General features: G+C 46.4%; 3 protein-coding genes across 3 annotated transcripts; all 3 read left to right on the top strand.

Annotated features, from left to right (window-relative positions):
- The first annotated feature begins 6,433 nt into the window (after positions 1–6,433).
- Positions 6,434–23,027, top strand: LOC101943090 (L-amino-acid oxidase-like). Its single transcript, XM_024113138.2, has 7 exons — positions 6,434–6,510; positions 11,686–11,909; positions 14,089–14,195; positions 16,593–16,794; positions 19,609–19,662; positions 20,560–20,693; positions 21,402–23,027. The coding sequence occupies exons 1-7, from the start codon at positions 6,498–6,500 to the stop codon at positions 22,213–22,215; spliced, it is 1,548 nt and encodes a 515-aa protein (XP_023968906.2). The 5' UTR covers positions 6,434–6,497; the 3' UTR covers positions 22,216–23,027.
- A 27,426-nt stretch (positions 23,028–50,453) lies between these two features.
- LOC101942815 (L-amino-acid oxidase-like) lies at positions 50,454–68,790 on the top strand. The gene is made up of 7 exons (XM_065563291.1): positions 50,454–50,483; positions 59,925–60,148; positions 61,157–61,263; positions 62,592–62,793; positions 64,721–64,774; positions 65,666–65,799; positions 66,507–68,790. The coding sequence occupies exons 1-7, from the start codon at positions 50,471–50,473 to the stop codon at positions 67,303–67,305; spliced, it is 1,533 nt and encodes a 510-aa protein (XP_065419363.1). The 5' UTR covers positions 50,454–50,470; the 3' UTR covers positions 67,306–68,790.
- LOC135974561 (L-amino-acid oxidase-like) lies at positions 68,781–71,347 on the top strand. Its single transcript, XM_065562966.1, has one exon. The coding sequence runs from the start codon at positions 68,781–68,783 to the stop codon at positions 69,627–69,629; it is 849 nt and encodes a 282-aa protein (XP_065419038.1). The 3' UTR covers positions 69,630–71,347.
- The last annotated feature ends 240 nt before the right edge of the window (positions 71,348–71,587 follow it).

Genomic DNA, 71,587 nt, shown 5'->3' with positions numbered 1-71,587 from the left:
TGTCAATGTCTGTGAGCTTGTCTATATGTACAGTGCTGCACCGGCTCAGCTGAATCGCTGTAACGCTTAGTGAAGATGCTAACTATGCTGACGGGTGACCTTCTCCCATATTCCACCTCCCTAGATTGACCAATTTAGGTTGGACATATTCCTGAAGGTTTCATCACATGACATAATCTTTAATTAAAGCTTCACCTTTAATTCCTGGAGACTCCAGGACAGACCCCGAGAGACAGTAGCTGTGTTGACAGGCGAAGTCCTCCCATAGACCTAGTGCAGTCTACACCAGGAGTTTGGTAGGTATAACTGCATCCACACCCCTGAGCAATGTGGTTATACTGAGATAAATCCATATTGTAGACTAGGGCTAAGAAAAAGGCTGTAAAGCACCATGACCATTATTCAATTCAGCAAAAGTGGCGTAAAAGACTAGAGAACATGAGGAAATGGTGGGGAAAGTGAATGCTTTTCAAGGAAGAATAGAGGGCAGTCAGATTCAGATGTGTCTGATGGCAGATGAAAGGGGCAGGGCCTCCCAACACCCTGTCACAGCCGCACCAGGTCTCCCTCTGTGTCTCTTTACAGCAAGTTCAGCCAAGCCAGATGGAGGTGTATTCTGGTTTCTGATTATTCTGGTCTCCAATCAGCTGTCCAACCTTGTCTCCTCCCTTTGCACTCAGTACATAGCCGTAAAAAGCACCGAAGGAAACTGAGGCACATGACTCACAAAAATATTGCCAACATTTCCACATTCATCACACAGCCGTACTTCCCTTGTTCCCAAGTCCCAAGTGTCTGGAAGTTGTTGACTCCACCCAAAGCGAGCCTGGGACTGTGCTCAGCACATCCTACAATAATGCCGATGATTCAATGTGTCAGCAAATTCCCCATATTTCATCAGTCACACAACTAGGACTTCCTTGTAGGAACACCCACACTACCTTTGTTCCCAAATCGCACGTACGCTGCACCTGGCCCCTGTTGTATTAATGACGATGGAATAAATGGGTCCGAAGAGCCAAAGGTGTCAACATGACCCTAAAACTGTCCAACATTAAACAGCTTTAAACAAGGTCTGGGGTTTGGTATATAAAGACCTTAGTTTGCTTAGCACCATGGCAAACACACCATTAAACAGCCTTTTGACTTTTTACAGCAGTATTGCAAAATATATTGTCTCAGCCAGCTAAGCCAGACTTTTTATAAACAGAAGACAAAAGATGGGTAGGAAAAAGAAGAAATGAGGTGGAGAAGATAAAGGACACACGGGAGTGAGGGTGGTCCCGGGTCCACAGGATTGGTGCTACACCCCCAGCTTTGGAACAGTCTCTAGGAGGAACCCCTTCAGTATGCCAGACCCCAAAGGGTTCTCACTCCTCCCACACAGAGTAGGCCATGTGGCCTCATTAGCTTCTTGATAGAACCTCTGATCTTCAGCCCTCCTGCTTCCCCCTGTGAGCTCTGTACAGCGAGTCCAACGGAGACAGACTCCTCATCGAGACCTGTCCACTCTTTGGGGGTTAATGCACGTCATCCAACATTTGCAGTGACACTCACACAGTGACACTCAAAACAGTCGAGTTTATTAATGAACTGGAACACAACCTAGGAAGTCCTTAGATTAATTAAGCCAGTGCTTAATTTGTGCCAAGGCTGAACATAAGAAGAACATAAGAACGGCCATACTTGGTCAGACCAAAGGTCCATCTAGCCCAATATCCTTTCTTTTGAGAGTGGCCAATGCTGGGTGCTTCAGAGGGAATGAACAGAACAGGGCAGTTATCAAGTGATCCATCCCTTGTCGCCCAGTCCCACCTTCTGGCAAACAGCGGCTAGGGACACCATCCCTGCTCATCCTGGCTAATAGCCATTGATGGACCTATCCTGCCTAGGCTTGGCAGTTCATATCCCCGGCTCCTCTGGCATTGCTGCATCAGTTATGAATGTAAAAAAATTGCTTGCGTCCTGGCACCTCTTTCATTACATATGAAGCACTGATTAAAGCCTAGTCCATTCTGGTGAGCTCAGAGCCCAGACAAGCTGTAGAGAACCCCATTTTTCAAACTCTGTCTGTCTCTTCTTCTGACTTCCTTGGTCAGATCCAGGTGAGAGCCCCAACTCCTTCCAGCAGCCAACTCATCCTCTCACCTCACACCTTCACAGTTCTTGAACTGAGCTATGTTGTTCCATTTCCCTGCTAAGAGGTGGGAAAATCCATCTCCTTCTGGGTCCTTGGCTGCAAAGTGTCAATGTCCTGGTGATTGGCTTTGCCATTGTCTTCTCAGATTCTCCATTGGCAAGGTGTTGGCCTTGGCCAGTCCTTTGCAATGATTCTTTCAGTCTCAGACAGCTAGGCCTCATTCATACCTATGTCTCTTAGTCTGTCCTGAGAGTAAACCATCCCCCACCCCACGTGGTAACAATGCAAAACACAGGGGAAACTGAGACATGTCTAGGATTCATAAAAAATATTACAGAAAATTTCCACTTTGTTGGTGGGGGAAACACAGGCTTACCTCACAGATCATTTTCAGGACTTATCAGGAGCCGGTGGAGGTGGTGGTGTCATCTGGTCCCTCTCCCTAATCTGGTCTGGTCAGGGCATCTCACAGGATCTGAATGACAATGGCCTAGTGATGTTACATCTTTCAATCAGCCAGCATCCCTGACCCCATCTTCTAATTTTCATCCCAATGTCTCTTTTTCTAAGGACCCCAAAGGCGAGTGATGGATGGAATAGCTGGTCCCCATCGTTATTTTGTCCATCAATTAGGCCTAATTTCTGACACACCAATTTTGGTTCATTGATTTCCTGTCCCAAATTTCTCTTGTTTACCAGAAATGATCTTAACACAGTCCTTGAGCTGTATCAGTATGCCTTTTCATTTGGACTAGTTCAGTCATTCCATCTCCCTTTTTGCACTGTTTCCCATCTACATATATGTGATTGGAACATTTTGTAAAGTTGTATTCACTTTTCCACAGTTGAGCTCACAGTCACCTTAAATGTGTAGGCGCATTTATTACAACACATCCCCATGTCAGTCTTGGCACATTACGTACAAAGGTATGCAAGACGATTTAGATAATTAGAGAGTAAGTAGAAGACAGTAATTGTTGAGAGCATCAAAGCCTTTAGTTCAATTGCTTGGAGTTCTCACAGTGCCACTGAATATACATAACACACATTCATCATTGTGCCCAGTTGCTTGCAGAAGCTGCAGCATGGACAAAAATACTGGCATGGAACTCAAACTGAGATGGAGCAGCAAATTAAAACTAGGATGGTCAAAATTTGTTAACCTTCTGGAAAAAGAAAGGCTTGGTGAAAATGAAGTTTATCATTTTTTACTAAATATTTCAACTTTTTATTGGAAAATTTCAAAATGGAATGAAACAAAAATATCTTTTCATTTCCAATTGGCATTTTAAATATGTCAACATTTTTAATATTTCAAGAATTTAGATTAAATTCTCAGTTTGTTTTGGCTTTTAGAAACTAAAATTTTCAGTTTTCCGCCTTTGTTTTGATTGGATTTTAAATTTCTTGCTTGCTTGCTTCTCCCCTCCCTCCAGGGAAAAATTGTGGAAAAAATACAAACAAGAGAGAGGGAAGGATAAAACACAAATGTCTGGAAATTTTTTTTTTTTTAAATATGAGAAAGTGGTGGAAATACATTTAGCATTTTCTTTTTATTAATTGGAAAAATGAAAAAGATTATTTTTTAAATAATAAGTTAAATAAGGTTTAAAAGACAACAAATTAAAAAAAATGTTTTCTTATCTTTTCACTTGGAAAATAGTAAAGATGTAGATGTATTTTGACCTATTTTTTAAACATTTCCTTCCTTTTGAAAAAATGGAAAAAAAGAGAGAAAGGGGATATTTTTTTTTTGGTCCGTTTCCAAAATCCAAAACAAAATGATATTTTAATAAAAAATGTGGTACATTATTCAAAATTCACCATTCATGGTTCTTGCATATTACCTTTCAAGAACATTAGAGTGCAACATCAAACAAAATAAAACTTAGCGTGTGCCTTTGCTATGCTGCTTGTCTGAGCAGTAATTTGTATGGTGTGTACTGTGAATGTCTGCAAAGAAGGCGGTAAAACACTACAATCACTATTCAGTTAAGTAGGCATGACTTGCAGGACAGAGAGGCTATGGGTGTAGGAGGAGATGGCAGGAAATGTGGGTGATTTCCAGGGAAGAATCATAGAGTTACAACATTTAAGGCCAGACGAGCCCACAAGATCAGCTTGTCTGACCTCCTGTATATCTCAGGCCACCAACACTACCCCGCCCCCGCACATTAAACCCCAGCAACCACAATGACACCCAAGTATTACAGCCCTCAGGAAACTAGACTATTATGGGCCACAGGCAAAGAATAAAGGGACCAAGGTGCACCAATGCAAAGGCAGGGAAATGATTAAGTGAGATATACCCAAGTAATCCTGGGTTATGACCCACACCCATATGCCATCGAGGAAGGTGAAAAAGCCCCAAGGTCACTGCCAACCTGACCTGGGGGAAAATTCCTTCCCAACCCCACATATGGCGACCAGTTAGACCTTGAGCCTGTTCACAAGAACCAGCCAGCTAAGCACCTGAGAGAGAGACAATGATCAGTGCCAACTCAGATCCCTCGTCCACTCTACTCAAGGCCTCATCTCCAGCCATGGCCCTCTCTGAGTCTTCAGAGGAAGGAGATTTTTAAAAGTCCCTTCCTGACCCCTGCCAGTGGCCATCTGAAACCCTGAAGCATGAGCTTTGGGAATAGAAGATATAAACCAGAAGTGAGTCCTGGGTTTGCTGAGCCCTGCCTCCCACCATCACATGCAACCCCATCATACAACTGCACTCTTAAATTTGGCCAGCTCTCACTTAAAACCAATTACATTGTTTGCCCCCACAACTCCTATTGGGAGGCTGTTCCAGAACCTCACCCCTTTGATGGTTAGAAACCTTATTCTATTAGAAGTCTGCATTTCTTCATGATCAACTGATATGCATTTGTTCTTCATCCTTTAGCTTAAATAACTCTTCACCCTCCCTGGTATTTACCCTCCCCGCCCCCCCAATATATATATAGAGAGAGTAATCATGCCCTCTCAGCCCTCTTTTTGCTAGACTAAACAAGCCAAGCTCTTCCAGTCTTGTCTCATAAGATAGGCCTGCCATTCCCCTGATCATCCTAGTAAATCTTTTCTGCACCTGTTCTAGTTTAAGTTGAACATGGATGACTAGAAATATACACTATATTTCAAATGAGGTCTTGCCAGTGTTTTGCACAATGGCATTAATACATATCTCTCTCTCTCTCTCTCTCTCTCTCTCTCTCTCTCTCTCTCTCTCCTGGAAATGCCTCCTCTAATGCATCATAGGACCACATTTGCCTTTTCATAGCCACCTCACCGGTGGCTCACAGTCATCCTGTGATCAGTCCATGTACCCGGTCTCTCTCCTCCACTGTCCATAGTTGATGATCTGGGTTTGATTAGCCTTCCATTTAATTTAAACTGAATCAACCTGTGAGCACTCTATCCAAGGTTATTTCCAATGACCAGCTCATCTGTGATGTACTCACTATTTACCAAAATGAAGTCTAAAATTGCATCCTGTCTTGTTGGTTCAGTGACGATTTGATGAAGAGAGCTGTCCTCTGTCACATCCAGGAATAATTGAGCCTTACCATTATTAGTTGGATGTATTTTCCAATCTATATCTAGGAAGTTAAAGTTTCCCATTATGACACAATTCCAAAAGTATTTATTGTTCTAATTATATTAAAGAGATCACTATTCATATTGGAATCTGACCCATGAGTTCTATGAGAGAGACAAGAGACTGAAGGTGGGCGAGGTAATATCTTTTATTGGACCAACTTCTGTTGGTGAAAGAGACACGCTTTTGGGCTACACAGAGTTTTTCCTCAGGTCTGGGCTTCTATAGCAGACCCATAATGCTATCCGAACAGAACCTCTTTTACAATCCTTCAGCAAAAAGGTTTTGATCCAAACAGTTTCTGTTTTGTCCACAGTATCACTTTGTATTTCTTTACAGTTTACCATTTCATGGATGTACAATGTCATCCCACCAACTTTGCCTTTATTTCTATTTCTCCTAAACAGCACAAACCCTTCAATGCCGGTATTCCAGTCCTGAGTGCTATTGCACTATGTTCCTATGATCTCCTGCACCAGTAATTCCAGTTCCTCCTATGTGGGGGAAGTTATCAGATTCAGAGGGCAGTAGCAAAAGATTGCAGAGGCAGAGCCTTCCAATACCAACATATTTTTTCCCCCGAGGCCAATGTGTGATTCAATCCAGAGTAACCCACAAGCTGTGCTGAGCAATTCATAGGAAGAGGCCCTATGAGCCTATAACAGCCATCTCAGTGTCATTAGGCTCAGAGCCAACAGTTCCTACCAGGAACTAGCGGAGTGTATAAAGTGACAGGGCTCATTGATGACTTGAGCTGCCAGCTGAAACATGGACAGGTTCTGTGAGTGAAACTTCTTGTCTTAGAACTTTTGCAGTGGGATGTGATGGGTTGCAATTCTGGGCACAGAAGGATGGGACAGTTTGCCCTTTTGGGCTCATCTTACTTTATCAGTTAGCTGATGATATTCCATTAGCTTTATTATTTCACATCTTTCTCTCCCTCTCGTTACCATCATTGTCTTTTTCTTTTTCTCCCTCTTTTACAGTTGATTTTCTCCCAGAATCCTTTACTCCTTTTTAAGTGTGGAATTTGGCGAACACAACACCAATGGTGTATTTTTGTTTGTACTTGGCTTCAGCTACACATTAAGATCAATTTTATTGTCCAATGCTCCGGTACAGAGAATGTGTTGGGGACAAATTAGGATTTCAGGAGATGGAGGAAGTTACTTGTGGGGCAGCTGTTTTAGATTTGATTCAGACTAATAGAGAGGAACTGATTGAGAATCTGAAGGTGGAAATCTAAGTTAATTTTACAGCTGCTGGAAATGTATCATATGAAAAATAATTTATGGAACATTTTTATTTCTATAAAAATCATTTTTAATGAAAAAATGAGAACTGATTTTTTTTTTCAAAAACCGAAATATTTTGGAAACAACAGAAAAATGATTATTTGTGGGGCTTCTTTTTTGTTTTTGTTTTTGTTACTTTTTGCTTGCTTTTTAGTCAATAAAACAGAAAATTTCAATGAGAATTTTTGGAAAAAATGAAATCTGTGCATTTAAAAAAATCAAAGGAAAAATACCATTTTGTGTCCAGTATTAGTTCATTTTATTTCTGCACTGGGGAATTTTTATCTGCAAAGCCTTCACTTATGTTAGATGGAAGATTCTAGCAGTCACATGACTTTTTCTGTTACTCCTCCATAGTCCAAAATACTTGACTTCGTGGCATGGAATTTGGATGGGACTGATGCCAAACCCACACTGCATGGATTTAGCTGGAGGGACTGGTTAATGAGAGACTCACGGTGTATGGTTATGAAGGAGACTGGAGAGGAAGAACATGGGGAGACTGCGAGAGCTGCAATGTATTTAGTGTGCTGGTATCTTGTTCTTTGTCAAAATTCTGATTTGCCCCTCGCAATGTAGTAGAACTGAACATCCGATGCTTGCTGGAGATCAGGGCATTTATGAGGATTAGCTGCTTGAGGTTCACTTCAGATGAGCAAAATAATGTTGGTAGATTGGAGAAAGCAATATGAAGAATTACTGAGCCATACATCAGCCCCCACAACTGGGTGGGGCTGAGCATGATTTGAAATAAATGTTAGGGGGTTTGGTTTGATCAAAGATTACTGCTGGGTGCTCAGGGGGAAGTCATCACCATGATACAAATTTCTTTCCATCTTTGGGTGAACATTCCCACTTGCCTGCAAATTAATTTCAAATACATCAGTAAATCCCAAATGAATGTATAACATAAGTCCCAAGTACATTAAAGGTTGTTATAAGAAGCAATGGTCTTAAATTGCAGCAAGGGCTGTTTAGGTTGGATGTTAGGAAAAACTTCCTAACTGTCAGGGTGGTTAAGCACTGGAATAAATTGCCTAGGGAGGTTGCAGAATCTCCATCATTGGAGATTTTTAAGAGCAGGTTAGACAAACACCTGTCAGGGATGGTCTAGATAATACTTAGTCCTGCCTTGAGTGCAGGTGACTGGACTAAAAGACCTCTTGAGGTCCCTTTCCAATCCTACATGTCTATGATTCCTCCAGGAGTTCCATGCAGTGCAGAGAGTTCCACACCCTTCTCAACACAGCTGTAGTTTTTAGGAACTGAACCAGGAGCATGGAACTCATGTGGTGTGTAGGACCTTTTCTGACCCAGGACGAATTCCACCCTAAATTGTTTTCATGCCCCAGATGAGCTTTGGAAGTGATTACCCTTGCTAACCTGTTGCTAGAGCTACCCTCTGCAAATTAATCGCTGTTTGGTATGTAGCTCTATGGAAATTAACCTACAGAGAGTATTTCCTGTTCTGTAATTTAATTGCAAAAACAGCAGTTGTGGCAACTCCTATCTCCAGCCCACGCATCCCTTTGGAAATCTTAGCAAATCACGTACAGAACATGCAAAAGATGTAGATAATTACAGAGGAAGAACATAGTAATTATTGAGAGCATCAATGCCTTCAATTTACTCCTTTCTGGTTTCACCTATGAAAATGCATTACATAAACATATTTCTGGTTGCGGTGATCATAAACAATTTCTGATTTCAAAAGATGGGATGGGTTACTCAGGTTACTTTCAGTGATTCTGAAATATATGGCGTTGGACTCAGATAGAATTGGGAATTTAAAGGGCACTGGATTTTAGGGGGAAAATAGTGTCTTATTCTTCCAACACTCGGAAAAATTACACTTTGTACTTTTAAAATTATTTTTCATTTCTCCAGAAAGGTTCTTGGAATTTGGATTTCTCCCCTGAACCTACAAGGTTGTGTCTACACTACAGTTGCTACCATGTCGGGAACAAAGTTAGAATACATTTGTTCCCAGATCTGTTTGTACACAGGTCCATTTTGTACTGGAAATGGGACCTGAAATATGTCCCCTAACTTGGAACATAGGCCTCCATATCATTAGCGGCTCAGTTTTTGGACTGAGTCAAAGCTTGGATTGAGTGTAGCTTGGTCAGGGGTGTGAGAAAAAGGAGATTTTGCATCCCTGATCTGGGGGCTCTCTGTCTGCCAGACCAGTCACTGGTGCAAATTAAAGGAGGCTCAGAGATGCTCTACTTTGTCATAGAAATCATAGAACAGTAGGGCAGAAAGGGATCTCAAGAGGTCATCTAGTCCATCTTCCTGCTGAGGCAGGAACAAATAAACCTAGACGATCCCTGACAGGTGTTTGTCTAACTTGTTCTTAAAAACCTCCAATGACGGAGATTCCACATAGTTAACCTGTTCCGGTGCTTAACTATCCTTACAGTTACACATTTTCCCCAAATATCTAAGCTAAATCTCAGTTGCTACAAATTAAGCTAATTACTTCTTGTCCTTCCCTTGGTGGATATAGAGAACAATGGCTCATCATCCCCTTGATAACAATCTTTTACATATTTGAAGATGGTTATCATGTCCCCCTTCAGCTTTCTGTTCTCTAGACTAAAGATGCCCAATTCCTTCAACCTTTCCTCTTAGCTAGTCAACCAGTGGAACTCCGTGCCAGAGGATGTTGTGAAGGCCAAGACTATAACTAGATACATTCATGGAGGATAGGTCCCATTAATGGCTCTTAGCTAGGATGGGCAGGGATGGTGTCCCTAGCCTCTATTTGCCAGGAGCTGGGAATGGGTGACAAGGGATGGATCACTTCATAATTACCTGTTCAGTTCATTCCCTCTGGGGCACCTGGCATTGGCCACTGTTGGAAGACAGGCTATGGGGCTAGATGGACCTTTGGTCTGACCCAGTCTGGCCATTCTTATGTTCTTAGCTCATGTTTCCTAAACCTCTTATCATTGTTATTGCTCTTCTCTGGACTGTAGTTCCTCATACTGGTCACCGTTGAGGCCACAGAGCCAAGTAGAGCAGAGGAGTTGCCTCCCGTGTCACACATACAACACTCCAGTTAATGACATTTGCCTTTTCACAACAGCAGCACATTCTTCTTTTTCCTTGCAACAGTCCCATCAAATAGGGTCAGCTCTCCGAGTCCTATCCCTCTTGTCAGTTTATGCCATGTTTTTAATGCCAGCTGTCAGCTTGACACCAACCCTCCTCCTTTTTCAGCCGGGCTTGGGACCAGGTATGGTTGACTCATGCAATTTGTGATCCACTATTAGCTCCCAGATCCTTTTCAGAAAGACTACTTCCTAGTCAGTCATTTTGTGTTTGTGCATTTGATTTTTCCTTCCTAAGTGCAATACTTTGCATTTGTCTTTGTTGAATTCTTGTTATTCATGTTGGACCAGTTCTCCAATTTATCAAAATCATTTTCAGTTTCCAATCCTGTCCTCCAAAGTGCTTGCAACCCCTTCCAGCTTGGTCCAAGTGCTTGCAACCCCTTTCAGCTTAGTGACACCTACAAATTTCATACCCACATGCTCTACTCCATCAACCAAACCTTTGATGAAAATATTACATAGTACCAGACCCAGGATAGACCTCTGTCGGATACTAGATACATCCTCCCAGACTGACATCAAATCATTGATAAACTACTCTTTGAATAGGGTTTTTTAACCAGTTGTGCACCCACCTTATATTCATTTCTCCTAAACCACATTTCCCTAGTTTTCTTATGAGAATGTCACGTAGGACAGACTGTGTGAAAAACCTTACAAAAATCAAGCTATTTCATGCCATGTCTTGCAAGATATATTTATTTCAGCAGCCAGTGGCCCACAGGGGCAGTCAGAGATCTCTGGGATATAAAGTTAACGCCTTTTTTGCCAGGCAATGCTACCTATGTTAGCATGGGAAGGAAGGGTGGTGTGGGTGCTGCTAAGGTTGCTCTGAACCATACAATAGAATTTAGATGGTTAAATTGATCTTTTAAAGCTCTAAGTGGAGTGGGAATTGATTATGTGATGAACCACACGTTTCTCCATGTGACACTTCCATAGTTGTGCTCAACAGAAGAGACAGCGCCTTCACACTCAATGAGGGGAGAATCATGGAAAAAACAAAAATTTATTTTGTCTAATGGAAAGGAACAACATACCTGAGTTTTTGAATGACATAAAGCAGACTCTCGTTAGGTCCCTCAATTCAGCTCATGAGGCCAAATATTGAAGACCTCATTCAGAGTCACAGTGTCCACTATACATGATTTTCTCCTGCATCATTCCCTCTGAGAATGGCCAGCCCCCAGATTGTTAGATCCCTGTGGAACACACAGATCTAAGTGTATTTGAGAGGGTGGGGCCAGGACCCTTAATGGTAGATTGTGGTTTGAATAGTCCATGTGATATTTTACAGTTTATAAGACAACTGTGAGGGTCTGAGTATTCACTTTGCTGCTTTCAACTTATATGCTCACTGCATTTGATCATAATAAAACTCCTTGTTTGTTAATATATCTGAGCTCCACAGCTGAGACTCTTAGCCTCCCCCTACAGCTCAGATGGATCATATCAATGACATAACTGAGCTCTGTGGTCTAAGAGAATGAGTTTGCTTCACCATTTGTGTCATCTGTTTTCTTTCCATCTCTTTCTCTCTAGTACTCCTCCAGATCTTCCTCCTGGTGGTAGTCCCAAGTTTACAGATTCTCCCTGGCATAGAGACGAAGTGGGAAAAATGCTTCATTGACCCTGACTATGAAGAACTGGTGGCTATTGCCAAAAATGGACTGGAAAATGGATGTCGTTCAAAGAAGGTGGTGATCGTTGGGGCAGGAATAAGTGGACTCACCGCTGCCAAACTGTTGAAAGATGCTGGTTGTAAGGTAATTCCATGGGCAGCATGTAATGGATGCTGGGGAAGGCTAAGACTCCCCAAACCTCGCATCACTGGGGGGAAGGCAGTGGTGGATTGCCACATGGGTCCACAGGGCCCGTGCCCAGGGACCCCGAACCAATTTAGGGCCACTGGAAAAATTTCCCCCACCATAACCCCGGGGCTGGAGAAGCTCTTGCTCCCCGCTGCGGCACAGAGCTTTTTTGGTCTCAGGGTCACAGTGGGGGGGAGGGTGCGGAAAGGAGTGAGTGGGTGCGGGCCCTCAGGGGGAAGACGCACAGCGGGGGCAGGGCTGCAGGGAAAGGGGCAGTCCTGGCTGGGGCTGAGAGCTTGACCCTGGCTGAGGCTGAGCTCTGAGCTGCTCCCCTCCCCATCCCAGCCGGGGCCGTGGGTGGGAGGGGCTGAGCTCTCAGCCCCCCTTCCTGGCCAGGGACACGGGGGGCTGAAAGCAACGACTGGGGGCATGGCCTCAACCAGAAAAGGTGGGGCAAGGGACTAGCCTCCCCAAGAGGAAGCTTCACCCCCTGCTCACGGGTAATTCTATTAACTGAGAGGAGCCAGAGATAGGCCAGGGAGTAAGTGCTCCCTTGAAACGGTCTTATTACTTCTTTTTCATAGAGTAGACAATACTGAAGAATAAAACAAGGTGAACTTAAGTAAGCTAACTGTGAAAGGAAGGAAGCAAGAAAGCATAGTGCAGTATATTATTGCCATTTCCAGGGGGGAAAAGTTAATTAACTTAAAGTTAAGGTTGCCAGAATATTAATAACATTGCCATAAGAAAACTTAAATACCAAAAATGTTGCAGGTAAAATAATCCCAATCCCTACATTTAATGGAAATGGTGATTAGTTAAGGGAATATTCTCAAAGGTTCATGTATTTCTAACAAAATTCTATACGTGTTAAAATTCATATTCACTATCTCACAACAACCTTAACTTTGCCCTTTGCTCTTTTTCTTTATTTTGTTTTTCCATCGAAGGTGCTACTCTCTTGGCTTGCCTGTGGGCCTTGAGAAAGACTGGAACCCATTATCCCTACCCATAGCCCATATATCTGCTACTTCCCCTCTCAGTATCGCCCAAGAAATACAGCCCCTAGAGCTGCAAAAGTCAACAGAAATCGCTTGGGCACTTATATGAGAAGGGCTTAGTTGTTGCATTAAAGACTCATTGAAAACCTGTTTTCTGTAATACACGGGAAAGGATAATATCTTCCATATTAGAATCTGTTTCTTGAGAGCCCAATTCAGGAATATATCTCTATTCAGGAAGATTGCTTGAGTACATTCTTAACTTTAAGCACATCCTTCAGTCCCATGGAGTTCAGATTCATCTTAAGCACATGCTTACACGGGTTCCCAAATCAAGGATAGAGTGCGTCCATAAATTGTCCAAAATTACTTTTATAAAATAAGCATTTTCTTTGTGTGGTGACCGTTTGCAATAGAAATGACAATAGATAAATCAATTGTTATCGTTCAAGAGAGAAATATACAGTAAAGGTTTTCAAACTCTTTGTATTTGTGACCCCTTTCACACATCAAGACTCTGAGTGTGACCCCCCCTTATAAATTAAAAATGGGGGGTTAATTTAATTTAATGGTGCTCGGGGCTGTCAGCCCCACAGAGCTGACAGCTTGCAACCCCCATGTAACCACCTTGCGACCCCCTGAGGGGTCATGACCCCATGGGCAGCTGGTGATCTGGCCAGTGGGGGAGGCTAGCCCCCGGCCCCTTCCCTTCTGTTCAAGATCCTGCCCCTCCTTTTTTGCCCACCTCCCCAGCAGGAGCCCAGAGCACCCCCACCGCAGCCCTGGGGAGGCCAGGTGATGCGGCAGCAGTGCCCCCAGCCCCAAAGCACCAGACAGTGCAGTCCGAGCACCAGGCAGCCAGCTCGGCCCCAGTGCCAGCCACCCCAAATCCCCATGACAGGCCAGCGAGCCCCAGTCCCAGCCAGCATGGGCTGGGGCAGAGCACTGGGAACTGCAGGAGGGGGACTGGAGGTGGAGGGTGGGCAGGGCTACACCAAGCTGTTTGGGGAGGCACAGCCTACCCCAGCCTATGATACCCGCTGCCCGTGCATGACCCCCAGTTTTAGAACCTCTGATACAGTCACCAGGTACCGGCAAGGGATTGAAAATCATAATCTGTATTTCGTTCCCAGGTTCTCATTCTGGAAGCCAGTCACCGTTTGGGAGGACGCATCATGACCCACAGAGAACAAGATTGGTATGTGGAGTTGGGAGCCATGCGTTTGCCAGGACATCACAGGTAATATACTGTTAACCCTCCTCAGCCACTAATCTTGTTCAGAATAGGGGAAGCCCTATTTTTAAAACTTTTGTGATAATTCCTGGGGGACGGGGGAACTCATTAAAGGCTCAAATTTGAATAGGCTAAAATGCCCCTTTACTCCATGACATCACGCTGTCAGTCTGTGTGCAGAGGGGAAAGAAATATCCATGGAGTTGTCACTTTTCCTGCATAGGTGGGCTGAGAGTAGGTGGGTACAAGTAGCTAAACCAGCCTAGAAGACACAGGTTTTAGGGCTGGACCAGATTAATTCCCCACCCCACCCCCGCAGCAAATGGGGAACTGGATGTTAGAGTCATAATTAGGTCCCAGATATGTTCTTGGACTATGCAACTACACCACAATGGAGCGTTAAAGTGAAGTTACGACTGGGAGCATGTATCAGTAAATGAAGGACAAAACTCCACCTACAACACTTCAGTCAGCAAAACAACAACACTTTATAACCCAGGAAATCAACAGTTAAGGTTGATCTTACAAACCCCCCTCCCCCACATATTGGAAGGTTTGGACCTCATCATATAAAATACCAAGCTACCAATGCTCTGTCCCCATGGAGACCCCAGCCACCTTCCAGCCACAATTTCTTTCATACCTTCTTTGTAAAATGTGCTGGTTTTGTATTATGGATTTTTTCAAAGGGCTTTCTGAATATTTATTAGAGCTAGTCAGGGTTTCAGACTGACCAGCTGGTGACCACATAGGTCCTCCAATTTTCTGGGTCCATGTTGCTTATTGAAAAAAATGGGACTCAGGGTAAGTTTTATAATTAAACAGCAAAAAACTTAAGACAGCATTGACGTTGGCCTGTGATTGCTCATGCCCTCCCAAAAAATTGAGTTCCGCAAAACTCAAACCATCTAGAAACCAGAAAATACAGAGTCAAAGTAAATGCCCACAGAAACTTAACTTGGCCACTCTAGAACTGGCAATACTTACTGGGCAGTACCTGCATGCACGCCAGCTGCATTCACTGTGTTAGGTGTAGCTGTATCGTAATGGTGGAGGAATATGTTGGAGCAGGTTGGAAAAGTGGTGATTGCGACCTGAGGATGCCGAAGGATTTGTTTCAGGAGCATCATAGAGCTGTGGTTGTGATATGAGGAGATCTGGTTCCGAATCCGCCCATGTGTATTATCAAAGGAAAGAGGTGTATATGTACCTTGAAGTTCCAGACCACTTTTAAATGTTTCAAAAGGTCAAGTAGCAGCTCCTGTCCCATGGGGCTGGCTGGGCTCACCTCCCTGCTCCAGACACTGCAACCTCTGGTGTCCCCGTGCCACTCAGGTTTGGCCCAGCTGTCATGACGACGGGAGTCTGGTTAGGCCAAATCTGAGTGAGTGACCCTGCAACCCCATGAGCCAGGTCACAACTCCACTCAGACAAACATGTTTTGACATTTCCGAATAGACATTGTTTGGCATTTTTCATTCCACTTTGGGGTAAAAATAATGTCAAAATCTGTTATTTTGACATTTCCCACAGGATAAAATGTACATTTGTCCAATCAGCTCTATATATGAGTCTACTACTACCTTCAGACAGCTCCATCTGGTTCTTTAGCTCAAGTACTAGTGGGCTTTGTTTTAAATCCACAGGTCCCTAAATTCAATCTGTGCATTTATACTAACTAGGAGCATTGTTAAGTTGCATCTATATCACCAGCCTGTTTGTTTGTTTGTTTGTTTCCTGTTAAGAATTTTAGGAAGGGGCAGCTTTTGCTATCATGTCTCTTGTAATAATCAAGGAAAAGTCTGATTTTACAATTAGTAGAAGTAATACTTCCTCATGGGTTATCCTGGAAGTCAATGGGACTGTTCAGGGAGCAGACAATGTTGGGAGAGATGGTCTAAATTTCTCAAACAAAAAGTAGTTTTCATTGAAAAAAAATGACATTTTTCCAAATGTAAACTGTTTTGTGAATTTTCAAATTTTTTTAGTTTTGAGGAAAATTTTTCATTTCACTAAAATTTATATTCACTAAAATTGTAAACATACTTACAATCATTACTGAAATGGTTACCAAGGTGGTTCATTTTCTGCAAAACATGGTTTGCAGTAAATACATTTTTTGATATTTTGTATTAAAAAGCTTGTGAAAATGGGTCTGATGCAAATGATGCCAAACTGAAATAACTTCCGTATTTCAAAAGTTTTCACAATTAAAAAAAGTAACCAACACTAGTTGCACGATTGACTTTTGGTAAAGTGTGGATCTGGAGTCATTACACACAAATTATTTCAGTTACATGGGTAGGATTGTGGCATTTGTGTTAGAGGATCATATGCAAGCATATAACTTTCTTTCACATTTTTGAAATTTTCTCTTTTTTCCCCCCTTCCCTTTTTCTTTAGGCTTGTGCGTGAATTTATTAAAAAACTGAAACTGAAACTGAACCCGTTCTATAATAGTAATGACAAGGGCTGGTATTTCGTTAACAACATCAGGGCAAGAGCTGGAGAGGTAGATCGAAACCCTGATATCTTGCAGTACCCCGTGCTTCCCACGGAAAGAGGAAAATCTGCCAGTGAGCTTTATAATCAGACACTGGATAAGGTATGTGTGTTGTGGAAAGGATTCGTGAATGTCGGTTTGTTCTCACTAAAGAGTTAACTTGGATTCTCGCTTGGGTGTTGGCCCTAAACCCCTAAAACTTAGTGGTCTTTTCAGCCCAGTCTCACTGGCACGTTGGAGCCTGGACTTTGCTTTCACTTGCACTCCGCGATCGGCGGCGGCGGCAGTTCAGCGGCAGGTCCTTCGCTCCTAGAGGGAGTGAGGGACCTGCTGCCCCCGAATTGCCGCACGTGCCACCCCTCTCCCTTCGCCGTCCCAAGTACCTGCTTGTTAAGCTGGTGCCTGGAGCCGGCCCTGCCCACTGTGCAGTGAAGATGGAGGATAAAATCCTTGGTTTCAGAGTAGCAGCCGTGTTAGTCTGTATCCACAAAATCCTTGAGTGCTGATAGGCCTCCAGTGCCTTCCCACAATTCCCCCTGGGTGGTGGTGCTCAGGAAGACAAACAAATTCCAGGGATGAAATATAAAGTGGCTTTGCCCACTGCACCATAGAGAACCATGGAACGTGCCTCTGGAAGTCCTAGCGACACACATGAGTCAACGTAGCACCATAGAAGGGACAGTCCCTTGTCTTCGCAGTGTGGCAGCTCATGCCCGTGGTAGGCTAACCAGATGCAGATTTTTTTGGTTGTTGAAAATTTGAAGTTAACCACTGTTAGAGAACTGTTCATTTGAATAGGTGATGGCTTCTCGCTTCTGAGAGTTTTTCTAGTTTTCTTTGTCGATTTACACACACAAAATTGCTAAATTATAGTTGTACGCATGAGACTTAGGCTCTCAGGGTGTGTCTACACTGCAATAAAACACCAGTGTCTGCTGACTTGGGCTAATGGGGATATAAAATTGAAGTGTAGATTTTTGGGCTTGAGCTGGAGCCTGAGCTCTGGGAACCCTCCCACATTATGTGTTCCCAGAGCCCAGGCTCCAGCCCAAGCCCAAAAATCTACACCGCAATTTTATAGCCCAGCAACCTGAACTCCGTGAGCCCTAGTCAACTGACACGGGCCAGTTGCTGGTGTTTTATTGCAGTGTAGACATACTCTTAAAGGACAGATTTTCAAAGGTATTTACCGTCTAAAGAATGCAGAGAGGCACCTGGGGCTAGATTCAGAAAGGGACATAGATGCCACCAGAGCGATAGAGTGAGAATGACTCTATAGTCTAGTGCAGTGGTTCTCAACCAGGGGTATGTGGATGGTGATCAGATGTCGTCCCAATTTTATAGGGACAGTCCTGACATTTGGGGCTTTGTCTTATACAGGCGCCTATTACCCCTATCCCCGTCCCAATTTTTCACACTTGCTATCTGGTCACTCTAGGTACATGTACCCCTGGGGGAAAGCAGAGGTCTTCCGGAGGGTACATCAACTCATCTAGATATTTGCCTAGTTTTACAACAGGCTACATAAAAAGCACTAGCGAAGTCAGAACAAACTAAAATTTCATACAGACAGTGACTTGTTTATACTGCTCTATGTACTGCACACTGAAATGTAAGTGTAATATTTATATTCCAGTTGATTTATTTTATAACTAGAGGGTAAAAATGAGAAAGTCAGCAATTGTTCAGTAATAGTGGCTGTGACACTTTTGTATTTTTAGGTCTGATTTTGTAAGCAAGCTGTTTTCAAGCGAGGTGAAACTTGAGGGTATGCAAGACAAATCAGCCTCCTGCAAGGGGTACAGTCAGGGTTGCTGGGACAATTCGTATAGTGGGGGTGCTGAGAGCCATTGAACCAAACTGTAAACCCGGCCAGGGAGTGCAGCAGCACCCACAGCACCTATGGGTACAGTAGTCTGGAAAAGTTAAGAACCACTGGTCTAGTGGGTAGGACATTCATGTGGGAGACTCCGAATCCAATCCCCCTGCTTCACTGATTATTTATCCAAGCTGGAACAGCTTTAACAGGAGAGACTAAGGGAGGCCCCCATGAGGTGAGGTGGGAGACTCCTCCTTATCAGCTAGAAGGGGAACATGAACTGGTGGTCTCCCACATTGTGGAAATCCCCTAACCACTGGGGTAAAAGCTATGAGGGCTGTACTGTGCTGCTTGCTAGAAATGCTGTAGGTGGGAAGAGCTCACGGCTTAGAATCCAAAGCGGAGATAGGTGCTGAACTCCCTAAAATGGGGGGGAGGGGGAGGGCTTAAGACACATCCCTTTCCTTGGTGTCTCCCATTGGCTGGCTTAGGTGGTTCCGTGTGCTGGCTTTTGTGGATTCTGTTCTGCAGCGCGTAGAGCATGCTATTCATTGTAGAGCGCCTGAGCACATGACTCAGGCTTTGTGAATCCCAGCAGTTTTCCAGGCAAAGAAAGTTAGGCATTGTGATGCTGAGTGTTGCAACTCCTAAGTCCCATTGTGAATCTAGCCCATAATATTCCATGAGATTTAGGCACTTTTGGAAATCCATGTAGCTGCCTATCTGCATCTTTAGATGTCTAAATATCTTTGAAAATCTGGCCCTTAAGTACCTAAGTCACTTCTGGAAATGGGAGTTAGGCCCTATATTCACTTTTGAAAATTTTACATTTAGTCTATTTATTTTTGTTGTTTAGACTGTCTCAATGAAAGCAGTTCAGTCAGCTGGAGAATTGTAGGAGCAGAAAACAAGAGCACTATTAAAAAGATTTTGTTAACAGCTCTTTCACCTGGGCAGTCATGTCATGTCCTGCTCCCTTGTGCCTATGCCCTAGAATATGGCCTATAAGTACATTGTCACATACAGGGACAATAATAAACTTTAAAGGTAAAGCCGTCAGCATGAAACAAACAACTGTTTTCTTGTTTGCTCCCCAGGTGACAACAAACTGCAGTGCTCTGAAAGAGAAATATGATTCCTTTTCCACAAAGGTAATTGAAGTTGGCATTCCAGTATCTTTAAATCTAAAGGTGCCGACTTTCTAAATCTTTCCTCACATTAGCCATGGAACTCCTTGTGGGATAGATCTTGCCAGGTCTACACAGTCCATGGTAGGAGATAATGCATCAGAACCCTCCTAAAGATTTTGGCCGGGCAGAGTTTGCATGCTCACTTCATGAGTCTTCCTGGGACACCGCATACTTCCCCCTTGGGTCTTCCTGGCTCTGATTTGTGGCACGGGGAGGGCAAGGACGTGGATCCATGTTATCTCTGTTTTTCCCTACCCAAAACTCCAACAAATAGAAAGGGAGCAGTCTCAGTGCTCCCATACTCCCAGTGTGTGTGTCATGAAGACACAACCCTATTCCAGTCCTGTGCAACCAACTTGGCATCTCTTCTTCCTATCCCAGCTCGCTGTGTGACATCCAGCTATGAATCTTCATCCACAATTATTTCTATGAGATAACCTTCCTCTGTGGCCCTACCAATCATTATTTTTACCCCACAGGAGATTTTGGTCTGGACCATAGTTCTTTAACCAAAGACAATGATATCTTAGTAGGGACACTTTGGGTGAAATCCTGGCCACATTGAAGTCAATAGCAAAGCTCTGATTGACTTCACTCGGGTCAGGCTTTAACCTGGTGACTCAAAAGGGATGAGGGATTGGGTCTTGAATGTGAGCATCAGCATTACTTCAATGGCTGGTAATGAGGAAGAAGACAAATCACACTGGAGGGTAGTGAATGGGTTTGACACCTCCCCTGCTTCATTGATATTGAATAATTCCTGTGTTCATTTGAAATGAAATATCCCTTTGACTGTCATTTCTCAATGAGGATATAATATGCATGCGCCTTCTACCATTTCCGCTCTTCCCCACCCAGGAGTATTTGATTAAAGAAGGAAATTTAAGTAGAGGAGCCATTGACATGATTGGTGACGTGATGAATGAAGATGGTGTATTCCACATGTCATTTCTTTACTCTGTCATGGTCTTTTCCACCTTCTCTGAGAAGAGGTGAGTAGAAAAGCATCTTTATTTACTTGCTTTGTATGTGGAAGCACAATGTGTCTATGGTTATTCAGTACATCCATCTGTCTGTCAACCTCCTACTATCTCATCCATTTGTCATCTCAGCTAACAGTACAGCTGGCTGCCTTCTCTGAAGTAGGCACTGATGGTCTGAATTGTCATAGAGGGTAGGTGCTCATTACTATAGATTTATAGCCACGGAAGGCCGGGGACACTTTCACTGGAGATGAGCTTGGCATTACTGAAAGTGTCCACAGCTTCTAACTGAGTGAGTTCTGATGGGATGGCATTCAATAATTAACTCCATAGTGCGAGTATGTGTTAAGGGTATATTGGACCGTAGCTGTGTCATATTTCAGGAAGCCCTTGGTCAAATGATCTCAAATCATGGCTCACTAATTCCACCCAGCACCTCCATGAGGCACACCTACTTCCAAGGCAATCTGAGAACCATGGGGATTTTAGAGCGTTTAGAAGAAACAAGCTTTAAACTGAAAGCTGGCCTTAAGCTTAATTACCACAGACCTAGCATTCCGCTCTAATAAAACAAGGTAGAGTTGTACAGTCACTAGTGGCTAGATTCTCTCTCCTATTATGCAAGCTCTGCCTATTACTCTTGTGACATTCTCTCAGATAACTGTGGTCAGATGCTGTAACTGTTTGACTATCATCTTTCCCCCACCTTTCTTTCAGTTATGATGAGATCACAGGGGGATTCGATCAGCTTCCGCAAGCTTTCTACCAGGATATTCACAGGAGCGTTATATTTAACTCCCCGGTAGTGAAGATACTACAAGACAATGACCAAGTGAAAGTGTTTTACCGCAGACCACACACTTCATTCCCCTTATCTGTGATGGCCGACTATGTCCTTGTCACAGCTACGGCAAAAGCCACACGGCTCATTAAATTTTCTCCCCCTCTTTCTGCTAAGAAGACCCATGCCCTGCGCTCCATTCACTACGCAAGAGCCACTAAGATATTCTTGATCTGTTCTGAAAAATTTTGGCAGAAGGATGGAATCTATAATGGGAGGTCAATCACTGATCGCCCATCTAGAGTCATCTACTACCCCAGCCACAATTTCTCCAGTGGGGCAGGGGTGATCCTGGCTTCCTACACCTGGGTGGATGATGCTGAATTCTTCATTCCCCTCGATGACGAAAAGTGTGTTAATGTGGTGCTGGAGGACCTGGCAGAAATCCACCAGGTGCCCAAGAATTATATCCAGAAGGTCTGCAATAAACACGTAATCAAGAAATGGGGCCTGGACAAATATACAATGGGAGGATATGTTTCATTCACCCCGTACCAGTTTGTTGACTACTCCAAAGCTTTGTTTCAGAATGAAGGGAGGGTTCATTTTTCAGGAGAACACACTGCCCAGCCTCATGCCTGGATCGAAACTTCTATGAAATCTGCTGTGAGAGCAGCCAGGAACATACATGATGCTATAAATGCATTGCCCTGGCGACAGGAGAAGAAGCTGAAAGAAAATGAATTGTAATTAATAGTAATAATAATTATAATAAAGGTGATTGGGGACGCATCAGCTCCTGATTGGGGAATTAGAAATTGCACCGCAAATCACCAGGCATCAGTAGATTGTGACTTTATGTGCAGCCCTGAAGTGGGGGTGCATAAGATTCCTGCACCAGGAATAGACTGCTACACTCACACTGCTGCACTCCCCCGGTCACTGTGCTCAGCCACCAAAGGGTGAAACCCAGGTTGTGCCTAGTCCCCTAACTCCCCCGTGCTCCAGAAAGGCAATTTGTGAGCAAATAGCCTCAGTTACTCCTAGGTATCCTACTCCAAGGTCTGGGTAGCCCATGTTGGAGTGTAAAGGGGGTTTCTACTCCCTCCGATTTCCCTGATCAGGCACATAATCTGAACCACATTCTAACGTCCTGTCTAGGTTGCATGGAAACTGTGGTTCCCGCTTCTGAGCCAGCCACAATTCCAGCACCCTTGCAAATCCCGTCAGCCACCCCGGCACTCCCCAAAGCAGACAAGGTGCAGAAGTGAATGGCTGCACAGAGCAGTCTTCATCTCCAAACAGGTAGCAAAGTCGCTGCAGGAAAAATTGTCTCATAGGGCTCCTCCTGAGATGGGATAGATAGCTCTGCACCCAGCCCATTCAGGTCTGTGCCTCAAAGACACAATCAGTCCATCGGTGATATGCGGTGCCTAATAGGAAGCCATTCAGCTCATCTTCAGCCTTGATTATGGTCGTGGTCATTCCATGGTCTACTTGGATGGAAGCTGGCATGATGTATGTAGATGTTGACTATCCCTTGGATAGATTGTTAATAACCACATGCCATTGTAGTTTGCAAGGGTAAAATCCAAATTAATTTTCCTCTCAGTGCCACAGGAAAATCTTACACACACCTCTGTTTACCCCAAAATCATGCCTCGCCACTTCTAACTCCAGCTAGAAAATTAAAACTATAGGAGAACATCAATCCACATCCCAAGGTATGAATCACATTGTCTAAGGAATCCCCCAAATTTGAAATTGCTAGCTGAAGCTCCCGCCTGGAAAATTGAAAAATAAGGATAAAAACCTTATTTCCTAAACAGATTGGCCCGTTGTATCCACTGATTGAATCATGTTCCAGATATATGAGTGGAAACTGCATGATTGAACTAACTAGGGAAAACAAAACAAGAAACAAGAACCCTCGTTGTTCATCCCCAAAAAACTGAAGAATGAAGGTCTTAATACCCCCAGAATATGAACCACCTGCCTTTCACCACAAATTAAATCCCAAAAACTTGTACTCATGTCTGCCTTATGAATCTGATATACCATCTCTCTACATGTGACTAATCTGTTTTATTCCTCCAATAGTATGTCTTTTATTTTGTTGTAAACCCCTAGAGAAGGTGAAAGGAAATGTATCAAAGAATGTAAAAAACTTGTCTATGAATTGTACAGAAGAAGAAGAAAAACAGCAAACAGTGAAAGATGTAAATACTTAATATGTATGGCTTTCGACTATTCAGAGGAATTACTTAAAAGGGGAAATTCTAAATAATAATGGGGGCTAATAGAGAAATACAATCTCTGAAATGAATAAAATCTAAAAAAAAAATTCTGACAAGAAAAATATCCAATAAGTGCCATGAATGCCTTCTTCCAGCTACTGAAGGAAATAGCAGAGAAACTGGAGGAGTAGTAATGTGAGAGAACAATGGTAAGTTTAATTTAAAAATAAGATGATGCCCTTTCCTGCGGTCTTTGGAGAATGGTTATGAAACATGGGACCATTGAGTGGAACGTCTGAGGTCCTGAATGCACCAAAGAGCTGCTCATCCCCAAAAATGTGACTGGATACTTCAGACCAGCCAGTGTGGACAACCTCTCTCCTCCTCCCATGGTTACCAGGACTAAGAGGAAGTGGCAAGAGACTGTATTTCTCTTTGCTCTATTAAATATAAGTACCTGCAAAGTTAGCTGCACTGAGTCTGTGCTCTCTAGCTACCCCTAGAAGAACTGAATTTTAGGATTTTGATTGAGTAATGCTACATGCTGGTTTATTCTTTACATGTCCAAACTGGTTGGCTGAAGGGAAATCTCAAAGAATAACTTTTAGGCAGGGTAGGTCAGCACAGAGTTCTATCAGAAAATGCTGGTTCTAAGGAATCAAGGTGTTCTGCAGCATAGGTGCTGGCTTCCTCATTTGCCCAGGGGTGCTTGATCCCAGCTCTCCAGACCTCGCTCCCACTCGACCCCTGTCCCCCCTCTTCCCACCCCATTCCACCCCCTCCCCTGAGCGTGCCCTGCCCTTGCTCCTCTCCCTCCCCCCAGTGCATTCTGCATGCCACTGAACAGCTGATCATGGCAGAGAGGAGCAGTGGGAGGAAGGGGGAGGAGCTAATTGATGGGGTTGCCAGCAGGCAGGAGGCGCTGGGGGGAGGGGGAGGAGGTGATCGGCAGGGCCACCGTTGGGTGCTGAGCACCCACTATTTTTTTTCCATGGATGCTCCAGCCCCAGAGCACCTACATAGTCAGCACCAATGTTCTGCAGGTATGTATTAATTCCATTGCCATTTTCTATGCTAGCAGACACATAGGTCAAAAACTAGGTCACCCACCAGCCAGATAAATGGTAGGTGAGCTATCAGGGTCTCAGGGACTCCTGGTTCTGAAGCAACTTGTATGGTTGACTGCCTGGGAACCCCCTGAGCAGCCAGGAAAACCACCTACCTTTTCTGAACTCTTACAAGATTTATTATGAAATGGAAAATTCCATTCCCATGTAGGTCTATTTTTATGTGATTCCTTCTGATGTTTTAAACTAGTCCCTCTCAAACTAATCTGCAGGAATTAAGCATATTCATCAAAAGCAGGAGACAAAGTGCAACTTTCAATCCTTTAAGAGTTATATTATATATATTAATTGTATTAGAAGTTCAAAAGAATTGTTGATAACTGATTATTATAAAGTAACTGTTGTAAGAAAGAACTGTAGACAATTTGATTGTTCTGTGCTTGGCCCCAGCATTAGCCGATGTCAATTGCTTTCGCAACTGTATGTTGTATTCAGTATGTGCCTGGAACTGCTAGCATCCAAACTTAATCTACAAGCCTTCTTTAAATGGTTGATTGTATACACATAGACTTGATGGTGAATTAATAAAACTGTTTACTTAAGAATAGCAAAATGTCCTGATTTGAGAAGAACTGTCCAAGGTAAAAGTTGTCCTGAGATGATCCTATCATTAAAATTAGTAAGGTAACCATCTCTGGATTTGGGGTGCCTTTATTAAATTTCATACTGTGACAAAGTTCCTCCTCTATCTTGGTGGGTCCTGTGCTTATTGGCGGTTTTCTTGCCTCAGAGATTCACCATGTGGGTTGGGGAACAGCCCAGAGACCTTCCCCTCTGGAAGAACCCACAGTCCAGGTCAATTGGGCCTGCCCTCTACTCCGGGTTCCAGCCCAGGGCCCTGTAGACGGCAGCTATCTATAGTGCCTCCTGTAACAGCTGCATGACAGCTACAACTCCCTGGGCTACTTCCCCATGGCCTCCTCCAAACACCTTCCTTATTCTCACCACAGGACCTTCCTCCTGGTGTCTGATAATGCTTGTGCTCCTCAGTCCTCCAGCAGCACACCCACTCACTCTCAGCTCCTTGCGCCTCTTGCTACCAGCTCTTCACACTCGCACCACAAACTGAAGTGAGCTCCTTTTTAAAAACCCAGGTGCCCTGATTAGTCTGCCTTAATTGATTCTAGCAGCTTCTTCTTAATTGGCTCCAGATATCCTAATTAGTCTGCCTGAACTGGTTCTAGCAGGTTCCTGATTACTCTAGTGCAGCCCCTGCTCTGGTCACTCAGGGAACAGAAAACTACTCATACAGTGACCAATATATTTGCCCTCTACCAGACTCCTGTACCCCATTGGTCTGGGTCTGTCACATATCCTTCCCCCCTGCTCAACGCCAAGGGGTTGGGCAGCTTGGGATGCAAGACAGTGCACACATGATAAGCCATCGGCGTTGCCATGACGGCTCCCTGCTCTGTGTTGCACACGGAACTGGAAAGGTTGGAGGGATAAGAACCATCTGGTCACCCTTGTTTTCTTCTCCTTGTTCCGCTGCATCCATTGAAGAGGGGCATGGTTGGTCACGAGGACAAAGCTGCGCCCGAGCAGGTCGTAGCACAATGTTTCCATGGCCCATTTTACAGCGAGGCATTCTCTCTCCACCACTGCATATTTTTGTTCCCTTGGAAGGCATTTCCGACTGAGGTATAGAGTTGGGAGTTCCTCCTCCCCGACCATCTGTGATAGAATGGCCCCCAACCCTACTTCCAATGCAACCGTCTGCAGGATAAACTCCTTGGTGAAATCAGGGGCTATCAGTACGGGGTTACTGCAGAGGGTAGTCCGTAGGTCTGTGAATGCTTCCTCTGCTGCGTCAGACCATCTCATCAGATCAGGTCCATGGGCTTTCACTAGGTCTGTCAGGGGGCTTGCCCTTGTGGCAAAGTGGGGGATAAATCGTCGGTAATACCCCACCACACCTAGGAACGCCTGGACTTGTTTCTTGCGACTTGGTCGGGGCCAGTTTTGGATGGCCTCTAACTTGTTCACTTGGGGTTTTACCAAACCTTTTCCCACAATGTAGCCAAGATATTTGGCCTCTGTAAACCCTACAGCGCACTTGGCAGGGTTTGCTGTAAGGCCAGCTCGCCTGAAGGTATCGAGGACTGCCTCCACCTTCTCCAGGTGGGTTTCCCAGTCTGGGGTATGAATGACCACATCGTCCAAGTAGGCAGCAGCATAACTGTTATGTGGGCGTAATAGCTTGTCCATGAGGCACTGGAAGGTAGCTGGGGCCCCATGTAGTCCAAAAGGGAGGACAGTGTATTGAAAAAGACCCTCTGGTGTAGAGAACACGGTCTTTTCCTTTGCGTCTTCTGTAAGGGGAATCTGCCAGTACCCCTTTGTCAAGTCTAGGGTAGTCAAGTACCAGGCGTTACCCAGACGGTCCACTAGCTCATCTATGCGAGGTATGGGGTACGTGTCGAACTGGGATACTTCGTTTAGTCGCCGGAAGTCATTGCAAAATCTTGTAGTGCCATCAGGTTTGGGCACCTGCACGATTGGGCTGGACCATTGACTGTGGGATTATTCGATGATCCCCAACTCCAGCATTTTTTTTACTTCTGCTTTTATTTCCTCCCTTTTTGCCGCTGGCACCCGATAGAGCCTCATTATTACTCTGGCCCCAGGGTTCGTGACGATGTGGTGATATGTCTCGGTTGTTCGACCCGGTTTTGTCGAGAACACATCTTGGTTCCGGAACATCATCTCAGACACCTCATTCTTCTGGCCTGGTGTTAAATCGTGAGACACTCTCACCTGTTTGGAAGGCTTGTTTTCCTGGGTTAGGTCTTTTTGGACCGTTGTGCATGCCTCTTGTGCATGCCAGGGTTTCAGAAGGTTAACGTGATAAATCTGTTCTTGTTTTCTGCGTCCTGGCTGCCGCACCTTGTAGGTTACTTCCCCCACGGGTTCAACCACCTCATAGGGCCCCTGCCATTGGGCCAGAAGCTTGCTTTCTGCCGTGGGTACCAACACCATAACCCGATCCCCTGGTTGGAACTGTCGCACTTTTGCCTGGTGATTGTAATGGGTTCGCTGGGCCTCCTGGGCCTTCTCCAAATGTTCCCATACAATAGGGGTAACCCGGGCTATCTGGTCTCACATCTGCACTACATGCTCGATTATATTTCTCCCCTCATTGGGTTCCTTTTCCCAGATCTCTTTGGCGATATCTAGTATGCCACGGGGGTGACGCCCGTTTAATAACTCAAAGGGGAAAAACCCAGTTGAGGCCTGAGGTACCTCCCAGATAGTGAACATAAGGTAGGGTAGTAGGGTGTCCCAATCCTTCCTGTCCCGACTTATCATCTTCCTTATCATAGCCTTGAGGGTTCAGTTAAACCTTTCTACCAGCCCATCAGTCTGCGGATGGTAGACCGAAGTTCTCAGAGTATGTATATGGAGCAGCGTACGGAGGTCCTTCATTAGCTTTGACATAAATGGGGTTCCTTGGTCGGTTAATATCTCCTTTGGTAGCCCCATTCGGGCAAAGATCCCCACCAGCTCTTTGGCTATAGTTTTAGAGGCCGTGTTCCGCAGGGGGACGGCTTCTGGGTAGCGAGTAGCATAGTCCAAAACAACAAGTATATATTGGTGGCCCCGAACCATCTTCTCCAGGGGTCCCACTAGGTCCATGGCTATTCGCTCGAAGGGGACCTCTGTGATGGGAAGGGGTACTAAAGGTGCCCTCAAGTGGGGACGGGGACTGTGCAGCTGACACTCCGGGCAAGAGGCACAGTACCTCTGCACTTCTTCATGTACTCCGGGCCAGAAGAACCATCATAGGACTTGTGCCAGGGTCTTCACTACCCCCTAATACCCCCCAAAAAGATGACTATGAGCAAGACTTAATACAGCGTTCTGGTGTTTTTGAGGTACTAGGATCTGCTGTACCTTCTGCCCCTGTACTGGTGCAACCCGGTATAAGAGATCCTTCCTCATTATGAAGTAGGGTCCTGGTCCCTGGGTTTTCCCTTCCACGGGGACCCCATCTATTTCAGTCACTTCCTTCCTAATGTTGTCATACCTTGGGTCTTCTGCTTGGTCCCGTCCAAAATTTCCTCTCCGGGGGCTAATCTGCCCAAGATCTAGGGGCCCAGTCTCTGTTGCCTCTACTGGTTCAGAAGTATTAGGGTGGGGGTCAGACTCAGGTGCTTCTCCCTCCTGCGTGGCCTCCTTTTCAGCTGCACGGGTCCACCTACCTACAAGAGCGACCCTCTGGCTTTGGGTCAGTATTGGGGTTCCCAAGGCCTTAGCTGCCCTTCTTTCCCTTTTTGTCGTTCTACCCTGTCTGGGAGTGGAGAACAAATCTGGGGATATTTCAGAGAAGATTGGGGGTTGACAGTCTGCTGTGGATGCCTCACCAATTTTAGGGTCCCCATCTTTCTCCAATCCCCCTACTGGGAGTAAGTTTCCAAACTCTGGGAAGTCCCTCCCTATGAGCACCGAGTATGGGAGTTTAGGGACTACACCTGCTGCTACCTCAGTAGTGTTCCCTTGGATCTCAATTTTTACTGGGATGGTGGGGTAGTAACTAACTGTCCCATGGACACATGTTATCCCCGTACGTTTAGCCTGTAGCAGCTGACTACGCTTCACAAACTTCCCTGAGATAAGCGTGATAGCACTCCCCTAATCAACCAGTGCCGTGGTTCCTGCCCCATTTAGTTTCACTGGTCTGGTATACATATGTGGGGTTAGTGAGACCCCCACAAGGTGGATTAGGGAGCATGGATCTGCCCAGTTCCCCAGGTTACACTGCATAGGCTCCTCAGCATTGGGACACTGTGCAGCTATGTGTCCCCACTCCCCGCAGGCATAACATCTGTATGGAGCCCTAGGCGTTCCCCGGTCTCTTGGTTTGGGCAGTCTAACATCACAATCCTCTTCTCCCTCAGTGCTCCGACTCTTTGTGGCCTCTGATGGGCCTTCAGCCTCTCTCTTTTTCCACCTGGGCCCTCCTGGTGGCCCAGTCACCTGAACTTTAGGGCTTGGTGCTGCTAGTTTAACCCGTGGTGCCTCTTCCTTAACTGGTTGGGTCAGCTCCCTCGCTGTCCTTCGCCTCTTTACCAGGGCAACAACCTCGTCATAGGTGGAGGGTTCGTTTTGGCTTACCCAGGCACGAAGGTCTGGTGGTAGTCCCCGCATGTATCGGTCGATGACCAGAACCGCTAGTATCTCTTCCGGACTCTGGGACTCTGTTTGCAACCACTTTCGTGCGAGATGGATGAGGTCATACAATTGGGACCACGGGGTTTTGTCTTCCTGGTACCTCCAACCATGATATTGCTGGGCCCGCACTGCTGTCGTTACCCCAGATCTGGCCAGGATCTCTGCTTTCAGCTGGGGGTAGTCTACCGCAGCCTCTTCAGGCAGATCATGGTAGGCCTTCTGGGCCTCCCCACACAGGAATGGGGCAAGGATTCCAGACCACTGATCTCGAGGCCAGGCCTCCCATAGGGCTGTCCTCTCAAAGGTCAGAAGGTATGCCTCTACATCATACTCTCGTGTCATTTTCTGCAGCCAATGGCTGGCCCGTATGAGCCACGTCCCATCATGGCTGCGATTCAGCTTTGTTAGGGACTTTACCTGGTTTACCAGTTCCCGCAACATAGCTGGGTCTTGAGCAGCCCGGTCCATCAGCAGGCGATTAGTCTCTTGCTGCAGCTGCACCGCCTCCTGTTGGGCAGCTGCCTGGACACGGGTAGCCTCCTGCTTGGCCGCCGTAGCTTGTTTCAGTGCCCGCACTACGTCATCCATTGTGTGGGGAAAAAAAACAAAAAACCTCTCCCTTTTTTTTTTTTTTTAAATCACCCTCCTTCTTCTGCCGCGCTGTGCACCCCAAGATCCCACCCCTGACACCAGTGTGACAAAGTTCCTCCTCTATCTTGGTGGGTCCTGCACTTATTGGTGGATTTTCTTGCCTCAGAGATTCACCATGTGGGTTGGGGAACAGCCCAGAAACCTTCCCCTCTGGAAGAATCCACAGTCCAGGTCAATTGGGAGGTTTGGGGGGAACCCGGGCCCGCCCTCTACTCCGGGTTCCAGCCCAGGGCCCTGTAGACTGCAGCTGTCTAGAGTGCCTCCTGTAACAGCTGCATGACAGCTACAACCCCCTGGGCTACTTCCCCCTGGCCTCCTCCAAACACCTTCCTTATTCTCACCACAGGACCTTCCTCCTGGTGTCTGATAACGCTTGTGCTCCTCAGTCCTCCAGCAGCACACCCTTTCACTCTCAGCTCCTTGCGCCTCTTGCTCCCAGCTCTTCACACTCACACCACAAACTGAAGTGAGCTCCTTTTTAAAAACCCAGGTGCCCTGATTAGCCTACCTTAATTGATTCTAGCAGTTTCTTCTTAATTGGCTCCAGGTGTCCTAATTAGCCTGCCTGAACTGGTTCTAGCAGGTTCCTGATTACTCTAGTGCAGCCCCTGCTCTGGTCACTCAGGGAACAGACAACTGTTCAGCCAGTGACCAGGGTGTTTGCCTTCGAACAGACTCCTGTACCTCACTGGCCTGGAGGGAGGTAGGTAGAGAGCTGCTCCTCCTGTTACTAGGCCCTGGGTTTTCCCTACAACTGCTGTCTGTTGCTGCTGCTCCAGCTACTCCGCTGGCTGGACTAACCCCACCCCCCTGCATCTCTACTACCTGCTTGCTGGCTGGCTGGCTGGCTGCTAGACCCCCCCCCCGCTTGGTTGTTGCTGCTCAGTCACAGCCCCTTGTGGGGGGGGGGGCTGCTGGCCCACTCCCCGGAGGAGGGGAGGGAGGGAGCCAGCCATTGCTCCTGCTGCTGAGGACACCACCACCATCGACCACCACCTGAGAGGAATCCTTCCTGCTGGCCACCAGACTGCCGCCTAAAGCTGCTGTGTTTGCTGCTGGAGCCCCGAGGAGAAGGAGAAGAGGACCATTTGCCAGTAGAGGAGCGCGTAAGAACATACCACCGTGGAGGGGGTTCTCACGGACTGAGTAACTTTTGAACTGTGCTCTTGTGGTGGGGGTCTAGACTGTGTTTGTGGGACACGGGGTGTGGCGTGGAGCCTGCCCCCTGGTCCGTCTGTGTCCCCCCCGACCCCCACCAACACCATCGTCATTGCCCCCTCCACCACCCCCACTGGCTACTTACCATCTACCTCAAGCTCCTGCCTCTGGGATTTCAGCTGCTCACCTAGGCTTGCTACGCCCTGTTGCCACCATTGGGCCTAATGCAGCAGCCAGCTTCCAAGGACTTTCTTTTTGTTGCAAGCGCACGTGGGTGCACGTACCCCCCCCACTTTTGACAGACCCCCTTCCCCCTGCAACAAGCCCCCAGCTTTGCCCCTGCTGCCTACCCATTTGCCCCTTGCTTCCTTTTGCCCCTCCCCCTTGCCCCAGCCCCTCGCTAGCTCCAATTTGTTTGCCTGCCCCGCCCTTTCCCTCTGCAGCCTTTGTTTGACCCACCCCAGTCTCTGAAGCTAGCCCCGTGGTTCCTTTGCCCCATTTCCCGCCTGGTTACTCCCTTCCCCCTGCGGTCCCCTTGCCCTGATTAGCCCCTCCCCTCGTGCGCCCATGTCCCCTCCTAGGCGCTTTTGCCACTCCCCGTTTTAGTTTAACTCTATCTCACTGCACCCCCCCCCCCCAATGCTGTTATTTCCTCCCTTCCTTGGTGCAACAAGAGGAGCTGGAAACCTTCCCTGAGTCGGTATTGGCGAACCGGGAAGTGGGCGGGCTCACCCGCCCACTACTAAAGGCCCCTCCCCCAGCCTAGCGGGAGGGACCACTGGACCCAGAAACCAAATGATTGCTTGGGACAACTAATAAAAAAACAGGGAGCGAGGTGACGGTCAAAGGTTCAACATCAGGGAACCGGATGGGGACACCGAGCAGAGAACCTTCCCTGAGTCAGTGACTGACCCCTAGCCCTTGATAGCCCCCCCCATCCACCCCCTCCTTTTTTTGGCACCCTCCTCCCCTGCCTACAGCCTAGGAGTGGTCGACCTGCTTCCCCTTTCCCTACCCCCCCTCCAGTGTTTGCTCCCCCCCCATCCTCATTATGGCAGGGAACGAGGAGAGTGAGACCCCTCGGGCAGACCCTGCTGCCCCTCCTCCACCCACCCCACCATCATCCCCCCTAACCTCTACCTCAACCGCCGCTGCCGAGCCACCTACTACCATCCCTGCTGGAGCGCCGGCAGCGGTGGGTAACGAGGTGACCTCCGCTGCTGCCATGTCCCTCGCCCCCTCTGACTCTGGGGGAGTCCCCCCAGCCGGCAGGAAGGGCCAGGGCACGAAGAAGGGTAAAGGCCCCGCTAAAAAAGCCCCCACTGCCACGGCCCCGCAACAAGCCGCGGCGTCCCTCCCTGCTGTTCCCTCCACCAGCTCTATGGGTGTCCCACCCCCAGCTCCCAGGGCATACGCCCAGGTGGCGGCGGCCCCCCCGCCTGCCGTTACGTCATCTCCCCCCATCTACCACCTCTGCTACCATCTATAGCGGCCGGGGCCCCTTCCCCACCTTGACCAGGAAGCATGGTGTCCGTTGCCTCCTGGTACCCACCTCGCCCGACGTGGAGACCTACGTGCGGGCGTTGGCGAGGGTGGTGGGGCCCACAGCCATTGTGGCGGCCTCCAAGATGTACGGAAAGGTCGTCTTCTTCCTAGCATCGGAGGCCGCCGCCCAGGAGGCAGTGGAGAAGGGCCTGGCAGTGGGGGGCGTGTATGTCCCCCTGGAGCCGCTAGAAGACCTGGGCGCCTGACTGGTCCTGACTTCTGTCCCTCCCTTCCTTCCAAATGCCGCCCTGTTACCCGCCCTCTCTACCCTGGGGAGGCCGATCTCTGTGGTCAGCCCTCTCCCATTGGGCTGCAAAGACCCCGCCCTCCGTCACGTCCTCTCGTTCCGCTGGCAGGTACAGTTACAACTGCCGCCGGCGGCACGTGACGGTGAGGCGCTCGAGGGGTCCTTCTTGGTCCCCTACCAGGGGGCCCGCTACCGGGTACATTATTCAACGGGGGAGGCCTGGTGCTACCTCTGCCGGGCAATGGGACACGTCCGAAGGGACTGCCCTTTGGCCCGGCAGGGAGGGACATCCGGGACCCCCGAGCCCCGGCAGGGCGCCGGCCCCGTCATCGCCGGCGCCCCTAGCTGCCCGGCGCCCGAAGCCGCCCCTCCTCCTTTCCGGCCCACCAATGCTCCCGCTCGGGCCCAATGGGTATCTCCCCCAGTGCGCCTAGACGAGCGAGAGGGCCCCGCCTCTGCCGTCTGAGATCTGGCGGGGCCTGTGGAGGAGGGTGAGGTAGGGATATCGCCGGGCATAGAAGAGGGCATGCCCCAGAGAGAATCCTCCCTCCTACATGCTGCCCCACCATTGCCTCCCTGAGTCCCTAAGCCTTTGCTCTTGCTCCCTGACCCAACTCCTGTTAGCCAGCCCCCGGATGATGCCATGGAGGGCTGGTCCTTAGTGCAGGGGAAGCGGGGCAAGCGGAAGGCTCGAGCTCCGCTCCTTCCATCTGATGCGGTAGCCCCCCGGAAGACCAGGAAGGGGGGAACTGATGCTGAGCCTTCCGCTTTGCCCCTGGGTGGGTTTTGTCCACCATTGCCGGCTAGGGAAGACGTGGCAGCATCAGAGGAAATCACTACCCCTCCTCCGGTGTCCCTTCCTATGGAAACCCCTGATGGAGCCCCTCTCGCCCCCTTACAATCTGAAGCCCCTGCACGCACCAAGGCGAGCGTCGCTTCGGGTGCAGGAGGGGAGAGCCCTGGGGTGGTGGAAGGTGATCTCCCTTCCATTTATGAGGAGATCGAGGCCCTGGGTCTGACCCCGGTTACCCAGGGGGAGGACGACCCTCTGCCAGCGGGCCTCAATCTGAGCGACCTCGCCTCGGCCCCCCTTTCCCCGTATTCCGTCCCCTTACCCACTGCTTCCACTCCCGCCTCCAAGGAGCCCCTGGACTCTTCCACCATCCCAGCTGCAGATGGCACCTCGCTAGCGGCTGCCGAACCTCTTGAGGCGACGGCCAGTGCCACGCAACCGGGACCCGAGTCGCCAGGGGACTCCCTCATGGCTGAGGGACAGCCGACCTCCTTTCTGGGTGGGGGCCCCATCGTTGATTCTCCACCTAAGGATGCCGTGGCCTTACCATCTGCCTTGGAGCACGAGTCCGGCATCGCCGAGGGCCCACCTCCCTCCCTGCAAATCCCTGAGCCCCTTTGTGGGGTGCCATCCCCTCCCACCCAGTGGCCTGGCTGCTGAGGCCCCCAATCCCACTATCGCCCCTTCCCGTGTCCCTATTCCTGACTCCGACCCTGCCCCTGTCACCGACCCCGTCCCTGTCCCCTCCACTTCCCATGATGCTATTGCCGCCCCTGGGGCCGTCTCCTTCCATATCCCAGAGGATGACCCCCAAGGAGCGGCCTTTGTTTTTCCCTGTCCCGACCCACCAGGGGCTGCCATTTTCCCTCCGCCACCCCCCATTGAGCCAGGGTCTGAAGCGGGCCACGTGGCGCCAGCCCTTCGGATGCCACGTCGATGGTCTTCTCCCTGCTTGCCCGTCTCGGTGGGCCACGGAGCTGTGACAGGGGCCCCGCTGGGCGATAGCCATAGATCAATAACCCCACCCCCCGATATGCTGAGAGAGGAGCTACGGGACTTCCTTGAGGACGTCCGTGGCTCCCACAACAAGGTACAGATTGCACTCAAGCGATGGGGGGATTTCCATCAGATCCTCCGGGACGCGAGGGCTCTCATGGGGGAGGGTAAGAGGACCGGGAGGCAGGCCGCCGCGGCCTACCAACGGGTCCACCTCTTCCGTGACTCCTTAATCGCTTATGGGGTAGGTCACGGATTGTTGCGCGGCCCGACGGAGGCCGTGGGTGTCTCTGCTAGCGAGGATCCCCCCCAGCCCTCCTCATGGCACTGATCATCTTCGCAACATTAAACACCCGGGGCTGTAGGATGGGTCTCCACAGGAGCCACGTGCTCTCCTTCCTTCGGGAAGGGGGGGTACTCTGTGATTTTCCTGCAGGAGACCCATACGGATCCGGCTGCTGAAGCTAGCTGGCGGCTGGAGTGGGGGGACAGGGTCTATTTTAGCCACCTCACAGTTCGTACGGCTGGAGTGGCGACCCTGTTCTCCCCCGACCTACGGCCCGAGGTGCTGGGGGTCACCGAGGCTGTGCCGGGCCACCTGCTGCACCTCCGGGTCCGCATGGAGGGGCTTGTGGTTAATCTCGTCAACGTTTACGCCCCGACATTGGGCCCGGAGAGGTTGTGTTTTTATCAGCAGGCGTCCGCCTTCCTCGGCACCTTGGATCCTCGCGAGTGCCTGGTCCTGGGCGGGGACTTTAACGCCACCCTTGAGGAACGGGACCACTTGGGGACCGAGCAGCACCAGGCCGCCGCGGACGTCCTCCGGGAGATCGTCGAACATCACTCCCTGGTGGACGTCTGGTGCGACCACCACCCGGATGACGTTTCGACATTCACTTTTGTCCGGGTGGAGGTCCATCGGTCGTTCCACTCCTGGTTGGACCGCATCTATATGTCACGCTTCCATCTTTCCTGGGCACACTCCTCCAGCGTCCGGCCGGCCCCTTTTTCAGATCACCATCTAGCCACCATGACAGCCTCTCTCTGCGTGGAGAGGCCGGGGCCGGTCTATTGGCACTTTAATAATAGCTTGTTGGAGGATGCGGGCTTCGTGGCATCCTTCCAGGAGTTCTGGCTAGCCTGGCGAGGGCAGCGGCGTGCCTTTCCCTCGGCGCGACGGTGGTGGGACCTGGGGAAGGTGCGCGCCCGGCTCTTCTGCCATGACTACACCCGGGGCGCCAGCCGACGGAGGGATGCGGCGATAGGGCAGTTGGAACGGGAGGTCTTAGAGCTGGAGAGGCGTCTGGCCGCCAGCCCCGGTGATCCATCCCTCTGCGGAGCGTGCCGGGAGAAGCGGGAAGAGCTGCGGACCCTCGAGGACCATCGGGCCCGAGGTGCCTTTGTTCGATCCCGCATCCGCCTCCTTCGGGAGATGGATCGCGGTTCCCGCTTCTTCTACGCCCTGGAGAAAAAGAGGGGGGCCAAAAAGCACGTCACCTGCCTTCTAGCAGAGGACGGCACCCCCCTCACAGATCCGGCGGAAATGTGCGGGAGGCCAGGGCCTTCTACGCAGGCCTTTTCTCCCCGGATCCGACCGATCCTAACGCTTGCAGCATGCTCTGGGATGAACTCCCGACGGTCAGCGCGGGCGACCGAGACCGGCTGGAGCTGCCTCTCACTCTGGCCGAGTTCTCGGAAGCCCTCCGCCGCATGCCCACCAATAAATCTCCGGGCATGGACGGGCTGACCGTGGAGTTCTACCGCGTGTTTTGGGACGTCCTCGGCCCGGACCTTGTCACCGTCTGGGCCGAGTCCTTGCAGGGCGGGGTCCTCCCTCTTTCGTGCAGGCGAGCCGTGCTGACCTTATTGCTGAAGAAGGGGGACCTCCGCGATTTACGGAATTGGCGTCCCATCTCGCTCCTCAGCACGGACTATAAAATCGTAGCGAAGGCCATCTCACTGCGGCTAGGGTCCGTGTTGGTGGACGTGATCCACCCAGACCAGACCTACACCATCCCAGGCCGCACCATCTTCGACAACTTGTATCTGGTCCGGGACCTCTTGGAACTCGGGTGTAGGGATGGTCTGTCGTTCGCCCCCCTGTCCCTGGATCAGGAGAAGGCGTTCGACAGGGTGGACCACGGGTATCTCCTGGGCACTCTGCGAGCGTTTGGCTTCAGGCCCCAGTTTGTAGGTTTTCTCCAGGTGCTGTACGCCTCCGCAGAGTGTTTGGTCAGGCTCAACTGGACCCTGACCGAACCGGTCAGCTTCGGGCGAGGAGTACGTCAAGGGTGCCCCCTCTCGGGCCAGCTGTATGCTCTGGCAATCGAGCCTTTCCTCTGTCTCCTCCGAAGGAGGTTGACAGGGTTGGTGCTGCGGGATCCAGAGCTGCGGCTGGTCCTGTCGGCGTACGCCGACGACATGCTCCTTGTGGTCCAGGACCCGGGCGACTTGGTGCGGGTGGAGGCTTGCCAGACCATCTATTTGGCGGCCTCCTCTGCCCGGGTCAACTGGGTCAAGAGCTCTGGCCTGGTGGTAGGGGACAGGTGGCAGGCGAGCTCCCTCCCACCCGCGCTTCAGGCCATCCGGTGGAGCGCGGGTCCGCTGCTCTATCTCGGCGTTTACCTTTCTGCCACGCATCCGTCTCCGCCGGAGAACTGGCTAGGTTTAGAGGGCAGAGTGTAGAAGTGGCTCCGGAAATGGACGGGACTGCTCCAGTGTCTCTCCCTTCAAGGGAGAACACTGGTGCTCAATCAACTAGTCCTGTCCATGCTCTGGTACCGGCTCAACACCCTGGTCCCGGCCCCAGGCTTCCTGACCACCCTCCGGACGTTGATTCTGGAGTTCTTTTGGTCAGGACTGCACTGGGTCTCTGCGGGGGTTCTCCATCTACCCCTGGAGGAGGGAGGGCAGGCCCTGAAGTTTCTGCACACTCAGGTCCACGTCTTCCGCCTCCAGGCCCTGCAGAGGCTCCTTTATGGTGCAGGTAGTCCGGCATGGAGCGTATTGGCGCATGCCTTCCTGCGCCGCTTCCGAGGGCTCCGATATGACCGGCAGCTCCTTTGTCTCCATCCGAGAGGTCTTCCGCAAGGCCTCACCGAGCTGCCGGTCTTCTACCAGGACCTCCTCCGGACCTGGAAACTGTTTTCAGTGACCAGGTCCGTGGCGGCCACCGTGGGGGCAGATCTCCTCGCGGAGCCCCTGCTACACAACCCCCAGCTTCGTGTGCAGGTGGCGGAGTCCCCCATGGTGCGCCAGAGGTTGGTCCTAGCAGAAGTCACCAAAGTCGGAGACCTCCTGGACTACGACCGGGGAGACTGGCTGGATCCCCTGATGCTCGCTCAGCGCATGGGGCTCTCCAGACCTCGTACTCCCCGGCGCGTACTTCAGGAGGTGAGGGCCCCTTTGCCGCCCGCTGCTTGGGACTATCTCGACCGGGTCCTGCGAGAGGGCATGCCCCGCCCACCCTCCACTCCGAGCTCTCCAGACTTTTTCATCGGGCCCCTGCCCCGTGGACCCAACCAGCCCCCTCCCCGTCCATTTGCCATGAGCCGGCTTCACCATCTGCAGCCGGTTCTGTTCCGGACCGCGCCAAGGAAACATCTATACACGCTCGTGCTCCATGTTCTTAATGTCCTCACCCTCGCGTCCCGCCCCGATACGAAGTGGCGGGACCTTCTGCCACCTCTGGAGGGTGAGGAGCCCCGGTGGGCCAGCCTTTATTCTGCTCTGATCCCGAAGCCCACCAGGGACATCAGTTGGCGGCTCCTTCACGGAGCCGTGAGCATGGGCATGTACTTGGCGCGGTTTACCCCTATCTCAGACACCTGCCCCTTTTGCGGCGTGAGGGAGACCCTGGCGCATGTTTACCTGGAGTGCGCCAGGCTGCAGCCCCTATTCCGGCTCCTCACGGATATTTTGTTAAGATTTTGGTTGCACTTTTCCCCTCACCTTTTTATTTATGCACTCCCTATCCATCGCCCCACAAAGTCGTGGGACCTCCTGGTCAACCTCCTTCTGGCCCTAGCGAAACTGGCCATCTATAAAACCAGAGTGAGGAGGTTGGCCGATGGAGTTTCCTGTGACTGTGGGGTGTATTTCAAGTCCTCCGTTCTTTCACGTATCCGGGCAGAGTTCCTCTGGGCGGCGTCCACTGGCTTCCTTGACGCCTTCGAGGAGCAGTGGGCACTGTCCGGGTTTCTCTGCTCGGTGTCCCCATCTGGTTCGCTTCGTTTGACCCTTTGACCTCACTCCTGTCCCTGTTCTTTTATTAGTTGTCCCCCGTAATTTTTTGGTCTCCAGGTCCTGTGGACCCCCCCTTAGGCTGGGGAGGATCCTTTAGCAGTGGGCGGGCTTTGCCCACCCACTTCCTGGATCCCAATAGGTCTGGTCACTCAGGGAACAGAAAACTACTCATCCAGTGACCAGTATATTTGCCCTCTACCAGACTCCTGTACCCCACTGGTCTGGGTCTGTCACAATACATATGAGCTATAATATTTACTAAAAATAGGCAAATCGTATTTGTTACATTTGGGCTTTAAAATCGAACTGGCACCTGGCAAATTTATAAAAGTTGACCCCCATTTATGCTTACACCAGTAGAGACTTGCAGAAAACCCCTTGGCAAATAGATAGAGGGACCTTGTCACGGGCAGCACATAATGGAGACCAGGGGAGGCTAAGCCTCCCCAAACCCCATGACACTGGGGAAGGAGGGGCAGTGGCGGATTTGGGGCCTCCTGAAAATCTCCCCCACCATAGTCCCAGGGCTGGAGGAGAGCTTGCTAAGTGGCTTCAGAGCCACTTCGGGCACACAGAGCTTTTCCGGTCTGTGGGGTCACAGCAGGGGAGGGGGAAGGAGCACACAGGGGAGAGGCCTTGGGTGGGAGAGGCGGAGTGGGGGCAGAACTGGGGCAGGGCCATGGGGGAAGGGGCAGAATGGGGTGGGGCCATGGATGGGCCATGGGAAAAATGGGGAAGCCCCAGCCCCAGGCAGAGCAGAGAACTCCACCGTGGTCCCAGCTGAGGCTGAGAGTTTGACCCCTGCTGAGGTCAAGCTCTCAGCCCCCCCCCACCCCTGGGCCATGGGCGGTGGGGAAGGGGAGCTGAGAGCAGCAAGATAGGGCAGGGTCTCAGCCAGAAGAGGTGGGTCATGTGGGTTAGCTTCCCCAAAGGGAAGCATCACCCACCACCCATGAACCTTGTCAATAAGTTCTTGCAAATGCTCACCCCACCTATTCTGGGGAGTACAGAAGAAAGGAGTTTGGCCACAGACATTCATCCCATGTCCTGGAGACAACAGAAACTTAGCCTTCAAGGGTAATCAGGTAGGTCCATATTGTCCCTTCAGCTATGTATGGCTTTCCATGTCCTTCTGCACGGCCATGTGGATGCCAGCTCCAAGTGCAAAAGCTCCATGTTAGATTTTATCCTTCTGGGATTCTCTCCATCCATAGGAGGATGGAGCTGCTGCTGTTTTCAGATTTCCAGGCCATCATCCTGGAAAACCTCTTTGGGGCTCCCATCTGTAACGATGCTGGCTTTGGTGGGACCCAAGTGAGAGTACTAATTCAGGACAAATTGCTTAAAGCTGGGCAGTTACAGCCCAAGGCTGAGGTTCCTTTGCACGCCAAGGGAAACCAAACCAGCCAAACAGAGAAGAGCTTCAGTTTGTAGCAATATTCCTAAAGAAGTAAGAAGCAGGATTGAAGACAAGATGAAAATGAGGCAGCTGCCTTTTATAGTCTCTTCCAGGTGGTAGGACACCTCTTTGTTCTTACTGTGGAAAATTACAGCAAGATGGCTTTTGGAGTCACATGTCCATGCATGACTCAATTCTTTACAGGCCAATGCCATTGTTTACAATTTAGTTTGAACATTCCCAGGAAAGCTAAGATGTGGATTGGCGTCTTCCAAAGTCCATTGTCCGTTAAGTGTTTCTTGATTGGGCACTTACTGAGAATAGTCCCTTCTCAAGAAGCTGACCAAATGCTTCACTGAGGCTACTTAGAATCAAAACATATTGAGATAAAAGTATCTAGCCAATATTCATAACTTCAGCTACAAAAATGATACACACATACAGATAACATAATCATAATCAGCAAATCATAACCTTTCCATAGACTCCTTACACGACAACCTTTGTACAATATTTGCTGGAAATATATCACAGTGGTTGCAACAATGATCTATACGGTCACAGGTTATGTCAGTAACATCACATACTCCTTACTGGCTAACCAGTCATTCCTGGACATCAGTTACACCATTACCACTATGCTCCAGATACTGCTCTACCTCCTCTCCAGGAGGAAGAGTATCTCCTATGCTGGCTTCATCATCCAGATGTATATCTTCCTCTACAACTGATATTTAGCCAATTGCTGCTCTCTGTGCTGTACCCTTATCACGAGCAGGCTGATCAATGCCAGGATGGCAACTGGCTCATGGACATGAGGTTTCCTCTTTGCCACAAGGCAAATCAGCTTCACACCATGAGTCTGGTCTATTGCAGCCTGAACAAGATCAACTACTTCTTCTGTGAGGTGCTGGCCATTTTGAAGCTGGCCTGAATGGACATACGAGTTAGTGAAGTGGTAGACTTCATTGAGGGGCTGATACTGCTCCTGAATCAGTTCTCCTTGATCTTGGTATCTTAGGCTTTCATCCTAATGGCCATCTTGTGGATCTATCCAGCTGAGGGGAGGTCCAAGGCCTTCTCCACATGCACCTCACACATCACCATGGTGATGGTCTTCTATGGTTCTGACATCTTTGTGCCCTTGGCCTCCAGCTATTCTCATGGAGGTATAAAAATCTATCCATAACCTTCCGTTAAGTTCACCCTAAATCATTTTCATGCTCCCAGCTGGGAGATGGAGTTAAGTACTCCTGCCTGTCTGTTGCTGGACATAATTTCTGCAAATGAATCTATGCTTGGTATTCACATCCATGGAAGTTAATCTACAGGGAACGTTTTCAGATTTGCAGTGTGATTGCAAAAATAGCTGTGGTGGCAATTCCTCTCTCCAGCCCAATCATCCTTACGTCTCTCTTAACATATCACTTACAAACATTTGCAAGGAGATGAAAGATAATTGCAGAGTAAAAAGAACAGAGTAATTATCAAGAATGTCAATGTCTTTAACCCAGCATTTCCTGGTAATGCTAGGAGTTCCCACACTACCACTAAAATTCATTACATTACATACATACATATATGAACAGCCACCTTGTAGAGCTAGAATGTCAGAATATAGCTCCAGCCTGGCCAAAAATATTAGCTCAGACTGAGTCAGAGAAGGAAACTTTACAGTCCTTGTGTTGACTACACAATGTTTAATGGGAAAATCTCTTTATTTTTTACTAAATAATTTCCATTGTCTCATGGAAAATTTACAAAATTGAATGATGAAAAAGTTTCATATGAAATAGAGATTTTCAATATTTTTTTTATATTTCAAGGATTTGACTCCAAATGTCAGGGGTTTTTTTTCTGTTTTTGGAAATTGAATGATGTCAGTATCCTCTCTTTGTTTTATTGCAGTATTGGTACTTTCCCAAGTTTTCTCTGCCTTTTTTTCCTTTTCTCTCTCCTTCCAATGGAAAAATTGTAGGAAAGGTACAAAAGTGAAAGAAAGTAGGGAAAAACCCAAATTTGGTGGGGCTGGGGGAGGAGTTTTAGAAAGTAATGGAAAATAGGGGAAATAACATTTTTTACATATTTATTACCAACTGGAAAAGGGTGAAAAAACAAAATATGTAAAATAATTTTTTTCACAAACAAATCTTGAAAAATCTTTAAGCGATGATTTCACAATTTATAATTTGGAATACAGTAAAGATATAATACAAAGAGTAATTCTCAACCTACTTTCTCATATGTTTTATCTTTCCTCCCTTTTGAAAGGGCATAAAAGGGAGAAATCTGGAAAATAATGAAAACTGAAAGAGGAAAACTTTTTTTCTCAGTTTCCAAAATCCAAGCCAAAATGATGTTTTAATTCAAAATGTGAGACATGAGGCAAAATTCACCATTCATTGTTGAGTGCATATTACTTTTCAAGACCATTAGAGCTCAAAATGAAATAAAATTTCAAATATTTTGAAATGGATGGCCAAGCATCTCAAACAGGTGATTAAGAGAAAGCAGAAAGCTACCTGGATGGATAAAGTGACAATTGTCAAAAGCCAAGCAGAGATGGACTTGCAAAGGAAATTAAAACAAATAAGAAAGGTTATTTAGCTAGCTAAGTAAAAAGAAAGCAGGAAAGAAGAAGTGGGACTGCTAAACATTGAAGATGGGTGGAGATTAAAGATAATTTAGGTATGGTCCACACCTAAATGCTTTGCCTACGTTTTTAATAAGGGTAATGAGGAGCTTGGGGGCAAGGCCAGAGTGACACATGGGAACAAGAATATGGAAGTAGAAATTACCACATATGCGGTGGAACGCAGACTCAAACAGCCTGTTGGGACCAAACTAGGGGCCCCAGATAATTTGTGTGATGCTGGCACGCCAAAGGCCAGCCCTTGCCAAGGCTGCAAGCATTAGCTAAGAACTGACAAACTCATAGCTGAAGATCAGACCAGTTCACTTGCGTGTTAGTGTTGCTCAAAATAGGTATTAGTCTTATAAGAATGTATTCAGTGTTTAGACTCTACAGAATGTTTGTAAGTTACTGCATGCATTAATCATATTTATAATGTCTGTATTTCATGCTAGCAGGAAATATGTTAGTTTTGCTTTACGACTTTGAAAATGTTTACTCTAAACTTGTGAATCCAGATGGGAAGAGTGGTCCCCTGGCTTCCATCCAGAGGAACTATCAAAATCAAATGGGCCATCAAGGAACACAGCAATACAAAGGATTGGTTAGTGGCCCTATCACACCTTGGAAATGCTACGTGCAAGGAAGCTTGTCCTGTGGACTTGGACGCTGAACGAAGGAAATGAAACAAAGACACAGAAACTTTTTCCATCTCTTTGCTGTTTGGTCTCTCACAGGGCCAGAGGTACCAAACTGAAGCCAGACCCAGAGGCTACCTCCTGTGTCTGCTCTGAAAGATATTTTGAATTAACAAAACATTACAACTCTGTCTCTCTTAGGATTTAGATTGCAGCTCATTTTGTGTGTACGTTTGCTTGCTTTAACCTGTAAATCATGCTCTTATTTCTTTTTTCTAGTTAATAAACCTTTAGAAAGTTTATTACAGAATTGGCTACTGGTGTTGTCTTTGGTGTCAGATCTACGGTACCAATTGATCTAGAGTAAGTGACTGGTCTCTTGGGACTAGTGTGATTTTTGGTGTAAGTGACCATTTATCACTAAGTCCAGTTTGCCTAGGTGACAAGACAGACTGCAGAGTCTCAGGGGACCAGTCTGTGACTCCATAGTAAAACTGTTATAGTGATCTAGGAATTCACATTTGTTATTGGCTTGTTAAAATGTAATTATAGACCATATCACCAGTTTGGGGTGTCTGCCCTGTTTTTCACAGTCTGCCCTGAGGTAGGCATGCACAGTTGTGAAACACTCCAGACAGAGTGACAATCTCCACTGAAGAATAAGAAAGGAACTAGCACATAAAATTGAAAGCCCAATAGCAAGGATGAGGCTTTCTTCTGGCAACTAGCAGAAGTTGCTAGATCGCAGGCCCTGGTTCTCATGGGAGACTTTAATCACCCTGATATCTGCTGGGAGAGCAATACAGCGGTGCACAGGCAATCCAGGAAATTTTTGGAAAGCGTAGGGGACAATTTCCTGGTGCAAGTGCTGGAGGAACCAACTAGGGGCAAAGCTTTTCTTGACCTGCTGCTCACAAACAGGGAAGAACTAGTAGGGGAAGCAAAAGTGGATGGGAACCTGGGAGGCAGTGACCATGAGATGGTCGAGTTCAGGATCCTGACACAAGGAAGAAAGGAGAGCAGCAGAATATGGACCCTGGACTTCAGAAAAGCAGACTTTGACTCCCTCAGGGAACAGATGGGCAGGATCCCCTGGGAGAATAACATGAAGGGCAAAGGGGTCCAGGAGAGCTGGCTGTATTTTAAAGAATCCTTATTGAGGTTGCAGGAACAAACCATCCCGATGTGTAGAAAGAATAGTAAATATGGCAGGCGACCAGCTTGGCTAAACAGTGAAATCCTTGCTGATCTTAAACGCAAAAAAGAGGCTTATAAGAAGTGGAAGATTGGACAAATGACCAGGGAGGAGTATAAAAATATTGCTCAGGCGTGCAGGAGTGAAATCAGGAAGGCCAAATCACACTTGGAGTTGCAGTTAGCAAGAGATGTTAAGAGTAACAAGAAGGGTTTCTTCAGGTATGTTAGCAACAAGAAGAAAATCAAGGAAAGTGTGGGCCCCTTACTGAATGAGGGAGGCAACCTAGTGACCGAGGATGTGGAAAAAGCTAATGTACTCAATGATTTTTTTGCCTCTGTCTTCACGCACAAGGTCAGCTCCCAGATTGCTGCACTGGGCAGTACAGCATGGGGAAAAGGTGACCAGCCCTCTGTGGAGAAAGAAGTGGTTCGGGACTATTTAGAAAAACTGGACGTGCACAAGTCCATGGGGCCGGATGCGCTGCATCCGAGGGTGCTAAAGGAGTTGGCGGGTGAGATTGCAGAGCCATTAGCCATTATTTTTGAAAACTCATGGCGATCGGGGGAGGTCCCAGATGACTGGAAAAAGGCTAATGTAGTGCCCATCTTTAAAAAAGGGAAGAAGGAGGATCCGGGGAACTACAGGCCAGTCAGCCTCACCTCAGTCCCTGGAAAAATTATGGAGCAGGTCCTCAAGGAATCAATTATGAAACATTTAGAGGAAAGGAAAGTGATCAGGAACAGTCAGCATGGATTCACGAAGGGGAAGTCGTGCCTGACTAACCTAATTGCCTTCTATGATGAGATAACTGGCTCTGTGGATGAGGGGAAAGCAGTGGATGTGTTATTTCTTGACTTTAGCAAAGCTTTTGATACTGTCTCCCACAGTATTCTTGCCACCAAGTTAAAGAAGTATGGGCTGGATGAATGGACTGTAAGGTGGATAGAAAGCTGGCTAGATCGTCGGGCTCAACGGGTAGTGATCAATGGCTCCATGTCTAGTTGGCAGCCGGTTTCAAGTGGAGTGCCCCAAGGGTCGGTCCTGGGGCCGGTTTTGTTTAATATCTTTATTAATGATCTGGAGGATGGTGTGGACTGCACTCTCAGCAAGTTTGCAGATGACACTAAACTAGGAGGCGTGGTAGATACACTAGAGGGTAGGGATCGGATACAGAGGGACCTAGGCAAATTAGAGGATTGGGCAGAAAAAAACCTGATGAGGTTCAACAAGGACAAGTGCAGAGTCCTGCACTTAGGACGGAAGAATCCCATGCACTGCTATAGACTAGGGACCGAATGGCTAGGTAGCAGTTCTGCTGAAAAGGACCTAGGGGTCACAGTGGACGAGAAGCTGGATATGAGTCAACAGTGTGCTCTTGTTGCCAAGAAGGCTAACGGCATTTTGGGCTGTATAAGTAGGGGCATTGCCAGCAGATCGAGGAACGTGATCGTTCCCCTTTATTCGACGTTGGTGAGGCCTCATCTGGAATACTGTGTCCAGTTTTGGGCCCCACACCACAAGAAGGATGTGGAAAAATTGGAAAGAGTCCAGCGGAGGGCAACAAAAATGATTAGGGGTCTGGAGCATATGACTTATGAGGAGAGGCTGAGAGAACTGGGATTGTTTAGTCTCCAGAAGAGAAGAATGAGGGGGGATTTGATAGCAGCCTTCAACTACCTGAAGGGGGGTTCCAAAGAGGATGGAGCTCGGCTGTTCTCAGTGGTGGCAGATGACAGAACAAGGAGCAATGGTCTCAAGTTGCGGTGGGGGAAGTCCAGGTTGGATATCAGGAAAAACTATTTCACTAGGAGGGTGGTGAAACACTGGAATGCGTTACCTAGGGAGGTGGTGGAGTCTCCTTCCTTGGAGGTTTTTAAGGCCCGGCTTGACAAAGCCCTGGCTGGGATGATTTAGCTGGGAATTGGTCCTGCTTTGAGCAGGGGGTTGGACTAGATGACCTCTTGAGGTCCCTTCCAACTCTGATATTCTATGATTCTATGATTCTATGATTAATGAATCTGTAAATTCGGGGGTCGTATCCTATGACTGGAGAATTGCAAATATAGTACCTATATTTAAGAAAGAAAACAAAATGATCCAGGAAATGACAGGCTCGTTAGTTTGACCTCAATAGTATCCATGGTGGTAGAACAGTGATTCCCAAACTGTGGGTCATGACCTCACATGAAGCCACTCCATGAGCAGATGGGGTTGCGGCAATCCCAAGTATGCAAAAGATGCTATTTAGTAAAACATGTAGCATGACCTTGCAAACACCAGACGTGTGCAAGCTCACACTGTGTGGATGATGCCATTTTTCTAAAGCAACATGGTGTCCTTGATGTGGCATGACCTTGCACGTATAGTGCGTGAGAAGCCAAGCTGCATGGAGGACGCTATTTTTGAATGGTATCCTCCATGCTATCTGGGGTCACAGGAAGCAATGTATCCGAAAATGGGGTCATGCAGGGAAAATGTTTGGGAACAACCATCTTAGAACAAATTTAGAAAGAGAGAATAATTAAAGGCTTAAAAGATAAATGGCAATAGGGATAAAATACAACATGGTTTTACATGGTTTTACAAAAGGCAGATCATGCTAGACCAACCTGAATTTTTCATTTGAGAAGATAATTATTTTCTAGACAAAGGAAATGCAGTAGATCTAATTTAACTTGATTTCAATAAAGCATTCGATACAGTTACACATGAGAAAATTTTCATTAACTTGAAGAAGCTGGGGATTAATACAAGAATTGAAAGGTGAGTAAGGATCTGGATAAAGGGGAGACTACAGCGGGTCATACTGAAAGGTGAACTGTCAGGCTGGAGGAAGGTTACAAGTTGAGTTCCTCAAGGATCAGTCTTGGAACCAATCTTATTTAACTTTACCTCAATGACGTTAGCATAAAAAGTGGGAATGTGTTAATAAAATTTGCAAATGACACCAAGTTGGGAGGTATTGCCAATGTGGATGAAGACAGGAATATCATACAATAAGATCTGGATTACCTTGAAAACTGGAGTAATAGAAATGGGATGAAATTTAGTAGTTCAAAGTGCAAGGTCATGCACTTTGGGGCCAACAACAAGAATTTTTTCTGTAAGCTGAAAACTTACCAGTTGGAAGTGACAGAGGGGGAGAAAGACCTGGGTCTGCTGGTTGATCATAAAATGACTATGAGCTACCAATGTGATGTGGTTGTAAAAAGGCTAATGCAGTCCTAAGATGCATTAGCAAGGTATTTCCAGTAGAGACAAGGGAGTGTACTGTGAGCTGTTCTGGTATCCCATGTTTAAGAAAGATTAATTCAGGTTAGAACACTTGCAGAGAAAGGCTACTAGGATGATCGGAGGAATGGGGAACCTGCCTTATGAGAGAAGAAGGTTGGCTTGTTTAAAAAAATGAAAGTTGAGGGGAAATAGGATTGATCTCTATAAATACAACAGAAGGACAAACATCAGGGATGCAGAGAAGTTCTTTAAGTTAAGGGCCAATGTCGGCACAAGAACAAATGGATATAAACTGGCTATCAGCAAGTTAAGGCCTGAAATTAGACAACTGTCATATGAATGAAGTTCAAGAACAGCCTTCCAAAGGAAGTAGTAAGAGGGAGGGGAACTAACTTGTTTCAAGACTGAGCTTGATATGTTTATCGAGGGGATGGTATGATAAAGTGTCCTACAGTGGCATATGGCCCATCTGTGACTGCTATTAGTGAATATCTCCAATGCCTGAAGATGGGATGCTGAAGAAGGAGGGCTCTCTGTTAGTATAAAGAATGCTTTCCCAGTTTAGCCCACATACTTAGGGTCTAACTGAACACCATACTTGGGGCCAGGAAGGAATTTTCCTCAAGGTCAGAGTAGCAGAGATCCTGGGGTGTTTGGTTTTATCCTGCCTTACTGTTCAACATGAGGCGTGGCTCAATTCCTGGTTTGAATTAGAATCAATGACGGATTCTCTGTAATTTGAAGTCTTGAAATCAAAATTTGAGGACTTCAGTAACTGAGCCAGAGGTTAGGGGTCTATTACAGAAGTGAGTGGGCAAGGTTCTGTATCCGGTGATGTGCGGGAGGTCAGACTAGATGATCATGATGGGCCCTTCTGGCATTAAAGTCTATGAAACTGAGGAAATAAAGATTTGAATTGTGCTTTTCAAACAAGGCCCCAAAATGACTTTAGCTCTGCCTGAATAGAAATGTCAGCCAAACATCTTCCTTTCTCTGTAGGATATAACAATTATGTATCACAGACAATTGGCTTTGCTCCTTGTGTCATGTATAACTCTCTCTGATACCAAGTGCACTGTATATTCCTTGTACTAATCCTAGTTATTTACGTGGATTTGCTCCAATTCCATTATCCGGGTGCACGGTAAAATTGGAATATGGAAACACCCGAGCCATTTGAAATTCAGAGAACTGGGTGCTACCCAGAACCATAAGGTCTGATCCAGTGAGGTTCTGAGTGTCCTGAGCAACTTGCAGGACTGGATCCTAAATAAAGACTGGGTAGTTTGTGCCTTTGTTATGGGTCTAGTCAAAGCCATAATTTGCATGGTGATTAAAGTATATGACTATGAAAAAGGCTATAAAGTATCACATACCCTATTGGGTTCAGTGGGCATGCTATGGAGCACAGAGGATCAAGGGAGGCAGAAGGAGGTGAAGGGAAAAGAACGTGCTTTTCAGGTAAGAATGGAGGGCTACCAGATTCAGAGGGACTTGAGGAAAGGGCAGAGCCTCTCAATACCCACACATTCTTTGATCCTGAGTCCCATGTACCCGGAACGTGCTGACTCAACCCACAAGCTGTGCTGAATACATCACAGGAGGAAGCCCTTTGATCTCCAAGCTTTATTAGACATGGAGCTAGCAGTTCCCTAGAGGCTATTTATCAGCCAGGCTAGTTGTATGTATAAAATGAGAGGGCTCCCTTGATGACTTGAGCTTCCACTTGAGACATGGACAAGTTCTGTGAGTGAAACTTCTCTTAAAACTTTTGCAGAGGGATGGGGATAGATCGTTGTTTTGGGAACATCTTACTCTACCAGATATTCAATTAACTTTCCTGTTTCACATCTTTCTCATTCTCTTGTTATGGTGTCTCATTTTCTGTCTTTTTCTTTCTCTCTCTCTCTTTCAGTCATTTTTCTCCCATTATCATTTACTTCTCTTTAAGTGTGGCAGACAACAGCACTTATGGCATATTTTTGGTTGCACTTGGCCTCAATTACACGCAAAATCAATTGTATTGTGGTACGCTGGTGTAATAGCTCTGCTCTGTCCAAACTGGAAACCATTTTTTGTTTCAGAAGGTGGAGGAAGTATCTGGGGTGGGAGGCAGTTATTCTAGGCCCTGTCTACACTACATGGGGAAATTCGATTCAAGCTATGCAATTTGAGTTACGTGAATAGTGTAATTCAAATCAACATAGCTTAGACTTACTTACCATGAGGTCCACACTACACAATGTCAACGTGAGATGCTCTCCCATCGACTCCCCCAACTCTTCTCAATCCGGTGGAGTACAGGGGTCTACGGGAGAGCGATCTGCGGTCGATGCATCGATCGCTGCTTGTCGATCTCCCGGTAAGTGTAGACAAGCCCTTAGATTTGATTTTGACCAAGGAAGAGGAACGAGTTGCGAATGCAAATGTGGAAATCTAAATTAATTTTATAGCTGATGAAAATGTATCATATGAAGAATTACTCAGTGGAAAATTGATTTGCTTTCCAAATAAAAAATGTTCATGGAATTTTTTATTTGTTTAGGAAGTTATTTTTAATAAAGACTGAATGCTGATTTGTTGTGGGGGGGGGTTTCTGTTTGTTTTCAAAAATTGAAATATTTTGGAAAAAAAATGAAAAAGGATTATTTTCCAGGGGTTTTGGCTTGGTGTTTGGTCAGTAAAACAGAACATTTCCACAAGCATTTCTGAGGAAAAAATGAAACCAGTCTATTACAAAAAAATACAAATAAATAACAAAAAAGAAGGAAAATACAATTTTCTGTCTAGCACTAATTCACTTTATTTCTGCACTGGGAACTTTTTATTTGCAAAGCCTTCACTTGTTTCAGCGGGAAAGTACTGTCAGTCGACTGACTTTTTCTGTTACTTCTCCATAGTGCAAGATACCTGACTTGGTGGCATGAAACTTGGGAAGGGTCAATGCCAGATCCACACTTTGAGTGAGACTACTTGTATAGACTTAGTTGGAGGGGATGATTAAGCTGTGACAATGAGAGGCTCATGGTGTATGGTTACAGAGGAGAGGGAGAACATACAGCACTTGTAAGGCTTTGCTGATGATAATGTGTTGATGATAATCCTCTCTCATTTGACCCTTGACAATGCAGTGAACCTGATGATCCCATGCTTGCAAGAGATCAGGGCATTTATGAGGATTAGCTGCTTGAGGTTCATTTCAAATAAGAGAGAAATAGATTTGGTAGGTTGAGGGAAGCAAACATAGGAATTGTTCAGCTGTATATCACCGCCCACAACTGAATTGAGTTGGACATGACTGGAAAAAAGTAATAAAAGAAATTGCAGATGTTTCCTTAGATCAAAGATTGCTGCTGGATGCTTAGCGGTCCGACATAGCCATTATATTTGTTTTCCTTTCCTCTTCCACTTGCTTCACTTGCCTGTAGACTAATTTCAAATCCATCAATAAAGAAAAAATGAAATTATGGTGACCATTCCCAACCCCCGCAACTTTATGTCCCTTCCTCCAGGCATACCTTCTGATGTAGAGGGCTCCATACCATCCTGAAGATGGCTGTTCCTTTCAGGAGCAAGTGATCATGGAACTCATGTGGTGTGTAGGACTTTATTCTCCACCAGGATGAATTCCATCCACATTGTTTTTATGTTCCCAGCTGAGCTCTGAAGGCAAGCACTCCTGCTTGCCTGTTGATGGATATAACCTCTGCCAAATAATCTCTGGTTGGTGTTTAGCTCTGGTAGACATCTCTAGTTCTGTAATGTAATAGCAAATATATCACTGGCATCAGAACTTCTCTCTCCAGCCCAATCATCTCCATGTCAGTCCTATCGCATACAAAAGATAAGGAAAAGAATGCTGATAATTTCGGAGTAAGAAGAACCTAGGTGTGACTAATATAGAAATCTCCTGCAATATCCTAGATAAACCTTACAAAATTAAGCATCAATATTTTAGGAGTTCACTGTATTAAAAATGCAAATGTTAATCTATCATTGTGGGATTGTAGGGGACATTTCTAGGGAGGAGACATGGCAAATTAAACTTTGATAAGTGTTATGATCTTAAAAGGACTATTTGAAACAATGTAAATGTTTAAAGTTAAGGGAGTTTCCCAGGAAATCCACAGGAGGAAGGGTATGCAAATGTCACACTTCCAGTTGGGCAAGTTCCCAGCCTTTTGAAGCTGAGGAGAAAAGCATTGCCTGCAAATTATCTATTTTGTAACACTTCTGCCCATCTGAGTTGGCAGCAACAAGGGCCGGGTTCAGTATCTAGGGGTTCCGTTTCAATAACGCAATGCAAAACCGGCTCGAGCCCACATCCAGTGACCTGGGACAATTACATACCACCCCCTGGGTGCCTCTAAGAGGCAATACTTCCCCTCTTGCAAGCACGGAGTCTGAGTGTAACAGAAAATGTTTAATAACATGAGGAAAACGACATCAGGAAAACAACATCAGCAGTAAATTGGAAAAACACCACAAACAGGATTCATAACACAAACCCTGAGCAAAAGACCCACCCCAGCAAATTGGGCCGTGTCCTTTCCCTTTGGTTCTTGAATCCAGCAACCCAAGAATCACCCAAAGTCCCAAAAGTCCAACAACCCCCAAAGTCTCTGTCCCTGGTCAGTGCAGCCCCAGAGTTCAAGGGGGGGGGGGCACGCATGGTGTTAAGGGGCACCTTACGTGATCTGAGGCCTAATGGCCACCTCTCCATGGGGTTCTGCTGCAGCCTTCACCACAAGCCAGTCCACTTCCACCAGCTGTCCCGTGAGCAGCTCCTGCCATCCCACGAACTGCTCTGCTCTACCAGCTGCTCCGCTCCGCTCACCAACCTGTGAGCCGCTCCAGCAGTCCCCGCAAATGGCTCCACTCACCATTCCTTGGGCCCCTCCAACTGTCCCCACAAGGCTCCGCTCCGCTCGCCATCCATGCAAACTGCTCCGCCAACCGCTTAGCAATATAGCTTCAGGCTCCCCCACTAGTTAACACAGTGATCTCAGCTCTTAGTAACTTTAGCTCTTAGTGATTACACTAGTAGTAGGGGAGCCTTAGTGCTGGTACACCATTGGCCCAAAGTGAATTCCACATAGCAGCCTGTAACTAGACTCTCAATAGAATCAAAATTAGCTCTGCTATTCCACAGTGGTGATGCAATTGGTGTTTCAGGCCCTCAAAGGGCACCTGTGCTATCAGGCACAAATACCTGTCCCCCTCCTCTCTCAATTCACTGGGTTTTGGAACCCATGCCCCTTGTCTAGCGAGTGCTACTTAGTTAATGGTGAGTTCCTGTGGCATACAACAGTTCCAATGGCCTTGATTCACATAATCAGGGTAACAACACTTTATTCTTCCTTCCCCAATAACAGAGAAACTGGGGATCCCACACCAGCCAAAGTAACCACTTTCGGTTGCTGTGGGCTTATGCTAGGCATGTGGGTGTGCCTATGCAAACAAGATCAGCCTGAGGTTCTTTTCCACACTCGCCATAATTCACCACCAGATGTCAGGGTAGAGCTCATCCTGACTCTGCTTACATCTTACAGATCAAAGACCCTGGCTGTATAAAGGAGGGACTAAACTTTTAATGAGGGTGCTTGTCCTGAGGAACAGCTGTTATGAACTTGTGATCATAGAACGCTGCCTTGGTGGGGTTTGTAGGGCTGTTCACTTGCCCTGGCTGGAGTTAGGGTGGTCTCTGGTAAGCTTACTGGATTGCGTGTCTAAGTTCTTTTGTTGTTTTTAATAGATTTTCTCTGGCTATGTCTACACTGGCAATTGCATGACAAAACTTTTGTCTTTCAGAGGTGTTTAAAAAAAAAACCCTGAAAGACAAAAGTTTTGGTGATGACAAGAGCCAGTGTGAACAGCGCTTTGTTAGCAGGAATGCTCTCCTGCCGACAACACAAATGCCATTCCTTGGGGATGGAAGTTTTTTGTCGTCAAGAGAGCCGACAAACAGCAGCTACGCTGCGCGACTATTTGCGGCACGGCTGTAGCGACACTGACATGTCGCTGAAAGCTGTGTAGCGTAGACATAGCCTCTGTAACGCTTTCACCTTAAGAATGAATGTACTTGTTTCGAAAGAGCTTTGTGGTGAGAAGTGGACAGTTATGCTGTTTATGACATCTGAGGAGAAAGCAAATTAGGCCTGCTGGAGTAGTCTGACTTGCTAGGGAATTTGCAGTGTAGGCTGGCAGCTGTGCAACCTGGAAATACCCCAGTCAGGAAGGAGGGAGATGCAGGTCTCCACCCAAGAGGGGTGATGGCTGGGGAGCTGTAAGCCTAAGGGTGGGGAAGGGGAAACACAGGTGCAGTTGCCCTGAACTGTGACACACAATGTTCAGTGCCTTCAATCCAGATCTTCCTGGAGTTCTCACACTGTTGGAGGAAATACATTACATAAGTGTATTTCTACCTGTGGAGACCCTATATAATTCCTGGGCTCAAAGGGTTGGATACATTTTGTGCTCAGTTACTTTCAGTCAATCTGAACTATATGGCTCTGTCCTCACCCAGAGTCGTGGATTTAATGGGCAGACAATACTGGTTTTTAAGGAAAATTTAAGAGTGCCTTATTCTTTCAATACCACAAAACAAAAATTAAACTTTCCATTTGGTACTATAAATGAGGCACTAACTATGTCTCCAGATATGGAAGATAGTCCCGCTCCATCTCTTCAATCGCTCAGTTCTTGGACTGAATTGCAGCTTGGACCAAACTTAGCTTTTTGCCTCCCTGATCTGGGGGATCTCAGTCTGCCAGTGGTGTAAACAAAAGGAGGTTCAGAGTTGCTCCACTTTATGCTGACTGCCAAAGGAAAACTAGAGGAGGCTCAGACATCCTTTACTTCATCACAGAAATTACAGAATTGTAGGGCTGAAGGGACCGCAAGCGTTCTTCTAGTCCATCATCTCTGTGCTGAGGCAGCACCAAGTATACTTCAGCTATCCCTGATAGGTGTTTGTGCAACCTGTTCTTAATAACCTACAATGATGGGGATTCCACAACCTCCCTAGGTAACCTATTTCAAAGCTTGACTATCCTTACAGTCAGGAAGTTTTCCTACTATCTAATGTAAATCTCTGTTGTGACAAATCAAGCTGATTATTTCTTGTACTTTTCTCAGTGGACATGAGAACAATTGATCATCATCTCCTTCATAACAATATTTTGAAGACTGTTATCATGTTTGAAGACTGTTATCATGTTCCCCTCAGCCGCCTTTCCTCTAGAACAATCATTCCCTGTTCTTTCAACCTTCCTCATAGTTCATTATTTCTTAACCTCTTAGCATTCTTGTTGCTCTGCTCTGGACTCTCTCCCAGTCGTCCGAATCTTTCTTAAATTGTGGTGCCCAAAACTGGTCACAATACTCCATTGGAGGCCTCACCAGAGCCAAGCAGAGCAGAACAATTGGCTCCTGTGTCATACATCCGACATTCCTGTTAATACAGAAGGACATTTGCCTTTTCACATTGTTGACCCATATTCAGTTTGTGATCCACTATAACCCCCAGATCTTGTTCTGCACTATTGCTACCTAGCCAGTTATTCCCCATTTTGTATGTGTACCTTTGATTTTTCCTTCCTAAGTATAGTACTTTGCAGTTGTCTTAATTGAATTTTTTCTGTTGATTTCAGACCAGTTCTCCAATTTACCAAGATCATTTTCAATTTCCAATCCCATCCTCCAAAGTGCTTTCAAGCCCTTCAGTTTGATGTCACCTGTCAATTTCATAAGTATAATCTCTATTCCATCATCCAAATCATTGATGAAAATATTATATAGTACAGTGCCAAACAAAGACCTCCACAGGACTCCACTTGATACAGCCTCTCAGTTTGACAGCAAACCATTGATACCTACACTTTAAGTACAGTTTTTCAACCAGTTCTGCACTGACCTTATATTCATTTCACCTAGACCATATTTCACTAGGTTTTTTTTAATGAGAATGTCATGTGGGATTTTGTCAAAAGCCTGACAAAAGTCAAGATATATTATGCCGTGTCTTGCAAGATATATTTATTTCAGTGGCCAGTGGCCCACAGGAACTGTCAGAGAGCTCTGAGGTATAAAGTTCACCTCTTTTTTGTTCAACAATGCTGCCTACACAAGCATGGGAAGGAAGGGTGGTGTGGACGCTGCTAAGGTTGCTCTGAACCGTACAATAGAATTTAGATGGTTGATTTGATCTTTTAAAGCTTTAACTGGATTGGGAATTGGTTATGTGATGAACCACATTGTTCGCTGTCTGACACTTAAACAGCTGTGCTCAGCAGGAGTGGGAACTCCTTTGTGCTTTGTGAGAGGGGGAATCAGGAATTTATATGTTGGAAAAACAGAAGAAAAAATTGTCCTGCACCATGAAAAGGAAAAGCAGAACTGAGTTTTTAAATGCTGTGAAGAAGACTCTGGTTAGGTTCCTCAATTCAATCCATGAGGTCAAGTCTTGAAGACCTTATTATTGTAGTCGGCCGTGGCTCCCATCCATGGCTTGGTCTCTGCCAGGCAGGAGCAGCTCCTACTCTATGGGGACGAGGGGCAGCCCATGGCCCCCCTGCATCTGCCTTTTCAAGCAGTCTCTGCCTGTGTCTGTGTAGACTTCCTGTCATGTCCTTACCTTGCTTTTGAAGTGCAGTTTGCACAGCTTCCTGTCTGAACCACAAACACCAGTGGAAGTCCTCGCTGATATGAGGGCTTGCTTAAAGCTATTGTAAGCAGAGTCAGGATGAGCTCTACCCTGACATCTGGTGGTGAATTATGGCGAGTGTGGAAAAGATCTCCATGGGCTGATCTTGTTTGCATAGGCACACCCACTCGCCTGGCATGAAACAACAGCAACTGAAAGTGGTTACTTTGGCTGGTGTGGGATCCCCAGTTTCTCTGTTATTGGGGCAAGAAGAATAAAGTTTTGTTATCCTGATTCTGTGAATCAAGGCCAGTGGAACTGCTGTATGACAGAAGGGCTGAGTGAGTCCTTCACCATACCTATGTAGCACTTGCTTGACAAGGAGCATGGGTTACAACGCCCAGTGAATTGAGAGAGGATGGGGACATGTATTTGTTCCTGATGGTACCCCCCCCCCCCGAGGGTTTGAAACACCAAATTGCACCACCTCCTCTCTCCACTGTTGAATGTCAGAGCTAACTTTGATTCCATTAGGAGTCTAGTTACTGGTGGCTGCTGAGCTGAATTTGCTTTGGGCCAATGGTGCACCAGCAGTGGGGCTCCCCTACTATACTATGAGCTGAAATTGCTAAGAGCTGAAATCACAAAAGCGCTAAAGTTATTAAGAGCTGAGATCACTGAGTGATGTGTTAACTAGTGGGGGAGGCTGAAGCTATATTGCTCAGCAGCTGGTGGAGCAATTTGTGGCAACAACTGGAGGAGCAGCGAGCGGCATGGAGCCTTGCAGGGCTGGTTGGAGTGGCCCAAGGAACGGCAAGCGGAGCTGTTTGCGGGGACGGCTGGAGCGGCTCACAGGTCGGTGAGCGGAGCGGAGCAGCTTGTAGAGTGGAGCAGTTCGTGGGATGGCAGGAGAGTGGACTGGCTCGTGGTGAAGGCTGCGGCGGAACCCCCATGGAGAAACAGACTGCTGGCCAGCCTCAGATCACATAAGGTGCCCCTTAACACCCTGCGTGCTCCCCCCCCCCATTTACTCTGGGGCTGCACTGACCAGGGACAGAGACTTTGGGGGTTGTTGGACTTTGGGGACTTTGGGTGGTTGCTGGACCCAAGAGACTTTGGGGGTGTTGGACTTTGGGGACTCTGGGTGATTTTTGGGTTGCTGGATTCAAGAACCAGAGGGAAAGGACACAGCCCAATTTGCTGGGGTGGGTTTTGCTCATGGTTTGTGTTATGAATCCTGTTTGTGGTGTTTTTCCAATTTTATGCTGATGTCGTTTACCTCATGTTATTAAACATTTTCTGCTACACTCAGACTCCGTGCTTGCGAGAGGGGAAGTATTGCCTCTTAGAGGCACCCAGGGGGTGGTATGTAATTGTCCCAGGTCACTGGATGTGGGCTCAAGCCTGTTTTGCATTGCGTTATTGAAGCGGAACCTCTAGATACAGAACCCGGCCCTTGTTGCTGCCAACTTAGATGGGCAGAAGGGTTACACTATATTACCAATTGTATTCATGCTTATGAATATGTAAGTAATATGTAAGGAGTGAGTGAGATAGTATGCGTGTAAGAAATCAGTTACAAGGCTTGATCTGAAATATTACTATGTAAGGATAATCAAGGTGTATATGGGACTGTATATAAACCTACGGCAGTAGTGGCCAGAGAGAGATGTAACCCACGACAGCAAGAACTCAGGACGGGACCAGAAGAAGTAGAGCCCTCCCGCAGATCCGAAGGAATTCCGCGGGCTCTCGTCACCTAGTGGTTCGATCTCTGGGAAGCTGAAACCTGGCCAGTCTCAGTCACCTAAGATAGAAAGCAACACTTGCATCTACAGCCTGTCACCAGTATGCATGGAATGTGTGTGTGAGTATAATTGTGCAAATAAGGGAAGCAAGCAATACATTAACCCTCAGTACTGCTTCAATTTGACCTTTGTTTGTGGTTATTTCTTGCCCTGAGCATTGGCCTACTAAACCCAGGCTTGTGAGTTCAATCCTTGAGGGGGCCATTTAGGGACCTGGGGCAAAAATCTGTCAGGGATGGTACCTTGGTCCTGCTGTGAAGGCAGGGGACTGGACTCGATGACCTTTCAAGGTCCCTTACAGTTCTATGAGATAGGTATAACTCCATATTAATTATCAGTTACATCATATGAATTTGTCCTGCGCCATTCCCTCACAGGACAGCCAGCCCCCATATCATCAGTTCTCTGTGGGATGCACAGATTTAAATGTATCTGTGGGGTCCAGGACCCTCAGTGTAGAAAACGTTTTGAATGGGCCATGTGATATTTTAGTTTAGAAGAGTGCATCAACTGTTAGAGGATTTGAGTATGAACTTCCCTTAGCTTATATGCTCTCTGCATTTGATCATAATAACTCTCCTAGTTTGTTCATACAACTGAGCTCCACATTTGAGGGTGTTAGCCTCTTCCTAAAGCTGAGGTGCATCATGTCAGTGACATTACTGAGCTCTGTGTTCTCAGAGAAAGAGTTGCCTTCACGTGTGTCATCTGTTTTCTTTGTATATCTGTCTCTAGTATTTCTTCAGCTCTTCCTCCTTGTGGCATTCCCGAGCTTGGAGAGCCTGCCTGGCAAACTGAAGAAGTGGGAACAATGCTTCAATGACCCTGACTATGACGAACTGGTGGATATTGCCAAAAACGGATTGGAGAAAAAGTGTAATTCAAAGAAGGTGGTGATTGTTGGGGCAGGAATCAGTGGACTCACAGCTGCCAAAGTGTTGAGAGATGCTGGTTGCAAGGTAATTCTATCGACTGAGAGGAGCCAGAGAAAGGCCAGAGAGTCCGTGCTTCCTTGAAATAGTCTTATTGTTTCTTTTTCAAAGCATTAACAATGCAGAAGTACCAAAGGAGGTGAACTTAAGTAAGCTGGGTGAACTAAGAAAAGAAGAAAGAAGGATGGCAGATTTTTTTTTTATTTCCAGACAAAAAGTTAATTGACTTAAACTTAAGATTGTTAGTAAAATAACAACATAACCAAAAGAAAAAATAATAATGTTCTAACAAATAACCCTGCAATCACTGTATTTTATGAAGATGGTGAATAGTTAAGGAAATGTTCCAAAAGACTCAAACACTTCACTATAACCCCTTTACAGTCCACGTGTTTCTAACAAAATTCTCTGTGAGAAAATTGATATTAGCCATTCCATAACAACCTTAATTTGCAACCTGGTCTTTTTTGTTTGTTTTGTTTTTCCAAGGAGCTACTCTATTGGTCCTCCTGTTAGCCTTGGGAAAGACTGAAATCCACTATCCCTATCCACTGCCTACACATCCACAACTCTCCCTCTAGAGAGCACCCATGAACTACAGCCCCCCAAGGCTGGAAAAATCAACAGAGCTCACTTGTGCACTTAGACTTTAAGTGCTTAGTTGATGTTCTAAACACTTTCTCATTGAAAATCTGTTACTTACAATACATGGGAAAGGCTACTATTAGTGTAAAAACTACCAGATTAGAATCTGATCCTTGAGATCTCAGTTCAGAAATACATCTCTATTTAGAAAAGCTGCTTGAGTACATACTTACATTGAGCACATGCTTAAATCCTAGGGAGTTCAAATTCAAGTTTAGCATATGCTTACTCATTTTCCTGAATCAATGCCTGAGTGCTTACTTACTGTCCAAAATTACTTCTATAAAATATTAATTTTATTTCTGTGATGACCAAATCATCCTTTACCATACAAGAAAGAAATATACCGACAAGGGATTGAAAATGATGGCCTGTGTTCCATGTTCCTAGGTTCTGATTCTGGAAGCCAGTGGCCGCTTGGGAGGGCGCATCGAGACCTATCGAGAACGAGATTGGTACATGGATCTGGGACCCATGCGTTTGCCAAAACATCACAGGTAATATACAGTTCGCCCTGCTCAGCCACCAACCTTGTTCAGAATAGTGGAAATCCCATTTTAAAGATTTTTATGATAATTCCTAGGGAAAAAAATCTTTGGAGGTACAGATTTGAATAGTTAAAATACCCCTTTATTCTCTCATGTGGACTACAAGCACTACATTGAATCATCAGCCTATCTGCAGGAAGGAGAAAAATTGGAGCTGTTACTCTTTTTGCACAAAGGGGCTGGGAGTGGGTGGGCTGAAGCAGAGAGTGGGTTAAGTAATGGCTTGCTACTGCACCAGCCAGTGCAACTAAATGACCATAGAGATCCCAGGGCCCAGGACTACTCCAAATTAATTCCCCCAGAAGCAAAATGGAACCAAAGATTTGGCTGTGGCTGCTCAGGCAGTCGCAGACAAACATTTCATTTCAAGTCAGCCCACCAAACTGAAACATTTTGATTTGCGAATGTCCAGATGGTTTGACATTTATGTTCAGAACCTTTCATCACACTCTGGGATGAAAACAACATGAAAATACCAGTATTTCTCTCGCAATAGAATAACAGTTTTCACAAACAGCTCTACTTATGAGTCTGCTACTCCCTTACCCTGTAGCTCAACCACTGCAGGGTTTTGTTTTAAATCCTTAGGTCCCAGGTTCAATCCCTGCAGATACACCCCCTAGTAGTGTTATTACAAATACATGTATATATCTGATCTTTTTTTGCTCTGAAGAATTTTAGGAATGGGACGTTTTTGCTGTCATGTGTCTTGTAATGAGTGAGAAAGAGTCTGATTTTACAATTAGTAGATGTAATACTTGATCATCATGTGTAATCATTGAAGTCAATGGGACTGTTCTGATTGGAAGAGATGGTCAAAATTTTTCAAGCAAAAAGTATTTTTCATTGAAAAATGGCATTTCCTGTTTTTACCAATGTTTTTCATGACACATTTACCTACATTTTTTATTGGAAACAAATCATTATTTAAATACTTATCAATGTTGCTCATTTACTGAAAACTTGGGTTTGTAGTACATTTCTCCCCCCCCCCCATTTTTTTTAATTAAGAAGTTGTGAAAGTGAGTCTGATGTGAGCCCTGCAAAACTGAAATAATGTCAATATTTCAAAAGTTTTCACAATTGAAAAAAGTTAACAGCACTAGTTGCATGATTGTTTTCAGGTGAAATATATCTTTAGGGTCATATACCCATAAATAATTTCAATTACATAAGTAGGAGCCATCTGATTTTTGTTAGAGGATCATATATGAGCATATAACATTCTTTCACATTTTTGACATTTTCTTTTTGTCTCCTCTTTCCTTTATCTCTAGGATTGTGCGTGAATTTATCAAACAATTTAGACTTAAACTGAATACATTCTATAATACTGATGCGAATGCCTGGTATTTGGTTAACAATGTCAGAGCAAGATATAAAGATGTGGAAAAAAAACCTGATATCTTGCGGTACCCTGTGCATCCCGCAGAGAAGGGAAAATCTGCCACTCAACTTTATGAGCAGACACTGGATAAGGTATGTGTGTTGTGGAATGGAATCATGTACTGTAGGTAGGTCTTCACTTCAAAGTTAGCATGGGATGTTCATCAGATTTTGGCCCTAAACCTGTCTCATCCACAGACACAAAACCATCTCGCTCAAGTTGAAGAGTCCTTTCAACCCAGGCTAGCTGGCAGAGCTTGAGTTTTAGGTGCTGACCTGCCTGAGAGACAGTGCTTAATTTGTGCCAGGGCTTGCCAAGACTGAGCCCTGGCACCTCTAGGTTAGGAAGTTCATAACCTCGGCATTACTGGGCTTGCTACATCAGTTATGAATGTAAAAAAAAATTGCTTGAACATTTCATTAAAAATTAAGCCCTGCTGAGAGGAGTAAGGCTTAGGACACACCCCTCTCCTTGGCATCTCCCATTGGCTCATTTAAGTGACTTGGCATGCTAGCTTTTGTGGTTCCCATTCTTGGGTGTTATCTCCTTCCATTCATCAGGTAGGAACCTGAGCGTCTAACTCAGACTTTGTGAATCCCAGTGCATTTCTAGGCACTTACTTGTTAGGTATTGCAATACTGAGCATGCAATGCTTAAGTCCCTGTGGGAATCTAGGCCCAGATGTTTAAAGATAACTGACTGAGGAGCCTACATCTCATATTTAAAAGGGATTTAGGCACTTAGGATTCCCATAGACAGTCAATGGGATTGAGATGATTAAGTATGGGATTCACAAAGATATTTAGGCTCCTAACTCCAATCAATTACAAAGGGAGTTAGGCACTTAAATCGCTTTGTCAATCGCACCATCTCAAAATGAGACTTAGTCTCCTAAATCAGTGTGTCAATGAGCACAGCAATGTCTTTCAAAATGTGGGCCCTAGCACCTAGTGGTTTTTTCACAAGACCGACATTCCTAACTCCCACTTATTTTAATGACAATTAGATTCCTAAATGCTTTGCGAATCCCAACCCAATATGCTTTCAAAAATCCCAGAAGGTGGTTATTGGCAACTCTGGATGCCTAAATATCTTTGAAAATCTGCCCCCCCCCCCGAGTACCTAAGTCACTTATGAAAATGGGAGTTAAGGCCCCAAATTAATTTAGGCACTACTGAAAGGTTTCCCTTTGGTCTATTTATTTTTTATATTTTAGAAAGTCTGAGTGAAAGCAGTTCAGTTAGCTAGAAAACCGTAGAAGTGGAAAACAAAAAACTACCTTACCCTTATTAAAACAATCTTGTTAACAGCTCTTTCACCTGAGCAGTCATTTCATGTCCCGCCCCCTTGTTCATATGCACTAGGACACTGTCTTTAATACGACCCTATCAAATTCATGGTCCATTCTGGTCAATTTCATGGCCATAGGATTTGAAAATTAATCAATTTCATGTTTTCAGATGTTTACATCTGAAATTTCATGGAGTGGTAACCCTAGGGGGTCCCGATCCAAAGGAGGCTGGTGAGGATGGGGGGGGTGTTGCAAAGCTGTTGAGGAGGGGTTGTGGGATTGCCACCCTCACTTCTGTGCTGCCTTCACAACAGTACCCTCTGGAGCTTTCTGCAGCTGCAAGAGGTTTCTGGAGGTGGAGCTGGGTCTGATCTCCCCTGTGCTGCTGGGAGTGCCCCAGCTGGGGGCTCCTAACTGCTCGTCTAGGCCGGGCTGAGGGGGAGATTCTGGTGTAGATATCCAGAGGTGGGTCTGATCTCCACCCCAGAGTGGATGCACAGGGGAAGGGTTAGTCACATCCCTCCCCAGCCCAGAGGAGACTAGCAACTGGAGCCGGGGGGCCAGTAAGAGCCCTGTCCCTGCCTCTGATTCCACTGTCCGTGAATTTGGTAGAGCCCTAGTCTGTAAGTACATAATTACATAGGGGTGGGGTGAGGGGGGGAAGGAGAACCTTTAAAGGCAGAGCCATGATCATGAAACAAATGACTGTTTTCTTGTTTGCTCCCCAGGTGACAACAGACTGCAGTGCTCTGAAAGAGAAGTATGATTCCTTTTCCACCAAGGTAATGGAAGTTGGCATTCCAGTATCTTTGAATCTAAATGTTTTTAGTTTCCTAAACCTTTCATTACGTTAGCCAATAGAACTCCTTGTGGGATAGATCTTGCCACATGCACACACTCATGGTAGAAGATAATGCATGGGACTTCTCCTAAAGATCCTGGCTGGGCAGAGGTAGTACATTCTATTCATGGATCTTCAGGGGACATACAGGGGACTTCCCCCTTGGGTCTTCCTGGCTCTGTTTTCCAGCAGGAGGAGGGCAGGGACATGGATCCATGTTATCTCTGCTTCTCTCTACCCAAAACACCAGCCCATAGAAAGCAAGCAGTCTTGGTGCTCCCATACACCCAGTGTTTGAGTCGTGAAGACAGGACTCTCCTCCACTCCTCTGTAATAGATTTAGCATCTCTGTTTCCCATCCCAGCTGACATCCAGTTTTGTATCCTCATCCACAGTTATTTGAATGAGACAACCTTCCTCTGTCTTCCTCCCACTGTTACTTTTACCCTATAAGAGGTGTTGTCTGGACCACAGTTCTCTAATCCAAGGTAATTAAACTGTGGTATGGACACTATGGATGAAATCCTGTGCTCATTGAAGTCAATGGCAAAGCTCCCATTGACTTCACTGAGATCAGGATTTGATCCTGTGAATGGAAAGGGGTGAGGGATTGTGTCTTGAAAGTGAGCATCAACCTTACTTTAATGATTGGTTACGAGGAAGCAGACAAATCACACAGGGGAGTAGTGAATAGGTTTGACCACTGCCCATCTCTAATGCATACTGAATAATTTCTGTGCTCATCTGCAATGAAATATCTCTTCGGCTGTCGTTTCTAAATGAGGATATAATATGCATGCACTTTCCACCCTCTCTACTCTTCCCCATCCAGGAGTATTTGATTAAAGAAGGAAATTTAAGTAGAGGAGCCATCGACATGATTGGTGACTTGCTGAATGAAGATGGTAGATTTTACATGTCATTTCTTCACTCAGTCATGGCTCATGTTATCTTCTCCAACAACAGGTGAGAAGAAATGAATCTATTTACTTGCTTTATATTTGGAAGAACATGTGCCTGTGGTAGGATCTGTCTACCTAACCATCCATTTTTAAATACCTCTGCAACCTCATTCTATCTCATCCATCTATCATCCCTTCTATCAATGCAGCTGGTTACCTTCTTTCACAAAGGCACTGTTGATCTCAGTAGTCACAGAGGGTATGTGTATAATTCACTAGCCATGAAATGCAAAGGTCCCTTCACACAGGGTGAGCAGGACATTACTGAAAGAGTCCATGGCTTCTAGCTGGGTGGGTTCCTATGGAATTCAATAATTAACTCAAGTGTGTATGTGCTATGGGCATATTGGGGCAGAGCTCTGTTGTATCTCACGAACCCTTTTGTTAAATGACCCCAAATTAGGATCACTAATTCTACCCACAATCCTATGAAACATACCTAATTCCAAGGCAATGTGAGTAATCATGAGGTTTCTAGAGCATTTGGAAGAGTGAATCTTTAATCATAGAACTGGTCTTCACCTTAACTGCAGCAGACCTGGCACTCTGCTAGACGCTGGAGCTGGAGAATCAGTGGAGGGTAGCTTGTATCTTCAGCTATGAAGCTCCTTACAGCTCTCCTCATAATTATTCTTCTTGTGAAATTCATTCAGATAACTTGTCAGAGGATGTCATTGTTTTACCATAATCTCTTTTCCCTCTTTCTTTCAGTTACGATGAGATAACGGGGGGATTCGATCAACTTTCTAATGCTTTCTACCAGTATATTCATGGGAGTATTCAGTTTCACTCTCCAGTAGTGAAGATACTAACCAAGGGTGACCAAGTGAGAGTGTTTTACCGTAGGGCAAACACATCGGTCCCCTTATCTGTAACGGCCGACTATGTTCTTGTCACAACCACGGCAAAAGCTGCACGGCTCATTAAATTTTCTCCACCTCTTTCTCCTCTCAAGACCCATGCCCTGCGCTCCATTCACTACTCAAAGGATGTTAAGATTGCTTTGGCCTGTACTAAAAAGTTTTGGGAGAAGGATGGAATCCATGGCGGGAGATCAATCACTGATCGCCCATCCAGATTCATCTACTACCCCAGCCACAATTTCCCCAGTGGCCTGGGCGTGATCCTGGCTTCCTACACTTGGGGCGATGATGCTGAAATCTTTATTTCCCTTAGTGATGAAAAGTGTGTTGATGTGGTGCTGGAGGACCTGGCAGAAATCCACCAGGTGCCCAAAGATTATATCCGGAGTGTCTGCAATAAATATGTGATCAAGAAATGGGGCCTGGACAGATATTCCATGGGCTCATATGTTTCCTTCACCCAGTACCAATATGTCGACTACTCCAAGGCTCTGTTTCAGAATGAAGGAAGAATCCATTTTTCAGGAGAACTCACAGCCCAGCCTCATGCCTGGATCGACACCGCTATGAAATCTGCTTTGAGAGCAGCCAGGAACATCCATGCTGTTATTAACGCCTCACCGGAGCTGAAGGAAAATGAACTTTAATCGATTCAATAACTGTAATAGTGAAGGTGTTTGGGGAAGGGACAAATGAACCAGCTAGCACTTGGGGAATTAGAAATTGCACCACTAATCAACATGCACTACTCGATTGTTACTTGAGGTTCAGCCCTGAAGGGGTGGTGCATAAATTGCCTGCACCAGCATTAGACTATTACTCACATTGCTGAGCTGTCTCAGTCACTCTGCTTAGCTCCCAGAGGGTGAAGCCGAGGTTGTGCCCAGTCCCTGCCCAGTCCCCTTGCACCCACATGCTCTAGGAAGATGATAAGTGAGCAAGTAGCTTCACTTAGTCCTAGGTCTGGGTGTCCCATGCAGGAGTGTGAAGGGGCTTCTGACTCCCCCTGACTTAATCAGTCACAAAATCTGAACCACAGCCTACATAGCATGGAAACTGTGGTTGTTCTGCCTCCCTCCTCTGGAGCCAGCCACAAGTCCAGCCCTTGCTGATCCCATCAGCCACCTCAGCACTCCCCAAAGGAATAGCTGCACAGAACAGAATATGTCCTGGTCTCCAAACCAGTGGCAAAGTCTCTGCACTCCCTTGGAGATCCTTGCAGAAAAAAAATGTTTCTTGCATCGCACCCCATTCAGATCTCTGCCTCACTGACCCAATCTGTCCATTGGTGAAAAGTGGTGTGATTATGGTCCTGGTCTTTCCATGATCTACCTGTGTGGAAGACAGTGTGATGTATATAGATGTCAACTATCTCTTGAAAATATTGTTAATAACTACATGCCCTTGTGGTTTGCAAGGTTAAAATCTGAATACATTCTTCTCTCAGTACCACAGCAAAAATTTGCACCATCCCATTTTACCCCAAAATCATGCTTAGCCACTTCTAACTCTAGCTAAAAAATTAAAACAACAGGTGAACACCACTTCACACCCCAGGGTATGAAACATATTGTCTAAGGAATCCCAGAAAAATTGAAATTGGTACTGAATCATTCTCCATTCCACCCCCAAAGATTAAAAGATGGGATATTTAATTAATATTGTCAAACTACTGTTAGTTACTGGGACAGAAGAGTCTCAGAAATTTACATATGGATGAGATTCCTTTTTCTGCCCTGTAGTTAGTTGAAACACCCTCCCTGAAGATTGACAATTAAGCGTAAAATTCTGTTTTCCTAAATATTGGCCCATTCAGTCCTCTGAATCAAAGAAGTCACAGATATGTGAATGGGAACTGTAGATCTGAATTGACTAGAAGAAACTTGCTGTTTAACCCCAGGAAGCAGGAAGAAGATGAATAGATTAAATGTCCCAATACCCCAGAATATGAACGCCCTGTTTTTCAACACAAATTAAAAAAACAAAACAAAATAAACAAACAAAACTCTACTCTCATCTTCCTTGTGAGTCTGATATACCAACTCTACATGTGGCTAATCTGCCTTGTTCCTCCAACAGGCTCTCTTATTCTGTTCTAAATACCAAAAGAATGTGAAATGAAATGTATCTGATATCATCTTTGTATTGTCTTTCTTTCAGTTACGATGAGATAACAGGGGGATTCGATCAACTTTCTAATGCTTTCTACCAGTATATTCATGGGAGTATTCAGTTTCACTCTCCAGTAGTGAAGATACTAACCAAGGGTGACCAAGTGAGAGTGTTTTACCGTAGGGCAAACACATTGGTCCCCTTATCTGTAACGGCCGACTATGTTCTTGTCACAACCACGGCAAAAGCTGCACGGCTCATTAAATTTTCTCCACCTCTTTCTCCTCTCAAGACCCATGCCCTGCGCTCCATTCACTACTCAAAGGACGTTAAGATTGCTTTGGCCTGTACTAAAAAGTTTTGGGAGAAGGATGGAATCCATGGCGGGAGATCAATCACTGATCGCCCATCCAGATTCATCTACTACCCCAGCCACAATTTCCCCAGTGGCCTGGGCGTGATCCTGGCTTCCTACACTTGGGGCGATGATGCTGAAATCTTTATTTCCCTTAGTGATGAAAAGTGTGTTGATGTGGTGCTGGAGGACCTGGCAGAAATCCACCAGGTGCCCAAAGATTATATCCGGAGTGTCTGCAATAAATATGTGATCAAGAAATGGGGCCTGGACAGATATTCCATGGGCTCATATGTTTCCTTCACCCAGTACCAATATGTCGACTACTCCAAGGCTCTGTTTCAGAATGAAGGAAGAATCCATTTTTCAGGAGAACTCACAGCCCAGCCTCATGCCTGGATCGACACCGCTATGAAATCTGCTTTGAGAGCAGCCAGGAACATCCATGCTGTTATTAACGCCTCACCGGGGCAGCAACATGAGCTGAAGGAAAATGAACTTTAATCGATTCAATAACTGTAATAGTGAAGGTGTTTGGGGAAGGGACAAATGAACCAGCTAGCACTTGGGGAATTAGAAATTGCACCACTAATCAACATGCACTACTCGATTGTTACTTGAGGTTCAGCCCTGAAGGGGTGGTGCATAAATTGCCTGCACCAGCATTAGACTATTACTCACATTGCTGAGCTGTCTCAGTCACTCTGCTTAGCTCCCAGAGGGTGAAGCCGAGGTTGTGCCCAGTCCCTGCCCAGTCCCCTTGCACCCACATGCTCTAGGAAGATGATAAGTGAGCAAGTAGCTTCACTTAGTCCTAGGTCTGGGTGTCCCATGCAGGAGTGTGAAGGGGCTTCTGACTCCCCCTGACTTAATCAGTCACAAAATCTGAACCACAGCCTACATAGCATGGAAACTGTGGTTGTTCTGCCTCCCTCCTCTGGAGCCAGCCACAAGTCCAGCCCTTGCTGATCCCATCAGCCACCTCAGCACTCCCCAAAGGAATAGCTGCACAGAACAGAATATGTCCTGGTCTCCAAACCAGTGGCAAAGTCTCTGCACTCCCTTGGAGATCCTTGCAGAAAAAAAATGTTTCTTGCATCGCACCCCATTCAGATCTCTGCCTCACTGACCCAATCTGTCCATTGGTGAAAAGTGGTGTGATTATGGTCCTGGTCTTTCCATGATCTACCTGTGTGGAAGACAGTGTGATGTATATAGATGTCAACTATCTCTTGAAAATATTGTTAATAACTACATGCCCTTGTGGTTTGCAAGGTTAAAATCTGAATACATTCTTCTCTCAGTACCACAGCAAAAATTTGCACCATCCCATTTTACCCCAAAATCATGCTTAGCCACTTCTAACTCTAGCTAAAAAATTAAAACAACAGGTGAACACCACTTCACACCCCAGGGTATGAAACATATTGTCTAAGGAATCCCAGAAAAATTGAAATTGGTACTGAATCATTCTCCATTCCACCCCCAAAGATTAAAAGATGGGATATTTAATTAATATTGTCAAACTACTGTTAGTTACTGGGACAGAAGAGTCTCAGAAATTTACATATGGATGAGATTCCTTTTTCTGCCCTGTAGTTAGTTGAAACACCCTCCCTGAAGATTGACAATTAAGCGTAAAATTCTGTTTTCCTAAATATTGGCCCATTCAGTCCTCTGAATCAAAGAAGTCACAGATATGTGAATGGGAACTGTAGATCTGAATTGACTAGAAGAAACTTGCTGTTTAACCCCAGGAAGCAGGAAGAAGATGAATAGATTAAATGTCCCAATACCCCAGAATATGAACGCCCTGTTTTTCAACACAAATTAAAAAAACAAAACAAAATAAACAAACAAAACTCTACTCTCATCTTCCTTGTGAGTCTGATATACCAACTCTACATGTGGCTAATCTGCCTTGTTCCTCCAACAGGCTCTCTTATTCTGTTCTAAATACCAAAAGAATGTGAAATGAAATGTATCTGATATCATCTTTGTATTGGATATTTATTTCTCTGCCTCCCCCACCCTTTCTTCTCTGCTTTCTAATTAAAAGATCTATGAGAAAAGTACAAAAGTGAGTACAGAAAAAAACTAATTCGGGGGGGGGGATATTTTAGATAGTAGAGGAAAATGGGCAAAATAATAATCTTTGAATTACAACTTCTCTATCAGATGACTGGAGGACAGCTAATGTAACATCATTTAAAAAAAAAAAACTCCAGAGGCAATCTTGGCAATTACAGGCTGGTAAACCTAACTTCAGTTCTGGGCAAATTGGTTGAAACTATAGTAAAGAACAGAATTTTCAGACACATCGATGAACACAACTTGTTGGGGAAGAGTCAACATGTTTTTTTGTAAAGGGAAATCAAGCCTCACCAATCTACTAGAATTCTTTGAGGGGGTCAACAAGCATGTGGACAAGGGGGATCCAGTGAATATAATGTATTTAGATC

The sequence above is a fragment of the Chrysemys picta genome, chromosome 12, assembly GCF_011386835.1.
Source record: "Chrysemys picta bellii isolate R12L10 chromosome 12, ASM1138683v2, whole genome shotgun sequence".
Lineage (NCBI taxonomy): Eukaryota > Metazoa > Chordata > Testudines > Emydidae > Chrysemys > Chrysemys picta.
This window is presented reverse-complemented; position numbering and strand designations above follow the sequence as displayed.

Bases quoted from the DNA above. Each gene is read 5' to 3' on its own strand.
- LOC101943090 (XM_024113138.2), top strand. The intron at 11,910-14,088 runs GTAATTCCATGG...TTTCGTTCCCAG, and splicing joins TGAAAGATGCTGGTTGTAAG to GTTCTCATTCTGGAAGCCAG. The intron at 19,663-20,559 runs GTAATTGAAGTT...TTCCCCACCCAG, and splicing joins ATGATTCCTTTTCCACAAAG to GAGTATTTGATTAAAGAAGG.
- LOC101942815 (XM_065563291.1), top strand. The intron at 62,794-64,720 runs GTATGTGTGTTG...TTTGCTCCCCAG, and splicing joins ATGAGCAGACACTGGATAAG to GTGACAACAGACTGCAGTGC. The intron at 64,775-65,665 runs GTAATGGAAGTT...TTCCCCATCCAG, and splicing joins ATGATTCCTTTTCCACCAAG to GAGTATTTGATTAAAGAAGG.
- LOC135974561 (XM_065562966.1), top strand. From the start codon at position 68,781: ATGTATCTGATATCATCTTTGTATTGTCTTTCTTTCAGTTACGATGAG.